Source organism: Equus przewalskii, chromosome 19 (assembly GCF_037783145.1).
Source record: "Equus przewalskii isolate Varuska chromosome 19, EquPr2, whole genome shotgun sequence".
Taxonomy (NCBI): Eukaryota; Metazoa; Chordata; class Mammalia; order Perissodactyla; family Equidae; genus Equus; species Equus przewalskii.
The window spans coordinates 31,255,450-31,321,969 of record NC_091849.1 but is presented as its reverse complement, the minus strand read 5'-3'; the positions used below and the strand labels follow the sequence as shown (position 1 = coordinate 31,321,969).

The window sequence follows — 66,520 nt, the reverse complement described above, 5'->3', positions numbered from 1 at the left end:
GAGGGAGATGGAACTTCATGTGACAGAAGCCAATAGATCTCCAAACTTTATCAATGCAAGTAGACCAACCCCAAGACATATAGTAGTGAAGCTAGCAAAAGTCAACGACAAGGAGAGACTACTAAGGGCAGCCAGGCAGAAGAAATTAACCTACAAAGGAACCCCCATTAGGCTTTCAGCAGACTTCTCAGCAGAAACTTTACAGGCTAGAAGAGAGTGGAATGATATACTCAAAAATCTGAAGGACAAAAATCTGCAGCCGAGAATTCTCTACCCAGCGAAAATATCCTTCAAATATGATGGAGAAATAAAAACTTTCCCAGATAAACAAAAATTAAGGGAGTTTAATGCCACAAAACCTCCTCTTCAAGAAATGCTCAGGAAAACCCTCATTCCTGAAAAATAAAAAAAAAGGAAAGGGGCTACAAAACCAAGAGCAAAGGAGATAAGTAGAAGGACAACAACAGAGAGTAGCAGCTCTCCATCAGAACAGACTAAACCATGGGACGAGAAACAAAGGAGATTGAAGAGAACTGGAAAACAAGACATAAAATGGCAGCGGTAGGCCCCCACATTTCAATAATCACTCTAAATGTTAATGGATTGAACTCTCCAGTCAAAAGACACAGAGTGGCAGGATGGATCAAAGAACAAGACCCAACAATATGCTGCCTCCAGGAAACACACCTCAGCCCCAAAGACAAACACAGACTCAGAGTGAAGGGATGGAAGACAATACTCCAAGCTAATAATGAACAAAAGAAAGCAGATGTCGCTATACTAACATCAGACAAAGTAGACTTCAAAGCAAAACAGATAAAGAAAGACAAAGAGGGAAAGTATATAATGATAAAAGGGACTCTCCACCAAGAAGACATAACACTTATAAATATGTATACACCCAACACAGGAGCACCAAAATTTGTAAAGCAACTCTTAACAGAACTAAAAGAAGACATCAGCAAAAATACAATAATAGTAGGGGACCTCAACACACCATTAACACCAATGGATAGAACATCCAGACAGAAAATCAACAAGGAAATTATAGAATTAAATGAAAAACTAGACCAGATGGACTTAATAGATATATATAGAACACTTCATCCAAAAACAGCAGGCAACACATTCTTCTCAAGTGCGCATGGAACATTCTCAAGAATAGACCATATTTTGGGAAACAAAGCACGTATCAATAAATACAAGAGAGTTGAAATAATATCAAGCATCTTTTCTGATCATAATGCTATGAAACTAGAAATCAACTACAAGAATAAAGCAGAGAAAAGTGCAAAAATGTGGAGACTAAACAACACAGTACTGAACAAACAATGGATTATTGAAGAAATTAAAGAAGAAATCAAATATTATCTGGAGACAAGTGAAAATGAGAAGATGTCATACCAAATCATTTGGGATGCAGCAAAAGCAGTCCTAAGAGGGAAATTCATCGCAATACAGACTCACCTCACTAAACAAGAAAAAGCTCACATAAGCAACCTCAAACAACACCTAACAGAATTAGAAAAAGAAGAACAAACAAAGCCCAGAGTCAGTAGAAGGAGAGAAATAATAAAAATAAGAGCAGAAATAAATGATATTGAAACAAAAAAGACAGTAGAAAGGATCAATGAAACAAAGAGTTGGTTCTTCAAAAAAATTAACAAAATTGAAATACCCTTAGCCAGACTCACCAAGAAAAGAAGAGAGAAATCTCAAATAAATAAAATTAGGAATGAGAGAGGAGAAATCACAACAGATACCAAAGAAATACAAGGGATCATAAGAGAATACTATGAAAAACTATATGCCAACAAATTGAACAACCTAGAAGAAATGGACAAATACCTGGACTCTTACAACCTCCCCAAACAGAACAAGGAAGAAATGGAGAATCTGAATAGGCTAATCACAAGTAAAGAAATAGAAACAGTAATCGAAAACCTCCCCAAAAATAAGAGTCCAGGACCAGACGGCTTCTCTGGAGAATTGTACCAAACAGTCAAAGAAGATTTAATACCTATCCTTCTCAAACTATTCCAGAAAATTGAGGAAGATGGAGTACTCCCTAACACATTCTATGAAGCCAACATCACTCTGATCCCCAAACCTGACAAGGACAACACAAAGAAGGAGAACTACAGGCCGATATCACTGATGAACATAGATGCAAAAATCCTCAACAAAATTCTGGCAAACTGAATTGAATACAGCAATACATCAAAAAGATTATACACCATGATCAAGTGGGATTTATACCAGGGACACAGGGATGGTTCAACATCCGCAAGTCAATCAACGTGATACACTACATTAACAAAATGAGAAAGAAAAACCACATGATCATCTCAATAGATGCAGAGAAAGCATTTGGCAAGATCCAACACCCATTTATGATAAAAACCCTCAATAAAATGGGTAGAGAAGGAAAGTACCTCAACATAATAAAGGCCATATGTGACAAACCCACAGCCAACATCATACTCAACGGACAAAAACTGAAAGCGATCCCTCTGAGGACAGGAACAAGACAAGGGTGCCCACTTTCACCACTCCTATTCAACATACTACTGGAGGTGTTGGCCAGAGCAATTCGGCAGGAAAAAGAAATAAAAGGAATCCAAATAGGCAATGAAGAAGTAAAACTCTCACTGTTTGCAGATGACATGATCTTATATATAGAAAACCCCAAAGAATCCATAGGAAAACTATTAGAAACAATCAACAGCTACAGCAAAGTTGGGGGGTATAAAATCAACATATATAAATCAGTAGCATTTCTATACACTAACAACGAACCAACAGAAAAAGAAATCAAGAACTCAATTCCATTCACAATCGCAACAAAAAGAATAAAATACCTTGGGATAAATTTAACCAAGGAAGTGAAAGATCTATACAACAAAAACTACAAGACCTTCTTGAAAGAAATGGACGACGACATAAAGAGATGGAAAGACATTCCATGCACATGGATTGGAAGAATAAACATAGTTAAAATGTCCATGCTACCTAAAGCAATCTACAGATTCAAAGCTATCCCAATCAGAATCCCAAGGACATTCTTTACAGAATTAGAACAAAGAATCCTAAAATTCATATGGGGCAGCAAAAGACCACGAATTGCTAAAGCAATCCTGAGTAAGAAAAACAAAGCCGGAGGCATCACAATCCCCGATTTCAAAACATACTACAAAGCTACAGTGATCAAAACAGCATGGTACTGGTACAAAAACAGGTGCACAGATCAATGGAACAGAATTGAAAGCCCAGAGATAAAACCACACATCTATGGACAGCTAATCTTTGACAAAGGAGCTGAGGGCCTACAATGGAGAAAAGAAAGTCTCTTCAACAAATGGTGCTGGGAAAACTGGACAGCCACATGTAAAAGAATGAAAATTGACCATTCTTTTTCACCGTTCACAAAAATAAACTCAAAATGGATCAAAGACCTAAAGATTAGGCCTGAAACAATAAGTCTTCTAGAAGAGAATATAGGCAGTACACTCTTTGACATCAGTATCAAAAGAATCTTTTCGGACACTATAACTCCTCAGATGAGGGAAACAATAGAAAGAATAAACAAATGGGACTTCATCAGACTAAAGAGTTTCTTCAAGGCAAGGGAAAACAGGATTGAAACAAAAAAACAGCCCACTAATTGGGAAAAAATATTTACAAGCTACTTATCTGACAAAGGATTAATCTCCATAATCTACAAAGAACTCACACAGCTTAACAACAAAAAACCAAACAACCCAATCAAAAAATGGGCAGAGGACATGAACAGACATTTCTCCAAAGAAGATATAAGTATGGCCAACAGACACATGAAAAGATGTTCATCATCACTTATCATCAGGGAAATACAAATCAAAACCACACTAAGATATCACCTTACACCCGTTAGATTGGCAAAAATATCCAAAACCAAGAGTGACAAATGTTGGAAAGGTTGTGGAGAAAAAGGAACCCTCATACACTGTTGGTGGGAATGCAAACTAGTGCAGCCACTATGGAAAATAGTATGGAGATTTCTCAAAAAGTTAAAAATAGAAATACCCTATGACCCAGCCATCCCACTACTGGGTATCTATCCTAAGAACCTGAAATCAGCAATCTCAAGAGTCCCATGCACCCCTATGTTCATCGCAGCATTATTTACAATAGCCAAGATGTGAAACCAACCTAAATGCCCAGAAACTGATGACTGGATAAAGAAGATATGGTATATATACACAATGGAATACTACTCAGCCATAAAAAAGGACAAAATTGTTCCATTCGTATCTACATGGATGGACCTTGAGGGTATTATGTTAAGCGAAATAAGCCAGACAGAGAAAGACGAACTCTATATGACTCCACTTATAGGTGAAAGTTAACATATAGACAAGGAGAACTGATCGGTGGTTACCAGGGAAAAGGGGGGGTGGGGGGAGGGCACAAAGGGTGAAGTGGTGTACCCACAATATTACTAACAATAATGTACAACTGAAATCTCACAAGGTTGTAATCTATCATAATCTTAATAAAAAAAAAAGAGACTGGGGAATATATCCAAAAAAACGTTTATATAGTTAACACTAAGATTTGCCTCAGAATCTGCCCCTTTGTCTTCTCCCATCAGGACCTCATCTCCTGCTTAGAGCTCACCCTTGGTCTTCTCCCTGTGGAAAGCTGCCTTTCAGAACATCCTCCAAGATCAGTAAGATCTAAACCACAAAATGACTTCCTGCTTTGGATCCAAATTCTCAGATGCAAGTCCGAGGCTAATTTTCAGTGGGAGTTAGGAGATTGTCTAAATGTTGGGATTCACTGTGGATGACAATGATGAGTCTTAATGTTAGGGATGTCATGTTCATTTCTGAAGAGAAGCCTATGACAAGTGAATATACAGTTGTGGTATGTGCAGGGAGAATCCTCAGCAGAGGAACTAAAGATGGCTGTAGGAACACCAGACACCCTGCTGCTAGCTGAACGACTCGCTCATCTGCCCCCCACAGCTGAAGAAAGACTGGAACTCTTACCTTGGCCCCTCCTTCACCTGTGTTACACTGGGTGTGGACAGACTGTGAATGTGAAAGATCCCTGGATTTCAGTTGCTCTTCCTGCTGTTGAATGTGTGACATAGAGATTTTCTTGTAATGATATTTCTTTGATTGACTTTGACATCCACTCCTGGTGGCTCTGACTTCCCTGACTGGTCCCTGGAGGGAATGGCCTGTCCTGCGCCACTTTTTAGTATCCCTTTGAGTAGGAGTGATCAGTAGAGTCAGAGGCAGGGGCTCCCCCGCTCTCTCCCTCCTCCTTAATGCAGAGTCCTTTAAGCTTTTGGGGTGATAGGGGGTCTTCACAGTCTGCTGATCTGATGAACACTATTGTCTCATCTCCTGAAATAAAGACCCTTGTACACAGAACACCAACTTTTGCTTGCAATGCCAACATGGGGAGGTTCCAGAGATGCCAGGTGAAGGAGTTTGACTCTCCATTTAGACATAAAGAGAGGGGTGGATAGGAGTTGGGGCTGATGTCCAGAGTGGGAGCCACAGGTCTCCTGCAGGGTTTCTCCATTGGTGTTTATTTGTTTTCCTTGAGTTTGGAGGAATTTACACTCAGGAGAAAAAAGCCTTTGAAGGCTTTGAAGAAGGTGAGAGATATTCAGGAGCTGTGTCTGGAAAGGGGAAAAAGATGAAGAGGTAGAGACAAAGCAGAGTGGGGCTGGGCAGGAGGTGACGGGAGTCCAGGTGGAGAGGGGCCTGGCCTGATGGCAGCAGGTCTGGAGCCTGGAGCCTCACTGCACGGAGGCCCAAAGCCATGAGGAATGGAGAGAGTTCAGGACCTTCTACTGGCCAGATAAATCAGGGCAGAATTTGGCTTATTGTTTTATTTTTGTTTTCTATCAGGATGAATTTGTTAACTCAGCAGGAGTGAGACATAAGGACCTACTTTTCAAAGGATTAGTGTTAATCTCCTCCCTGTTTGATCTCATCACCAGTCACCTGGAGAAGAAAGCCAGGCACCACACATTCTTGAAACTTCTTTAGATCAGAAAGTCAGTTTTATTCTTCAAACTTGCTCCAAAAGACTTTGACCTTTCACAAGGGCAAACTGATAGTCAAGGAACAGGATTTGCCCTGATTTTTTAATGACCCAAGGATGCTATAGCAGCTTGGGTTTCAAACTTGGTTTGCGTCTAAATGCTATAGGGTCCCTGTGCCCACACTGATTTCATGTATTTTTTTAAATTATAGCCTGTGCATTTTATAGCATTTTTTATGTATCTGTCTACTCCACTAAAAACATCCCTCTCAAAAGCACTTTAAGAAACATTCAATGCTATCGAAATGTGAAGGATTATCTTAAAAGAGAATTTCTGGAGTTGGATTAAATTAATAATTCGGTTTTTAAAAATCTGTAGCTTAATGAGTTTGTGGCTGAGCTTCACAATATTTTAAAACTAAAATATTCACTCCATTACCCCCTTTTAAACCCAAATTTATATTAAAAGACAAAATTTAAACATTTCTGAGAAAGTGAAAGTCACCAATTTATCCCACTCCCTGGGGATACCACAATTAAAACTGTGGTGAGAAATCTTCCAGGTTTTTCCCTATTTAAAAAAAAATAGAGAGGGGAGAGGTGTCAAGATGGTGGCATAGGTGGACTCTGAACTCACCTCCTCCCATGGACACAACTGATCTACAACTAGTCTTGGAACAACTACCCCTGAGAGAGAACTGAAAACTGGATAAAAAGAACCCCCACAACAAGAGACAGTGCTGAGCGAGGTGGAAGAGGCAGGAATTCCTTCTTCAGAGAAAAAAGTTACCTTCATGAGCCATGGTGTTTCACAGGCAGCCAGGAGCAATCCTAAGGTGCACAGCCTTCCCTGGAGGAACGGTGCATCTGAGTTGGGGAGTGTTTCTGCTATAAGCACCCTTTGGACTCAGCATAATGGAAATGAATGTCACAATATCTGGCTTTGCTGGCTATTAACTACAACGGGGAATACCCCTAAAAAAGCTATTGGACATAAGCAGAAAAAAAGCCGCTCTTAGAGGGCCCATGCACAAATTCACCCATTTCAGAAAGCAACGTAAAACCACCAGAAAAGTGCACAGTCTTTTCTTGAAAAGAGACTCACCTGGTAGGCTCTGGGCACATCTCAGTGAGACGTGAGACCTCTCCAGGGACTGAGATATTGGTGGCAGCCATTATTGTGACCTAGTAGAGGCATGCTGACATAGCTGCTAGCAGATGCCATTAGAGTTTGTCCCCTGGCTTGATAGCTCAAGGTCTGCCCCACCCACTAGAGCACTGATTTAATCCAGCTCAGACAGGGATGGCAGCCCACCCTAGGGACTGACACCACCCAGCAGCAAGCCCTCAGGCAACTTGTGGGCCTGCATCGGCTAGGTGCCTGGATCCTCTGCAGCCAGGTGAGTGGGTCTACCTCTGTGGGCAGGGTGTGCATAAGAAGGAGGAGGAGTGTGTGGGGCACTGGCAGAGTGTGGGGGCCTCTGCTGTGGGGCAACTGGGTCTGCTTCAGGGGGTTGAGGCATGCACATGGCTCAGGACTGTGTTTATGGTGTGTGTGGCCTTGTGGGCAATGGGGTATATCAGCTGCAGAAGACTTGTGCTTCTCAAACAACCACATAGGGGATTGGCCCCACCCTCCAAAGTCTGAAACAATTGGGTACTCCTGTGCCTGGGACTGGCCCCACTCAGCTGCAACCCTGAAAGAGCTGACAAGAGCCTTGCAAGCTGGAGGCCTACAGCAATTATAAGCCCCTGAGCCTAGCAACCAGCCACAGTGGGGGCCTACTCACTCAACAGAAAAACTGCAACAGGAATATGTTATTAGACTTTACAGCCAGCTGTGCTGGGGATCCCCATGCCTGATAAAGTAATTAAAGGGTCCATAGCAGCCACATGCAGCTGAGAATTACAACCAGCTGCACGGGGGGACAGTCTAGCCTCCCTGAGCACCTGCGGCAAAAGCAACCCTGCCACAACAGAAGAACACATGTAGCCCACACAGGGGACACCCCTGGAACATTAGGAACTGGTGATGAGTGGGAGGCACACTGCTGGGCCTCATAAGGCATCGCTTTACATAGGCCATGTCTCCAAGATCAGGAGATGTCGCTGACCTACCTAATACATAGATATAATCACAGAGAAAGAGGCAAAATGAGGAGACAAAAGAATATATTCCAAGGAAGGGAACACGACAAAACCTCACATAAAGACCTAAATGAAACAGAAATAAATAATCTACCTGAGAAAGAGTTCAAACAAAAAGTCATAGGGATGCTCAATGATCTTGGGAGAAGAATGGATGAACTCAGTGAGAACTTCAACAAAGAATTGGAAAATATAAAAAAGAACCAATCAGAAATGAAAAATAAAATACTGGAAATGAAAAATTCACTAGAGAGACTCAATAGCAGAGTTGATGATACAGAGGAAAAGATCAGTGAGCTGGATGAAAGACTAGAGGAAATCACCCAAGCTGAATAGATAAAAGAAAAAAGAATTAAAAAGAATGAGAACTGTCTAAGGGACAACATTAAATGCATTAATATTCATATTATATGTATCCCAGAAGGAGAAGAGAGAGATAACAGGGAATAGAATCTATTTGAAGAAATAATAGCTGAAAACTTTCCTAACCTAAGGAAGGAAACAGACATTCAAGTACAGGAAGCATAGAGAGCACCAAATATCAACAATTGAAGATAAATTGAGAATTCTAAAAGCTGTAAGGGAAAGGTAACAAATTACATACAAAGGAAACCCTATAAGGCTATCAGCTGACTTCTCAGCAGAAACCTTACAGGCCAGAATGGAGTGGCACGATATAGTTAAAGTGCTGAAAGGAAAAAACCTACAGCCAGGAATACTCTACCCAGCAAGGTTATCATTCAGAATGGAAGGAGAGATAAAGAATTTCCAAGATAGGCAAAAACTTAAGGAGTTTTTCACCAAGAAACCAGCTTTACAAGAAATGCTAAAGGGACTTATTTAAGTGGAAAACAGACGACAGCAAACAGGAATAAGAAAATTATCAAAAAAAAAAAAAAAAAAAAGTAGGGCTGGGCTGTGGCCAAGTGGTTAAGTTCGTGCACTCTGCTTCAGTGGCCCAGGGTTTCACCGGTTCAGATTCTGGGCACAGACATGGCAGTGCTCATCAAGCCGTGCTGAGATGGTGTCCCACATGCCACAACCAGAAGGACCTATAACTAGACTATACAACTATGTACTGGGGGGCTTTGGGGAGAAGAAGAAAAAAAGATTGGCAACAGATGTTAGCTCAGGTGCCAATCTTTAAGAAAAAAAAGCAATAAAATCACTGGTAAAGGCAAATATACAATAAAGGGAGCAGATCAACCAGCTATGAAGCTAACATGAAGGTTAAAAGATAAAAGTACTAAAATTATCTATTTCCATGATAAGAGGGTAATGGATACACATGCACAAAAAAGAAGTTAGATATGTTATCAAAAACATAAAATGTGGGAGCAGGGGAGTAAAAGAGTAGAGCTTTTAGCAAGAGGTCAAACTAAAGAGACCATCAAATTAATATAGATTGCTATTTACATAGGTTATTATATATGAACTTCATAATACTAAAGAAAGCCACAAGGGAAGAGAGCAAGAGAACAAGAAAGGAACAGAGAAGAACTACTAAAACACCAAGAAAAAAACTTAACAAAATGGCAGTAAGTGCATTCTTATCAATAGCTACTTTAAATGTCAATGGACTAAATATTCCAATCAAAAGGCACAGAGTGGCTGATTGGATAAAAAAACAAGACCCATATATATGCCGCATACAAGAGACACACTTCAGACCTAAAGACATTCACAAACTGCAAGTGAAGGAATGGAAAAAAATTGAACTGTATATTTTATAAATTTATTTATATTTTATAAATATAAAATGTCCTTTTAGGCAACAAAAGCAGAAACAAACAAGTGGGACTACATCAAACCAAAAAGCTTCCATACAGCAAAGGAAGCCATCAACAAAATGAAAAGGGAATCTACTAAATGGGAAAAAATATTTGCAAACCATATCTGATAAAGGGTTAATAGTCAAGATATATAAAGAAGGCACACAACTCAACAGCAAAAAAACAAACAATCTGATTTAAAAATGGGCAGATGATCTGAATAGATAATTTTCCAAAGAACACATACAGATGGCCAACAGGTACATCAAAGTTTCTCAGCATCCCTAATCATCAGGGAGATGCAAACCAAAACCACAATGAGATCTCGCCATTCACACATGTTAGAATGGCTACTATTAAAAAGATAAGAAATAGGAGCCCACCCAGTGGCGGAGTAGTTAAGTTCACACACTCTGCTCCAGCAGCCCAGGGTTCATAGGTTGGGATCCTGGGTGCAGCTCTAGCACCACCCATCAAGCCACACTGTAGTGGCATCCCACATAAAACAGAGGAAGATTGGCACAGATGTTAGCTCAGTGACAATCTTCCTCAAGCAAAAAGGGGAAGATGGGCAACAGAGGTTAGCTCAGGGACAATCTTCTTCACACACACACACAAAAACATAAAAATAACAAATGTTGGTGAGGATGTAGAGAAAAGGGAACACTGAGATACTGTTGGTGGGAATATAAATTGGTGCATCCACTGTGGAAAACAGTATAGAGGTACCTCAAAAAATCAAAAATAGAACTACCATATGATCTGACAATTCTACTTCCGGATATTTATCCCAAAGAAATGAAGAGACTAAATAGAAAAGATACATCCATCCCCATTTTTCTTGCAGTATTGTTTACAATAGCCAAGACATAGAAGCAAATTTTTAAATCAGATTGTTTGTTTTTTTGCTGTCCATCAATGGATGAATGGATAAAGAGAATGTGATATATACATGATGGAATATTATTCACCCATAAAAAGAAGGAAATCTTGCCATTTGTGACAATACAGATATACCTTTAGGGCATTATGCTAAGTGAAATAAATCAGACAGAGAAAGACAAATACTGCATGATCTGACTTATATGTGGAATCTAAAAAAAAAAAAAAAAAAAACCCAAAAAACAAAACCAAACTCACAGATACAGAGAACAGATTGGTGGTTGACAGAAGTGGGCTGTGGGGCTGGGCAAAATGGGTGAAGGTAGTTAAAGACACAAACTTCCAGCTAGAAAATAAGTCAGTCCTGGGGTTGTAATGTACAGCATAGTGACTGTATTGCATATTTGAAAGTTACTAAGAGTGTAGATCTTAAAAGTTCTCATCACAAGAAAAAAGATTTTGTAACTATGTGTGGATGTTAACTAGACTTATTGTTGTGATCATTTCACAATATCTACAGACAGGGAATCATTATATTGTACACCTGAAACTAATGTAATGCGATATGTTAATGATATCTCAATAAAAAGTCCGTTTGTGGCTTGAATGGTACTATTTTAAGTCTTCTTCACCTGAAATTAACATACTTAAACCAGTTTTGGACGGTGGTGTCTCTCTCTCTATTTTCTGTTAGACTTTGTGGTGGATTGGCTTTGCTTTTGTCAGGAGCTCAGCTCAGCTGGAAAGAGCTGAACTGCAGGCTGTGAGTAGCTGATTAAAGCAGCAAGCCAAAACTGAAAGCAACGGTTAAGGCTTTGTCACTTCCTGTGATGGTACAAGCCGGAGGCTAACGCAGAGAAGAGGCCCACTGCCCGATTCCATTTTCCACCACAAAAGGTGCACTCTGTAGAGGGTGACGTAGGTTAGCATAGACGAAGGAGTGGTCTCACTGCTGAGGGAGATGGGAATAAAAGGCCCTTGCAGTTTTTCGGGGGAGGAAGGCTGGGGAAGAGGAAGGAGGACCTTGGGTGAAAAAGTGCTGAGAACTGAGTCAGAGTTGAGAAAAGTGTCTCAAGACTTCCCCTCCTTGCCCTGACAAAGAGGTCTCAGCAGAGGTGCCTGAGGAAAGCCCCAAATAAAGAGGCTTCGGAGTGGAAATGCCCGGGTGAGTAATACAGATACTCCTAAGAGCGTGGCTGGTAAGGGAGGTTTGAGTCCTTGACTGCAACTCCCCTTAGAGTCTGTCGTGTATTTGGCTGTGCACCAAGTCTGGTGTTGGGTGGGCAGCTTTCTCCTGAGAGGCCTGCCAGGTAAAGCCTCTGTAATTGCCTATGGTCAGGCCTGAGAAATCACACATAAGTTTTTAACCAGGAGACAAACTCCCCCATTTTTCTTTTTTTTTTTCCGTTGAGAAAGTCACCCTGAGCTAACATCTGTGCCACTCTTCCTCTATTTTGTATGTGGGTCACCATGTCAGCATGGCTGCCAACGAGTGGTGGAGGTCCAGCTCGGGAACCGAACCCAGGCCACCACAGTGGAAGGTGCCAAACCTAACCACTAGGCCACAGGGCTGGCCTCCAAACTCCCCCATTTTTAGTTCATAGTACTCACCAGGGAACCATCTGGGCCTGGTTTTTTGATTTGTGGATGGTTTTTTTTAAAGATATAGTTTTTAAAATAGTTATAGGATCATTGAGATTTTCTGTAACTTCTTGCGACAGTTTTAGTAAGTGTGTTTTCCTGAACTATTTTCCTTTATGTCGAACTTTTCAAATTTATTGGCATAAAGTCATTCATAATATTTTTCTGTTATATTTTAACTGCCTGCAAAAGCTGTAGTTTGTTTTTTTCCCATTTCTGACAGTGGTTGTTTGTGTCTTATCACGTTTTTCTGGATAATATTTTACCAGTACTATTGATATTTACAATTAACAAGTTATAGTTTTGAGATTGCATTGTAGGTTTATTTTCCATTTCATCAAAATTTTCCCCCTTCCTTTTTTTCTACTTTCTTTGAGTTTATTTTCTTCTTTTCTTACTAATGTCTTGAGATAGGTTATTAGATCATTAATTTTAAACCTGTTTATTCTCTTAATTCTGCTGTTAGGGATATAAATTTCCCTCTAAGAAATGAGTATCCCAATACAACAAAGTTTTTATATGGATTATTTTCATTGATAAAGAAAAATGAGCCCTGACAACTGTCAGCTGAGGGCTATTCTGCCACATGTTGCTGGGCTCTGGTGTTGCCTCTTAACGTAATTTCACAGAACAACATCAGACGATGTCTGGACCTCAATGAAGTGAAACAAAAACAAGAGATAAATAAACACTGACATAAACGAGAACATTGCAAACCACAAAATGACCAAATATCCCCAACTGGGGGCTAACAGGAATGGCCGCTACTTCTTTACCAAGTTCAGCTTCAGCTCTGCTCTCATACTCCCACCTCTTAGATAAATTGATAAGATTCCCGATTAGAGAATTACTTCCACTTTCCAAGCACACCAAACCCCCTCCTCCACTTCTTTGAATCCTTCCCTAGAATCTCCTCTTACAACCTAAATGTTATAACCAGCCATTCTACCATCTTCCTGCTGAGATGCTACGTGCTTCCGCATGGGGTGGGGTCTCCCTTCCTGCATCAAGTACCAATAAAACCAGCTTTCTTTGGACATCTGGTATGTTCCTGGTGGTCTTTGGCTGGTGGGTATCAATATTGTCATCAATTATTACAAACTGTTCTCTTCTTACCTTTTTAATTTTCCCTTGATTCATAGGTTATTTAGAAAAGCTTTTTAAAGAAAATTTTCCAATATTGAAAGTGGATTGTGGTCAGAGACTATTCAATTTCCAATTTTATTTTCATAAAAATAAAGAATCATTTCTTTAATATTTCCTGATACTAGCATTATAGCCCCATATATGCTCAATGTAGTAAATTTTTCATAAACACTTATAATGAAGGTGTATTCTACATTTGTTGAGTAGAAGGTATATTATGTTGTATGTCCATTAGTTCAAAAATTTTATTTGTATTCTTCAAGTCATCTGTGTTCTTAGTTTTTTCCTATAAGATAATGAAAGAGGTATATTAAAATCTCCCTATGATAATTTATTTATATATTTCTTCTTTTAGTTCTGTCAATTAATTAATAATCATATCTCATTAAACAAGTATGTGTCAACTTGGCTAGGCTATGGTACACAGTTGTTTAGTCAAACATCAGTCTAGATGTTCCACTAATCCCACTAGACCAGGGCCCCACCTTCGTGACCTCATCTAACCCTAATTACCTCCCAAATGCCCCATCTCCAAATGTTCAGTCATAGCACCGTGCCCCTGACTCCTTAAAACTCATGTTATCACATACAAAATACATTTATTCCATCCCAATAGCCCCAAAAGTCAAAACTCACTCCAGCATCAACTAAGTCTAAAGTCCAAAGTCTCATCTAAATATCTTCTAAATCAGATATGGGTGAGATGTGAAGTACAATTCATCCTGAGGCAAAATTCCTCTCTAGCTGTGAACCTGTGAAACCAGACGATTTATGTGCTTCCAAAATAGATTGGTGGACATGCATAGGATAGACATTCCTATTCCAAAAAGGAGCAACAAGAAAGAAAGAAGGGGTGATGCGTTCGAAGCAAGTCCAAAACTTAGCAAGGCACGTTCCATTAGAACTTAAGGCTCAATAATAATGCTTGTTGGTTTGATGCTCAGCCCTTCAGCCCACTTAGGTGGCAGTGTCACCCCAATGTGCAATTGTATACTGATTCATGGGCTGTGGCCAGTGATTTGGCTGGATTGTCAGGAACTCAGATTAGCAAATTGGTGACAAGGAGGTGTGAGGAAGAGGTAAGTGGATAGAGCTCACTGAACGAGCAGAAAACAGAGATATTTGTGTCCTTGTGAATGTTCACCAAAGAGTGACCTCAGTAGAGGAGGATTTTAATAATCAAGTGGATAAGATGACCCATTCTATGGATCCAATCAGCCTCTTTCCACTCCTGTCATCCTTATCACATCCTTGTCACTCCTGTCATTGCCCAATGAGATCATGAACAAAGTGGTCATGGTGGCAGGGATGGAGGTTATGCATGGGGTCAGCAACATGGACTTTTACTGACCACCGCTGGCCTGGCAACAGCCACTGTTGAGTCCTCAATCTGCGGAAATCAACACCAAGTCTCTGATATGGCATTGATTCCCAGGGTGTTCAGCTAGCTACCTGGTGGCAGGTTGACTACATTGGATAATTTCCATCATAGAAACAGCAATGTTTTGTTATTGTTGGAATACACACTTTCTCTGGAAGTGGGTTTGCATTCTCTGTAGGCAGTGCTCTTGCCCAAACTACCATCCATGGATTTACAGGATACTTTGTCATGATATTACGCACATAATTTGTTCTGATCAAGGAACTCACTTCACAGCAAATGAAGGGTGGCAATAGGTCCAAGATCAGGAAATTCACTGGTCTTACCATTTTCCCCATCATCCAGAGGGAGTTGGCTTGATAGAATGGTGGAATGGCCTTTTGAAGAATTAGTTATAGTGCCAGCTGAGTGACAACATTTTGCAGGGCTTGGGCAATGTTCTCCAGGTGATTGCTCTGAAACAGCGTCCAATATAGGTACTGTTTCTCCCATAGCCAGAATTCATATGTCAAAAATCTATGGATGAAAATAGGAGAGGCACCACTTACTAGTACACCTAAGGACCCACTGGAAAACATTTCCTTCCTGTCTTTGTGACCTTAAGCTCTACTAGTGCTAAAGGTATAAATGCTTCCACCAGGAGACACAACAATGGTTCCATTGACCTGGACGTTAAGATTGCAACCGATGATGTTGCACTCCTCATGCCTCTGAATCAACAGGGAAAATAGAGATTTATTATGCTGTCTGGAGTGATTGATCCTGACTACCAAAGAGAAACTGGACTACTCCTCCAGAATAGAAGAAGGAAGAGTAGGTCTGGAATATAGGAGATCTCTTACAGCATCTACCATGCCATGTGATTAAAGGCCACAGAAAAGTGCTATAGCCCAATTCACCAAGAACTAACAATGGCCAGATCCTTGAGGAATAAAGGCTTGAGTCACCCCACCACATAAAGAATCACAACCAGCTGAGGTCTTGCTGAGGCCAAAAGGAATACAGAATAGGTAGTTGAAGAATGTAGTTATAAATACCAGCTACAATTATGTGACCAGTTACAGAAATGAGGATTAAAACTGATATGACTATTTCTTCGTTTTGTCATGAATATAGTTGTGTGTGTGTGTGTAAAGAAAATATCTTTATGTTCTTCCCTCTCTTATCCCCTTATCATATAACGTAACATATATTGACTTTATATCATCATATTTAAGTATTTAAGTTAAAGGATATCAAGGAAAGCACAGAACATCACCCAAGAATTTTGCATCTTCTTTTTTTCTTGCTGAGGAAGTTTCACCCTGAGCTAACATCTGTGGCCAATCTTCTTCTATGTTGTTTGCGGGTTGCTGCCACAGCATGGCTGATGAGTGGTGTAGGTCCACTCTCAGGAACCAAACCCAGGCCACTGAAGCAGAGCACACCAAATTTAACCACTAGGCCACTGGGCTGGCGCCTTCATCTTCTTTTGGGGAAAGAGTTAGTGAGTTTTGGGTTTTATGAAGGATAGTTGTATCATGTTAGGTGGAAGTATGACCTTGTTTTTGTGTTTACTTGGAGACTATGTATGGTTTCAAGAGTTGAGTATGGTTGTCAAGTTGACAAAGGTTCAACAGTCATGATTAATTTTTTGTGTTGACTTAAATAGGATATAGTATCCAGGTGTTTAATCAATCACCAATCTAGATGTTGCTTTGAGGATATTTTTTATATGTGATTAACATTTCAATCAGGAGACTCAGAATAATACAGGTTACTTTCCATGATGGAGGTGGGCCTAATCCAATCAGTTGAAGGCCTTAAGAGAAAAAACTGAGGTCCTCTGAGGAAGAAAGAATTCTGCCTTGAGACTGCCTTCTGGCTCAAAACTGCAACACTGACCGTCCTGGATCTTCAGCCTGCCGGCCTGCCCTGCATATTTCAGACTTGCCAGCTCCCATAACTGCATGAACCAATTCCGTAAAATCAATCAATCAATACCTATCTGTCTTCTATCTATCTATCATCTACCTATCATCTATCTATCTATCTATCATCTATCTATCTATCTATCTATACACATGTCGCATTGGAGAGATAAATATATAGATAACATACACACACCCATGCGTCATTTGGTTCTATTTTTTTGGAGAACACTGACAAATGCAGTCACCTAGATTTTCTCCTGTGTTATATTGTAGGAGTTTTATAGTTTTTGCATTTTACATTTAGGTCTATGGCCATGTTGAGTTATTTTTTGTGAAAAGTGTAAGGTCTGTGTCTAGATTCTTTTTTCTCTTTTTTTGCATATGAATGTCCAGCTGTTCCAGTACCATTTGCTGAAAAGACTGACCTTTCTCCATTGAATTTCCTCTGCTCCTTTGTCAAAGATCAATTGATTACATTTGTGTGGATCAATTTCTGCATTCTCTTTTCTGTTCCATCTTTCTATGTTTCTATTCTTTCACAAATACCACACTGTCTTGATTACTGTAGCTTTACAGTAAGTTTTGAAGTTAAGTTGTGTCAGTCTTTTGGCTATGTTCCTCTCATTCAATATTTTGTTGGCTTTTTTGGGCCTTTTGCCTTTCCAGATAAACTTCAGAAAGAGTTTTTTGACGTCCATGAAATAACTGGGATGTTGGGAAGAACTGACATCTTGACAATATTGGTTCTTCCTATCCATGTACATGGAATATCTTTGCATTTATATAGATCTTTGATTTCTATCATCAGAGTTTTGTGTTTTCCTCATATTGATCTTTTGCATATTGTCAGATTTATGCCTACATATTTCAACTTTTAGTACTAGTATAAATAATATTGTGCTGTTAATTTCAAATTCTAATTGTATATTGCTGGTATATGAGAAAGCAATTACTTTTTAATATTAATCTTGTATCCTGCAACCTTGGTATAATCACTTATTAGTTACAGCAGGGTTTTTTTGTTGGCACTTCTCTGGGATTTTCTCCATAAATAATCTTGTCATCTGCAAACAAAGGCAGGTTTATTTCTTCCTTCCCAGTCTGAACACCTCTTATTTCCTTTTCTTGTATTATTGCATTAGCCAGGACTTCCAGTATGATTTTGATTAGGAGTGAAGACAGAGGCATATCCTTGCCTTGTTCCTGATCTTAGCAGAAAAACATCTAATCTTTCACAGTTAAATGTGATGTTGGCTGTAGGTTTTTTGTTTTGTGTTGTTTTTTGTACTTCTTTGTCACGCTGAGGAAATTCCCCTCTAATCATAGCTTACCGGGAGTTTCTATCATGAATGAGTGTTGGATTTTGTTCAATGCCTTTTCTGTGTCTATTTACACAATATGATTTTTCTTCTTTACTCTGTTGATGTGATGGATTACATTAATTGATTTTTGAGTGTTTAACCAGCCTTGCACACCTGGAATAAATTCTGCTTTTTGGGAGAGTATTGCTCTTGTTGAATATTATTGGATTCAAGTTGCTAATATTTCACTGAGGATTTTTGCATCTATGATCATGAAATATATTGGTCTATAATTTTCCTTTCTTGCTTTATTCTTTAGTATTGTATTAGTATTAATATTGCTTTTGGTGTTAGGATAATTCATGTCCCATAGAATAAGTTAGGAGTATTCCTTCTGCTTCTATTTTCTTCAAGAGATTGTAGAGAATTGGTATAATTTCTCCCTTAAGTGTTTTCACCAACGAATTCACCAGTGAACTCATGTAGGATTGGTACTTTCTGTTTTTCTTATTAATTTTTGATTCAATCTCTCTAATAGATATAGGCTTATTCAGATTATTTCTTCCTTCTTGTATAAGTTTTGGTAGATTGTGTCTTTCAAGGAATTGGTCCACTTCGTCTAGGTTATCAAATCTGTGAGCATAGAGTTGTTCATAATATTCCTTTATTATGTTTTAATATCCACAGTATCAGTAGTGATGGCTTATATTTAATTTCTGATTTTAGTCAATTGTGTCTTCTCTCCTTTTTTCTTAGTTAATCTGGCTAGAGTTTATCAATTTTATTTATCTTGTCAAAGAACTAGCTTTTGGTTTCATTGATTTTCTCTATTGATTTCCTGTTCTCAATCTCACTGATTTCTGCTGTAATTTTTATTATTTCTTTTTTCTGCTTACTTTGGATTTAATTTACTCCTCTTTTTCTCGTTTCCTAAAGTGAAAGTTTGATTATTGATATTAGATCTTATTTAGATTTTGTTTAGATCTTTTGGGGTGAACTGTCCTGTATATGTCTGCTGGGTCTAATTGGTTTACAGTGTTGTTCAAGTCCTCTATTTCCTTATTGATATTCCATCTAGATGTTCTATTCATTATTGAAAGTATGGTATTGTAGTCTCCAGTTATTATAAACCTATTTCTCCTTTCAATTCTGTCAATCTTTATTTTATATACTTCAGAGGTCTTTAAGTGAGTCTATATTTACAATTATTATATCTTCTTGAGGACTGACCTTTTCATCAATATGTAATCACTTTGCTTGTCTCTTGTAACAACTTTTGACTTAAATTCTATTTTGTCTGATATTATTACCACTGCTTCAGCTCTCTTTTGGTTAATATTTGCCTGGAATACCTTTCCGGTCTTTCACTTTCAGCCTATTTGTGACTTTTGATTTGAAGTGTGTTGCAAACTACCCTTCAACAATTAAGGAAGAAATTAAGACATTCCCAGATACTCAAAAGATGAGGGATTTCATTTTCAGTTGAGCTGCAATATAAAAAATGCTAAAGGGAATCTTTCAGGCTGAAATGAAAGTCTGCTAGACAATAACTTGAGCCATATGACTAAATAAGGTAACTACATAGGTAAATGTAAAAGGCAGTATTATTGTGTTTGTGGTTTGTATCTCCTCTTTTTATTTCTATATCATAGAAAAGACAACTGCATAAAACAATAATTATAATCTACCCTAATGGCCAAACAATGTATAAAGATGTAATTTATGACAATAACAGCATAACAGGAAGAAGATGGATCTGTATAAGAGCAGAGTTTTTTAATATTATTGAAGCTAAATTGGTATTATTTTGAAGGGGACCAGAATTTGCCACCCCAAAATATGTCTCTTCGGCATAAGGATTATCTTGACCTGGTTATTTTTGAAAAACTATAGCCACAGGAAAAGCTCTGTAAACTGAGTAGAAGTTGCTCTTGTGTAAGAGATATTTGCATTTGTAAGAGAAATCTCCATTTGTGAGAGCATCTTTTTCTCTCTGTACTAGAAAGAGAAGACTAACTCTCAGTCTCCAGTAACTGTAATCAGTGGAGAAAGCAAAGACTTAAATCTGCATAGCAGCCATATCCTCATTTACTGTGCTTTGTCTGATAACCTGCCATAACCGCCCCCTACAACATCTTCTTTTTTCTTTAGCTGGAGATAGTGTGTAAGGTGATGGGAAGGGGTGTAGGCCTAACAAGGACTTGAGGAATGATCAGCTTTTAATTGTAACTACTCACAAGTTCCAGAGCATTGTTTCCAGAGGGATTGACATCCTTGGGTCTCTGGGAAGAGACTTGATGAGGGAATTAAGAACCTCAAACCCAAACAGAAGGCATTAACAAGACCTTCATCAAAGAACCTATTAAGTACAGCCATGCCTCATTGGGAAGAAATCCTTATTTACAAAGAATTGCTGGGGTAAGAGGGAAGGCAACATCCCTATCTTGGTTTTGGGGGCATTGTAAATGTTTAAAGCAGATGTACAATGCATGCCTAGCAGGCTAGTCAGGGCTTTTTATAAAAATAAGGTTAGGCCAAATTAATTTTAAACCAAATGGCTCCCTCATATCTTCTATATCATAGAAAAGACAACTGCATAAAACAATAATTATAATCTACACTAATGGCCAAAAAATGTATAAAGATGTAATTTATGACAATAACATCATAACAGGAAGAAGATGGATCTGTATAGGAGCAGAGTTTTTAATATTATTGAAGCTAAATTGGTATTATTTTGAAGGGGACCAGAATTTGCCACCTATTATCCTTTTGCTTTCTATTTATCCTATTGCTTTCTATTTATTTATCATTTTCCCCTTTTTCATTTGATAATCCTTCCATAGAAAGCATTGATGACCAAAATATCGTCCCTCGGCGCCAGGGTGGTAGTTACTTGCCCTGGGTCCCTCAAGTCCCTTGGTGCTAGGCCTTTATCCCATTGATTTGCCTAATTATCCATCTTGGGGGGAAATAGTGGACAAGCATAGATATTTACGTATTAACAGAGGGAGGTTTTCCTATGTTTTTCGATTAACTTTAGATTGCTGTGCAAATATTGTACATGTTCTTTTATACGACTGTTTATGATTATGTTGTTTACAACTATAGAAAAGACTAGTTTTAAAATAATTTAAGCTTTATCAGAAATAGTCTTTATCAGAGAGAGAAATTCATCCAGAGTCATAGAATTGATTGACCATCTCAAGTTGTTGAGCCATCATTACTTTAGCCTCCATACTAGTCTTACAACACTGAGTAAAGAAAACAGTAATCAGTTTGAATACTCTGACTAATACGAGAATTCCAAGAAGTAATAGAAATAGGAATTGTAATCTGGATAGCAAAAAGGAACCAATACCCGAGGGAAGCCAACCAAATAAATCAAGACTGGGTGTAGGATCGCTCAAGGCATTCACCTGCTTTCTCATGTGCTTTAACAGGAATGACACATTGGAAGATTCATCAGGTGTACAGACAGAGCATTCAGTTTGAATAATTGCACATGTACCACCTTGGGAGGCTGGTACCATCTAAGGCCATTCTGTTTATTCTGTTTTAAAGGACAGCCTTCCTCATTGAAGACACTTCAGTATTTAACAAGGCTATTCCTGCTTGACTATCTTTAAGATCTTGTTGGCTAAATTTAATCAGAGTTTCTACATGTGTTATGATATCTTCTAGCCCCAAGGGATGAAAAAATATAGCTGCTAGGGGGTCATACCAGAGGAACACTGAATGAGCCCATCTGGCCTTAAGGAGAGGAAGATTGGCAATGGATGTTAGCCCAGGATGAATCCTTCCCTGCATCTAAGGGAAACGCAGGGTGCAGTGTCCTAGCCATCCAGGTGGTAACCAAGGCAGAGGTTTGTTCCACATAACCACCGAGTTCCATTAGGAGGCACCTGGTAAATGGCTGGCCATTGAGAACAGTCTGTTCCAAACCAGTCTTTTTCTTTAAGTATAACAGTATTTTGACATGACTCAAGGGATATCCATCCCATATTTCAAGTGCAATTTGGAAAATTTTGTTTCGAACGATTTCTTTGTTCCCAACATGAGGGTGCTGGCACATTTAAAGATCCATAACTAGGAGTAAGCCAAACATATCCATCCTAGATTTGTGTAAAACCTCCTATAGTTCTCACAGTATTATCTATCTTCTTTTGTTTCTTTACAAGTTGTTGGGATAACTGTCTGGTTTGAGTAAGAGGGAAAGAGTAGTGTGCCCTGTATCATTAACAGTATGGGCTACTGGCCATATTTCAGGATCATAATTAGTAATATTGAATGTACTGTGAATACTAGATTTTTCCATCAGAATAAATTGCTTTAAAGCTTTCCAATCCATATCTTGTAAGGGAGAAACCCACCAAGGAAACCCAGATGTACTAGGAAGGGGAAGTTGGCCACATATTCAACAACTGGACTGATTTTTGTGTGTGGCAAAGGAATGTACCCATTGTAAAAAAAGACGTTGCCATTAGAGGCCCATTCAGATGTGGATTGGAGGAATAAACACAGTATCAGGCAAATCTCAAATGGCATTTTTGTGGTTAATCAAAAGGGTTTTGTAATCAGGTTCTAATCTATCTTATAGAATCGGGGAGTAAGATATTGGGGAAGGTAAAAATGTAAGGCAATCCAGAAATTAATAGTTGTAGCTATTAAATAGAGTTTAAACCTTACAAGGATTTAAATTAAGACATATAAGGTTAAGAACAGAGGCCTGGTCCAGAGTCTTGGGACAGTGCTCTACAACAGATGCCATCTTCTTCTCATCCTGGTTTGGAGATACTTGTATTGGTCAATCAGTCAAGTGTCAGAAAGGGAGTTGAAACTCACTCAGCCTAGTAGAGACCCAAGAGTTTCCTCAGTTTTTGTTGCTTTTTCTGAAAAGTAATTTAAGATCAGTTAGGGGTTCACAGGAATACTCTCTGGTAGAACTGCAGGCCCTCAGCCTCCATGCCCACCCAATGTTTGGATGATTCGGTCCTTCTGTTTCCTGATGTCTGTGAATTTGAGAATTATAAAGGGGGTGAGGGAGGTCCTGGCTGGAAATGGGTGCTATTTTTACTCATGAGTGGTGTATCCAAGGCTTGACTCCCTTTAATTTTATTGAAGAATGTGTAAGCAGAAGGATGTCATAGGGTCCATTCCACTTAGGTTGCAGTTGGTCCTGCACAATACTCAATAAGAGTATTGACTTACTGAAGTCTTGAAGAGGACCCAATGCCCTACTTGTGCAATGCAGGGGAATGTCAGTAGGAAATATTAATTGGCTAGAGGCATATTTATGTATAGCAGATGAAATAGCACCTAAGGACTGTACACATTTTATAGAATCCAATTCTCTTACAACATGACCATTTTCATAATCGCAATAATGTTTAGTCTTAAGGAAGGGTCTCCCATATAACATTTCATAACAGCTTAATTGAAGCCTACTTCTAGGAGGTACTTGTACCCTAAGCAGGGCAACTGGCAAGGCCTTATCCCATGTTAAGTTGGTTTCCTGACATATTTTGTTTTCTTTAAGGTATGATTCATCTTTTCAGTCTTCCTTGTAGACTGGAGTCTCCATGAAGCATGTAACTTCCATTGTATTCTGAGGGCTCCAGACAACTCTTGTGTTACCTTGGCTATGAAAGCTCCTCCATTGTCACTTTGAACTGAAAGAGGCAGTCAAAAACAAGGGATAATTTCTTTTAATAAGGCCTTTACCTCGGAAGCCTTTTCTGTTCTACACAGAAAGGCTTTAACCCATCCTGTGAAGATGTCCACAAAACCCAGCAAATATCTGTAATTTCCCATGGCCTTTGGCATAACAGTAAAGTCTATTTGCCAATCATCTCCTGGTTCTGTCCCTCAGGTTTGCACCCTTTTGATTATTGGTGGTGGCCTGGTTTGGGGATTGTTTCTGGCACAAATCAAGCAATTTTGTACTACCTTCTGGATAGTCCCTTGCATTTGTGGACCAACAATAAACTTGTAGCCAATGATAGGTTGCATCTCTCTCATAATGGGTTTCCTGACGCAGGTGAGTAATGATTTTTTCCATTAAGTGCTCGGATATAAGCACTAGTCCCTATTCATTATAAATCCAGACTTCTTCAGTTATTTGGTACTGATTACCATCTGAGCCTTGAGGGTCTGCATGAAATCCCCATTCATCTGCTCTGTTTAAATCCATTTCTGATTACTGAGGCTTAACCAGGGAGAGATCCATACTCAGGATGAGTGCTAGGGCCTTAGGATTTGGATTTTTGGTTCTGGCTGCCTGTTTTGCAGCCCAACCAGCCAAATTATTTCCTTTAGCTAGGTAACTATCAGTCTTTTCATGGCCTGGGTAATGTACTATGGCCACTTCTTCTGGCATCATAACAGAATCTAATAAGACCAGTATCTCTTCTGCGTGTTTAATCTCTTTCCTACCTGAAGTTAGTAGACCTCTCTCTTTCCGTATAGCCCCACGTGCATCCATGACAGAGAAGGCATACTTGGAATCAGTATAAATGGCTACCTTTCTCTTATCTCCAAGATGCAGGGCTCTCGGTAAGGCTATGAGTTCTGCCTTCCAAGCAGATGTACCTAAAGGGAGTGCTTCTGCTTCTAGGACTTCTTGATGAGTTACTATTGCATCCATGGCCTTTTGAAGGCCACAGTCCATGAAGCTCCTGTCAGTACACATTTCCACACATGGATTCTCCAAAGGCTGGTCAGTCAGGTCAGGTGTGATAGAATAAATTTCTGCAGTGGGAAGCAAAGTGGCTGGATTTAGGGTGGACACCGCCTTTAATTTTACATTTGGGTTGTCCAGCAGTATGGCCTGATATTTGCCTAGCCTCCTGGAGGTGAACCAGTATCCTCCCTTTTGTTCCAAAAGAGGACGTACACATTACCTATGAAAATAATCCATAACCAATCTATAAATGAAAATTTGGGTGAGTTTATTCTGAGCTAAAATCTAAGGACCATGGTCCAGGGTCTTTCTTCCCGAAGGAAGAAAGGGCACCAAAGAAGTGAGGTGTACAGAGTGGTTATATACCCCCAAACAGGATGTGTCACATATGATTGAAATGTCCCTCCCACAATAGTCACAAGATTGCCCTGTCAGCACAGCGCTTGATGGACACAGCAGGTAGTGGGTCTGCTATCTCGGAGGGCATAGCAGGAGGCAAGTCTATTGTCTCGAGCTGGGTGGTCACAGGTGAGCACAGCAATCAGTTCCTAGCCTAAGAAAAGGTGCTTAATCCTTAAGGAAATGCCAACTTGGGAGGGGGAGGGAATTTTCACCTTTATCTCAAGGGCCTTTGTTCTTGCCATAGGGAATGTCTAAAGCAGATATACAATGCATGCTCAACACCACCGTCAGGCCCTTTTGGAAAGACAAGGTCAGGCCGAATTAGGTTTACACCAAATGGCTTCCTCATATACTCCAATATATTCTGTTACTTGCCATTTTTATTTGTCAACATTAAGGAGTGTGCACAGTTGTAAGCTGACCCAAAAGTAAACTTTTCTGCCTCCTGTAACAAGTCACAGGTGGCTGCCGCCGCCCTCAGGCAGACCAGCCATCCTTTAATGACTATACCCAACTGTTTAGAGAAGTAGGCAATAGGCCTTCTCATGTTACCCAAATTCTGGGTTAGTAACCCAAGGCTAACTCCTTGCCTCTCATGAACAAACAGGTCAAATGGCTTTCTAAGGTCTGGGAGGCCTAGAGCAGGTCAAGTTAGGGGTCCCAGATATGGCAGAATCCTGCCATGTCTAGGAATCCTTGCAACCGTCTTCCGGTGGTGGGCACAGCCACCCTAGCTAATGTTTCCCTTCCGTCTGTCAGTAAGTTTCTTGCCCTTTTGATAACTCAGGTACTTTACAGTCAGTTGAGAAACTTGTGCTTTTCTCTTAGAGACTTTATATCCTCTTTCTTACAGAAAATTTAAAGTAAGGATTGTATTTTGGTCTGAAGCTTCCTTAGTTTTACCAGCAATCAGTATGTCATCCATATTGGAGTAAGACCCCCTCACATAACTGGAGATCCTGTGAGTCTTTGGCTAAGGCTTCTCTGAAGATGGTGGGAGCATTTTTAAATTCTTGAGGAAGTACCATCCAGCAATACTGTTGTTTTACATTAGTCTCTGGATGGCCTTATTCAAAGGCAAACAGTTCCTGGGTCTCAGGACTTAGGGGTATGCAGTAAAAGGCATCCCTTCAGTCCAGAACTATAAACTTGCAGAAGTCTCCAGATAAAGTTGTAAGGAAAGCATAAGGATTTGGTACCACTGCATGTATAGCCTCTACAATTTGTTTAATGGCTCTCAAATCTTTTACAAAAGCATAGTCTCCAGTCCCAGGTTTTTGTACTGGCAGGATGGGAGTATTATACAGAGATTGACAAGGTCAGATTAATTGACATTTAAGAAAGGTGGCTATCAGAGGCTTGATACCCTCTTTCGCTTGTCTCTTTAAAAGACATTGTTTCAAATTTGGAGTCTTGGTGTCTGGGCAGAGTTTAACTGCTATTGGATCAACTGTCTTGGTTCGTCCTGGCCTCCTGTCAGCCCAAACATCTGCTCTTACCTTTTGCAGAATTTCTTCAGGGACTTCTGATTGAGGCTCTTCTTCCAGTTCCAGGACTTAGGGGTATGCAGGGGTATTCCAAGCGCTGCTTGGAATGCACAGGCTCGATCTGGGAGGACTTTAATGTCTACTTTTTCTGGTGAAAAAGTCAATGAGCATTTAATTTTGTTAGTAGATCTCCTACCAGAAGTGGGATAGGGTACTCAGACATATACAGAGAGCTGTGCTTTACATATGTTTTCCCTATGTGACACTTGAGCAGTTTGTAGTAAAGGCTATGAGAAACTTCCCCAGAGACACCAGTAATGGATGTGGTCTTGGGGGAGAAGGGGCCCTGCCTGGTGTTTAGTACAGAGTAAGTAGCTCCAGTGTCAATTAGAAAGTCTATAAATTTTTTTCTCACTGCTGCTGTTACCCAGGATTCCTTGTGGGAAATGTTGACGGAGCTAATACAGTTTAAAGGAGCACCTGGACCCCATCATTCCTGGTCATACCTGTCTGCGAGCTGTGGCATCTGGTGGGAGGCTTTGAGGCAAGCCTCTTTCCCTTCCTGCTGAGGAAAGTTGGGATGTTCTCATTTCCAGTGTCCGTCCTGCCTACAAATGGCACATTGTCTTGGCCCCAGGCCTGAGTATCTCTTGTGGTTGGAAGGTGGGGACGGCAGGGGTCTTACCTATGGCTGGCTGTCTTCTCTCATTGGCCTTGGAAGATTGTGACTGAGGGCTGCAGCAAGTAGAGTGGCTTGCTTCTGCATCTCCCACTGTTTTTGTTTCTCTTGTTCCTGGTCACAGCTGTTAAACACTTTAAATGCAATCTCAACAAGTTGTGAGATGGGCATCCCTAATCCCCCTTCCAATTTTTGCAGTTTCTTCCTTATATCAGGGGTACTCTATCTGATAAGGTTCATATTGACCAGCCTCATGTTATCCGGATGCTCTCAGTTGATGTCAGGACACTTTCTGTAGGCTTCAAAGACTCTCTTTAGGAAGACTGAAGGATTTTTGGTCCTTGTTGTTCCTCCTGGACCTTATTTAAGCTTTTCGGTTTTGGGACCCCCTTCTGCATTCCAGTTATCAAACAGGTTTTATGATGGTTTAAACTTGCCCGGCCTCTGGGGTCACTGGGATCCCAGCTTGGTCAACTCTGGGTATGGTCTCTATCGCTGGAGCACTGATTGGGTTGTTAGGTTGTTACTTGTGGAATCTCTCAGCCTCTTGATGAGCTTTGTCCAGTACCATCTTACGCTCCTCTGGGGTGAGGAGGATGTTCATAAGGGCCTGAATGTCAGTTCAGTTGTGGTCATATGTAGCAAAGATGGATGTAAATAAACTTTCCATCTTTTGGGGATCATCTCAATAAGTACACATGTTCTTCCAGTTGTATAAGTCCAAAGTCGAAAAGGGAACATGCACATACAAAAACCCTCTAGGTTGGCCTTGATCATCAAGACCTAGAGGGACTTGTCTTAGAGGGAATTGACCTGCCTGGGGTGGAGCGTTCCCTGGGCTGAATTGAGTACCCCAAAGAGTATGAGGAGGGGAGACCATTCCTGTCTGACTATGGGGTAAAGCGGGGTATAAAGCCAAGCCAGTGGCTTCGGGGGAGCCATTATGCTCTTCCTGGTCATCTCCAACTGCATCTCTGATACACGGTGGAGGAGCTGTAGGAGAGAGCAAATGCAGAAAGACAAGGTCATCATCTGACTTTGCTTCTGGGAGAACAGGTTTTTTTTCTGTGGATCCTCCCTCTGAATCATGATCTTATATCCTTTTCTCAAATTCTTATTCTGATATAAAGACATAAAAGTCTGCACATAAGGGATCTCGTCCTGTTTCTTTTCTCTTTTACAGAATAGGTCTAATTGCAAGATGGTATTACAGTTCAGAGATCCGTACTGGGACCATACCTCATATGACCCCAGTGAGTATTGGGGCCAGCTTGTATTACAAAAGAAAATCATTTTCTCTTTCTTCATGGACTTATAACTGAACATTGTCCAATTTTTAAGAATGTATCCCAGTGGGCTACATTGGTATACTATTGTATACCTGGTATGCTATTTTTATTTCTCATTTTAAGGGGGATTTATCAATGTGGCTGCAATAAACGAGGTCCTTCTAAGGAGAGGTGTTTAACATCTGATAGTGCGTTTGTGGGAACAGCTTCCCCAAGAATAACAAAGGGGTTGTCTCTTTCCCTTACGTGTTCTAGCACCCACAAAATTCAGGTGATTTAAGCCCTGGGTGAGCTGCCATGACTGATTGCCTCACCACAAACAATGAGGGCCCAATAGGATATGTTCTTCAGGTGGGGTACCTCTGAGGCTGTTGCACATCATGGGCAGACACTCCCAACACCTCTATAAAGTTCCTAGTCACCTGGGAACATCCTGAAGGACCAGAGGGAAGAGTGCCTCTTTTCTTCAGAGTCAGAAGACCCTCACAAGATTAATCTTAAAAGCAGTTTGTTGCGGTCACTGAGAAATTCAGTCCCCAAGTAGCCAATTTTAACAAATAACAGAGTTAAACATAGACAAACATGAATAGACACAGAGATCCAATACTTTGGGATGGTAACCCAGGGTACTGTGGGACCCTACCCCAGAGCTCAGTACTCTAACCTGATCCTTTTGAGTGCCCTAGAGGCTATAACCCTTTTATGTTGTCTCGCTTAAACTCATAATCCTAGCCTCACGATTTTAACCCAGAAAACAAATCACACCAATGGGGCCTCTAACCCATGATCCTTAGAAGATATTAGACAATTTTAGGCACAGGTGTGTTTTGATGAGGTCACTCACCCAAAAGACGTGTGATCCTGGAGCTGTTTTCTTCTCCCAAAGGAAAAAAAAAATGCCTTAGGGCTGGAGTACCGCAGCGGTAAATGGGAATCTGATCAGTCGAGCCTCTGGACAAAATTGTCTAGGGCACTGCTTAGGGTCAAGGAAAAGAGCCCACACGCTGCCAGGGGTGTCAGAGCCTTGGGCAGGTGGTCACAGGACCTACTCCAGCTAGAGTCACCAATTGTTACCATACAAAATTGGGGTTCTCTGCCCGATGTGCATAAACAAGCCGATTAATTATGGCATCAGCCTTTGGGGGAGAAATCAGCTTTTATTCTGTGAGAGTGATCTGCAGGGAGACAGGGGGCATGTGCCCTCAGATCTGTCTCCCCTGTTCAGGATTTGGGACAAAATTTAAGACGTTAGGGAAAACAGGCTGGCACACAGAAATACTGGTGGGACAGGTTTTGATTGGTGGGTTTCTGGCATTTACAGTAAGGTTTTAAACATTTATGACAGGGTTCTAAACATTTATGATGAGGTTCTAAACATTTATGATGGGGTTCTAAACGTTTTTGCATGAGGTGGGGAAGGCATTTTAACACTGGCTCTTCCTGAATGACCGACCCCTTGCTTCTGATAAGAGTCTAACTTCAAGTTCGGGTCATGCCCCTGTCCTTGGGTTCCGTGGGAAGGAGGGTCTTTGGTTTTGAGGTCACTTCAGGTCATGATTTCTTCTTTTGTGCATGACCTGGTGAAAGACAATCCTTAATCACTTTATTGATGAGGGAGGGGGTCTGTTTGAACTGGCTCCAAATGGGCCCATGGTGACATTTTTTCTTTCAGCGTTTTAAATAGGTCACCCCACTGCCTTGTTTCAATAATTTCTGATGAGAAATTGCCTATTAATCTTAATAGGAATCCTTTGTACATGATAAAGTGTTTCTTTCCTTCTGCTTTCAAGATTCTCCTGTTGTCTTCGTCTTTCAACAGTTTAAGTATCATGTGGCTTAGTGTGGATCTCTGAGTTTATCCTACTTGGAGTTCATCAAACTTCTGGAATGTGTAGCTTCGTGTCATTCTAGAATTTAGGCAGTTATTTCTCATTTCTTCAAATACTTTTTCTGTCCCTTTCTCTCCTCTCCTCTGGGACTCTGATTACGTGTATGTTGGCATGCTAATGGTGTTCCCAGGCCTCATAAGCTTTCTTCATTTATTTCATTCTTTTTTCTTTCTGCTCCTCAGACTAGATAATTTCAGTTGATCTATCTTCAGGTTTGCTGATTCCTGCTACTACCTGCTTAAATCTGCTCTTCAACCTCTCTAGTGAATTTTTTTATTTCAGTTACTGTATTTTTTGGCACCGGAGTTTCTATTTGATCTTATTATAATTTCTACCTCTTTATTGATTCTCTTTTTGGTAAGACATTGTTCTCCTGGTTTCCTTTGCTTCTTCAGCTACGGTTTCCTCTAGCACTTTGAGTGTAGTTAAGACAAGTGATTTAAAGGCTTTGTGTAGAAGTCCACCATCTGGGCTTCCTCAGGGATAGTTTCACGTTTATTTGTGTTTTCCTATAAATGTGTTATACTTTCTTATGTCTTTATATACCTCATAATTTTTTGTTGAGAACTGGGTACTTGAATGTGATAACTCTGGAAATCAAATTATTCACCTATTTCCAGGTTTCTTGTTGCTATATATTGTGGATCACAGTTTTTCACGTTTACTGAGTTTTCTAAACTATTTTTATAAAGACTACTTTTTGCTATGTGTAATCTCTTAAGTCTCTGTTCTGTTAGCATAGCAGTCAGCTAGTGATTTGAAGAGATTTCCTTTAACCATTGGAGACAAAAAGATAAATTAATACTCTAAGACTTTGCTGTTGACTCTGAATTGAGGCACTGTTTCAATGCTTAACCAGGCTGTTTACAACTCTGCCTTAGGCTTCATTTCCTGATTGTGTAGATCTAAAAGATCAGCTGAGGTAAAAGCTAAGGTCATCTCAGGTCTTTTCAGAGCATATTTCTGGTCCTTGGCATGTGTGGCCTTCTAGATTCTTTGATATATGTGGGAGCTTTACAAAGCCCTTATTCCCCCATGTATCCCCTTCCCAACCCTCTGCCTTTCTGGGCTTTCTGGTTTATCTGCTGCTTGCCCCTTCTATTATACCTTGCCCCAGGTGGCTGAAAATAGTGTTCTTTAAATGCATTCAACAGTGCTGTTATGAAGGCTGTTAAACCCCTAAGAAAGTGCTGAGGAGGGTGAAACAAAGGCAAACCTTTGAGGCAATCCAAAAGGAGCCACCAGACAGGTCAAAACACACAACCAAAATTCTTTTAGAACAAAGTTCATGTTGCCTCCCTTTGACATCAAGAGGCTTGCACCAGGAATGTGGGCCACCTTTTCCACAGCCTTCTCAGAGCTGGGGCGTGGGGATGGTAGGTGGGTAGGTAAAAATGTCACAGTTTTCTCTTACTGAAATTTAGCAGCTTCTTTCTTCATTAAACACTTCTCTGGTTGTTGTAGGGTTTTAAAAGTTGGATTCTAGAGTTCAGAAAACCTTGACTCTAGGGCCAGCCCCATGGCCGAGTGGTTAAGTGTGCACACTCCTTGTTGGTGGCCCAGGATTTTGCTGGTTCAAATCCTCAGCACAGACACAGCACCACTCATCAAACCATCTGAGGCAGCATCCTACATAGCACAACTAGAAAGACCTGCAACTAGGATATACAAGTATGTACTGGGGGCTTTAGGGAGAAGAAGAAGAAAAGAATAAAAGAAAAAGAAGATTGGTAACAGATGTTAGCTCAGGTGCCAATCTTTAAAAAAAAAGAAGAAAACCTTGAATCTGATAGTTTTTGCCAAGTTAATAGTAGCTTTAGCAGAGGAATTGTTTTTTGGTGTTCCTTTCTCCACCATTTTCAATGACGTCACGATTATATATATATATTTTTTGGTGAGGAAGATTGGCCAGCTAACATCTGTGCCAATCTTCCTCTACTTTGTATGTGGGATGCCTCCACAGCATGGCTTGATGAGCAGTGCACAGGTTCATACCCAGGATCTGAACCTGCAAGCACTGGGCCAATGAAGCAGAGTGCGTGAACTTAACCACTATACCACTGGGTCTACCCCACAATTATCTTTTAAAGAGATTTAAGTAGCAATAAAAAAAATAGTATATAGATGCACATGTAGTTACCACTTCTGTTGCTCTTTATTTCATATTCTTATCCAGTATAATTTTCCTCTTGCCTGAAGGGACTTAAACATTTATTGTAGTGCTTATCTTCTGGTTATAAATTCTGTTAAATTTTGTATGTCAAAGAAAAGTCTTCATTTTTCCTTCACTTTTGAAAGATATTTTCACTGGGAATAGAATTCTAATTTGACCATGTTTTCCGTTCAGTACTTTAAAGATGTTGTGTCTCTATTTCCTCACGTTTCCAGTGCAAAAACTGGTGTCATTCTTACCTTTATTGCAGTAATGTGTATTTTTCCCCCTCTTAATGCTTTTAAGATTTACTGTTCTTATCTTGTTTTAAGCGATTTTAGGTTATTTTGACCTACAATAGTAAAGTGATTTGGGCCAGAAATCCATAGGAGAACTGGCTGATGCTTACAAATTCTAAAAACAGTTGTTTGCTCCTTGTTTTGCTGGCTCACAGCCAAATATCCTTAGAATAATTTTATATTGGTGGATGAAGCAGATTTTCTTTTGTTTCACATTAGTCTAAGAATACAGATCTTAAGTTCCCAGATTGGGGAGACTGAGGATGTTTCCTATTATATTCCCCACATGAACAAGCTCTAGACATCATCTCTTGTCTACTACAGCTTGTGAACCCAAGAAAACCAAAGGTAAGATTTTCCAGATTTGGCAAATGCCCTCAAAATAAAGGCAATGTTCCTCTGAATTCCAGCTTACATTTATATTTTACCCTACACGATCATTCTCTTGTTTATTCTTCTATACTTTTGGATGCTTTTTATATTCTATTATTTTCAGTGGATGAGACAGCCTTAAAACCTCATTACTGAAAATGGAACCACCATTAACTACTTAATAATAACTACTATTTACCTGACCAGAGCAGGTGCTAGGATGCAAGTTCATCTAAACCAACACTACTTGTAGTCTATGACCCAGTGATGGACTGTACACTGTTTGTTACCAGGTCACAATGAGAACTTGAAAATGAGAATAAACAGGTAAACCTATACCTTACCTTGTCCCACGGCAAAAGACAAGCAAAATATAAAGATTTATATTGTGCTATCAGGTCTACTAAAAATAGTTAGCTGACCAGCTGTTTGTAGACCACACTTTGAGTAGCACTGCCTCTAAACTAAGCAACTAGGAATTTCTTCTTTAGTCTTTTGGAGTGATCACATAAAAACTGATAAATGCTAGAGATTCTTTCCCTAGAAATATATCCAAGAACAAGGAAGCATAAAAACTTATATGTCAGTGTGCACACAGGATGTTTAAAATCTAGTAAGAAACAAACACAGGGAGAAGATGTTTTGAGTAATCACTTCACCAGCCCATGATCCTACTCCACTTATTTGTGAGTATAAACTGGAATAGCCAAAAGCTGGACCCTATAATGGACTATCAAGGGAATAAGTTGAAAGATGCCATTTATTATTCACTAGTTCATCCAACAAAACCTAAATGCCTACATTATATTAGTTCAAGTTCTAGTGTCAGATCAATGTTCCAGGAACTGACTTTTTAAGTTCTTTCTCCATCCCCTGACACCGTGTCTCAATACCAGCACCATTTTCCTACATTAGAGGAATTCCACAGTTAAAAAGCCTTGGTAGGAGGCAGAGACCACTTCCCCCCTAAAAGAGAAAAATTTACTTTCCAAACATATTTGCAGTTGGAAACAGGGTTGAGCCTTCAGCTCCACCAGTCAAATGACTACATGGCAGATTCAGAACATGGTGACAGAGAGAGGCTAGAGCTACACAGATATACTTCCACAAGGGTGGTGTGAGTGGCAGTAGCAATGTCTAGTTTCCAGGAGCAGCAGCGACAGCAGTCCTAGCCCCAAGGCTTCAGTGTTCAGCATCAGGAATGTCAATGGTGTGAGCAGTGACATCTGTGACCAGCAGCAGGGGCAGTGGTTCCTATGTGGGACCTGACCTAGGGTGGGATTGATGGTTTTATTTCTGGCTGTGTAGCCTCAAGCCTGGTTCTGTGGCTTTTCCTAAAATAAAATTAGCCCCCAATATCAATACACACACACACATATATATCTTTATGTCTAAATTAGAAAAATTTGGATTCCATTGTTTATACCAAGAACTGAATGAGAAATCCATCTGGGGAATAGTTTCAGAGAGCAAGCATTCAGAGATTTTCCTTATGTTGATCTGAGAACCACTTCATGAGTCTTTTACTTGGCAAGACCCCTTGGTAGAGAAAACGATATGTATCTCCCAACATCATGTCTCATAATTGACCATGTATGTCCTCCCTTTTCCTTCCCAGGAAAAAACAACATTTAAATGTTAAAATATAAACTGAGGCATATTAAAAATTTTAAGAGTTTATTTGAGCAAAAATGGATTTGAACCAGGCAGTGTTAAACCGGAAGTGGTTAAGAGTCCTCTGCAGATAGGAGCTGAGGGAAAGACTTATGTAGAGATTGACTATAGCTTAAAGCCTAGTGGGCTGCTTGTGATTGGTTGTCCATAGCGTTTTGATTTTGTAACCTTGAGGCATTTACAGGCTTAGACTTTGGTTTTCTTATGTAGGCCACGAAGGCATTAGAACCACCTGTCTAATGGCCTCCTTTTTTAATTTAATGATGTGGATTTAAGACCCTTTCCCCACTGTAGATCCTCTCTAATAACTGACCTCAGTGGTTCCAAATCTGGCTGAGACCAGGATTGCTTGTGGGCTTGTTAAAAAATGCTCAGGCCTCTCCCCAGACCTACCATTTCAGAGTATTGAGCTCAAGGCCCAAGAATCACTTATTTAACAAGCTCTAGATGGGGGCTGATGCATAGCCATAGGGGAATTGATAAGAAATTTTCATGTATTGAGGTATATGAGACAGCTATTCTAGTTTAAATTTGATTCAGCCCGAACTAAAGAAGCCTGACTTATGGCCTGTCAAACATACCTTGTACATCTGCTTTAACCGTTAAAGATAAGGATGCATTAAAGATTATCTCAAAGTAAAAGAATGCATTCTTTGAAGATAAGGATGCATGATGCATACTTCCTTTCCTACAACCCTAGTACCAGTACTCCTGAAGGTAAGTTTCCTTTCCCAGACATCAGGGTCACATTGACCTGCTAATCTGTACCTAAATATCTCTTTGAAACTTTGATGAATATGTATCCTGGGCATGTTTGATGTATGTTCCTTGTTCTAAAGAGATATAAAACTGTACTGAAAACCATGCTTCTCCAAACACTTTCTTCCCTTGTGGAGACTGCATTCCTGGGCTAGTCCTCAGCTTGGCTCAAGTAAAACTCACCTTATCTGTCTTATCTACAGATTGGTTATTGGTTATTTGCATCAGCAGAATCCCTGATCGATGTTCTTCACATTAAAAGTGTGATCTGAAGACCAGCAGAATGTGCACCAACAGTGACCTCATTATAAATACAGACTTTCATGCTCTACTCCAGACCACTTAAATCTTAACGAGATGCTCAGGGGATTCCTGTGCCCAGGAAAGTTTAAGACTCCGTGGTCTCCATGCCTTCTAGATGCAGTGTCAGAACTGCACAGTCTGCTCTGGGTGTGGGGTCTGATCACATCCCTTAGCACTGGGGGGTCCAGGGTTCAGTCCTTGCTCCTTTCTCTCCTATTGTAATCACTCCTTTGGTGACCTCACCTGTTCTCAAGGATTTAAACATAATTTAGGTAGTGTCACCTCCTGTGATAATGTGATTTATAATAAGAAATATAGCTTTGGTCTTAGTCCCCATTCCAGGTACAGAGCTCCTAAAACCCTTGGAATTTCCTAAGTGTTGAGAGGGAAGAAGCTGTCCTTTGCTATGTTAATGAGTGACTTTGAGAATGCCCCCAGGTAACCTAAGGATGAGACTTGGTTGCCCAGGAAACCATCACTATGATTAGAGGGTTGGAACTTTCAGTTTCACTCCCCTACACACTACCCCCAAGACCATTTGGGAAGGGAGAGGGGCTGGAAACAGAGCCCAATCACCAATGGCATGTGATTTAATCAATCATGCCTTTGTTGGGAATCGTCCACGAAAACCCAAAAGGACAGAGTTCAGAGAGCTTCCAGATTGGTGAACACATGGAGATTCAGAGAAAGCAGCACACCTGGAGAGGGCATGGAGGCCCCACACCTTTTCCCCATACCTTGCCCTATGCATCCCTTCCATCTGGCTGTTCCTGAGACATATCCTTTTCTCACAAACTTGTAATCTAGTAAGTAAGTGTTGCTCTGAGTTCTGTGAGCTGCTCTAGCAAATTAACCTAACTCAAGGAGGTTGTTAGAACCTCTGATCTACAGCCAGTTGGTCAGAAGCCCAGGTGACAACCTGGACTTGTGATTGGCATCTAAGCTGTAGAGAGGTGTGCAGTCTTGTAGGACTGAACCCTTAACCTGTGGGATCTGATGCTATCTCCAGGTAGATAGTGTCAGAATTGATTTGAATTGTAGGACACCCAACTGGTATTGGAGAATTTCTTGGTAGTGTGGGAGAAAATACAAATTGGAATTGGGTGCAGAGTTAGACCTCCCAAATCTATTTTTCCAGCTCATATATTTGTCCTAAATCATAGATTCATATGTCCAACTGACTACCCAACAACCTCATCTGCATTTCTAATGGACATCTCAGATTAAACATCTCTTAAACTGAACGCCTGTGATGCTCCCTCCTCAAATATGCTTCTTCCAGAATCTCCCTGATATCTGCTACAGCAACTCCATCTTTCTACTTGCACAGTCCGAAACTTTGGTTATGCTCCTTGACTCCTCCTTCCCATACTCCAGATTTAATCAAGTAGGAAATGTATAAGTCCATCTTCAAAATGTATCCAGAATCCAATCACTTCCACTATTTCCACTGCTCACACCCCAGGCAAAGCAACCAAGATCTCTAGCCTAAAACACTCCATGAATTTTCTAGTTTTCCCTGCTACCTCACTTACCCTTCACCTGTGGATTCTGTTCTTAGCGCAGCAGCCAGGGTGATCCTTTTAAAAGAGAAGTCATACCATGTCTCTCTTCTGCTCAAAGCTGTTTGGCAACTTCCCATCCCACACAGAAAAGTCAAACCCTCACAGTATCTTCACTGCCTATATGGTCTGGCCATACCTCTAACCTCATCTCAGTTACTCTCTGCTCCAGCCATACCAGCCTCCTACCTCTTGCGAGAATACACAGAAAAACTCCCACCTTAGTGCATTCACACTGGAGCTTCCCTTTCCTGGAAAGAACTTTCCCCGGACATCCTTGTGCTTATAGTACATAGTCTGTCTCTTCCAACTACAACATATGCTCCACAAGGCCAGCAACATCTGTCTGTTTTTACTTCAATGATGTTCCCCAGAAGCAAAAGTAGTATGTCATATACCCAGCACTCAACAAATATCAGGTGAATGAATGATTAGTGTAAAGCAGCTCTCTGTTCTAGAGACAGTATCTTTATTCACATAGCTTCAGATCAAATGCTGTTTTGTAGCAGCTACAGCACATCATCCATTCATATTGCCATCAATGCCACCTGTACTTTTATCACAAGTGCTGCTCTCCCCTCCTCCCCATAGCCCCCACTTCTGACACTAGCCCTTCTGCACACAACAGCACACAATTTAATTTCTCTCTTCAAAAAAGAACAGAGGAGAGTGATGTCAGCATCATGGTAGAGTGAGTTGTTCCCTTTGTCTCTCCCCTCTAAGTTACAGCTAAATGGACATTCATTAACCAACAGAAGATTCCCTACACAGCACAATAGGATGTCTGGGAGATCCACACTGCATACGTCTGAAGATAGGAGGACTGGATCCCTGGGAAGCAGTGAAACTAGGTGAGCAGACCTCTCCCTGTCTCCAGTGGTAGTGATCAAGATCATGGATCCTCAACAGTGGCCAGCATGACTGTCAGGGGAGGGAGGGGCAGCTCAGCCTGCATAAAATGCTTTAGGAGTGGTAGCCAAGCCCACAGGAGTGCCCACCATGCCATGGGAGCACCGCCTGTGGGAATGCTCCCTACCAAGTGGTGTTGTTCAACCCTCACAAAAGAGCCCCCACTAAGCACAGCAGCTCAGCTGAGCCAGTCTGAGTGAGAAAGAAAGCATCCCTCCCCTCCCACTTAGCACACCAGCTCGGTTGGTCACCTGCTGAGCACAGTGATACCATATCAGAGCAACCGACTGGTGGAACACAGAGGCCCTGCCTGTGCTTGTGTATGTGACCTGCCAAGTGGCTGCAGCAAGTGTGTAAATGCAGAGGAGCCCTACAAGCACAACTTCCAGCAGATGGGGTGGGATCAGAAAATACAGCTCCTGTCTCCCCCTCCAGCAGAGGCAGGTGGAATCTGTGACCTGACACTACCACAAATGTGCTGGCAAAGGATGAATTCATCAAACACCATGAAGAACCACATTAACACTTCAGACAAGAAGGAAAATGACAAGTCTCCAGAAACCAACCCTGACGTCAGAGAACTTTACAATCTAAATGACAGAGAATTCAAAATAGTTGTCATGAAATTCAGTGAGTTACAAGAAAACTAAGACAGTTCAATGAGCTCAGGATAAAATTATTGAGCAGAAAAAATACTTCACCAAAGAGATTGGAACTCTAAAAAAAAAAAAGCAACAACAGAAATTCTGGATATGAGGAACACAATTAATGAGATAAAAAATAATCTAGAATCCATACAAAATAGAGCTGATGTTATGGAGGAAAGAATTAGTGATTTAGAGGATAGAAATAAAGACATGCTTCAGGTGGAAGAGGAGAGAGAATTAAGATTTTTAAAAAATGAAGAAATTTCTGAGAAATATAACTCAATTAGGTAAAGCAACATAAGGATTATAGGTATTCCAGAGGGATATGAGAGGAAGAAAGGAGGAGAGAGAACGTTCAAACAAATAATAGTTGAGAATTTCCAAAATCTGGGGAACGAGGTGGAATTACAAGTAAAAGAAGCTAATAGAACTCCTAGTTACATCAACGCAAGATCTTCTCCAAGGAATATAATGGTAAAACTAGCAAAAGTCAATGACAAAGAAAAGATGTTAAAGGCAGCAAGGCAGAAGAAAATAAACTACAAAGGAACCTCTATCAGGCTTTCAGTGGATTTCTCAGCGGCAACTATACAGGATAGGAGAGAATGGAATTATACATTCAAAATACTCAAAGACAAAAACTTTCAGCCAAGGATACATTATCCAGTGAAATTGGATTATTATTATTCAGATACAATGAAGAAATGAAAGCTTTCTCAGATGAACAAAAGCTGAGGGAGTTCATCACCACTAAGCCTGCCTTACAAGAAACATTGAAAGGAGCCCTCTCATCTGAAACTAATTAGGGAAGGTTTACAAAACCCTGAGCAAGGAGATAAAGAGACAGAAACAGAAAATTGCAGCTCTATATGAGAATAGTTTAGTAAGCACTTAATTATAATATAAAAGACAAAGAGAAGGAAAGCATCAAAAGTAACTATAAACACTTCAAATTAGTCACAAACTCACAACATAGAAAAGAACAATTTGTGACAACAATAACTTAATAAGGGGAAGAGGTTAGGGATGGATCCTGCTTAGGCTAATGGAGACAACAAGCTATCGGAAAATGGACTATCTCGGGGGCCAGCCTAGTGATATAGTGGTTAAGTTCGGCATGCTCCGGTTTGGCGGCCAGGTTCAAAGTTCTGATCCTGGGTGTTTACCTACATCACTCATCAAGCAATGCTGTGGCAGCGACTCACATGGAAAATTGAAGAAGATAGGCACAAATGTTATCTCAGGGCCAATCTTCCTCAAGCAAAACGAGGAAGATTTGGAACAGATGTTAGCTCAGGGCCAATCTTCCTCACCAAGAAAAAAAAAAAAAGATCTATGAGATCTTTTATACAAATCTCTTTGTAACCACTAAACAAAAATTCAGAGCAGAGTCAGAAATCAAAAATAAACAGAAAAGTGAGAAATCCATCACAGAGAACCACCACACTGAAATGGCAGTTAGAAATACAAGAGAAAAGAAACAATAGAAATATAGAACAACTGAAAAAAGAGATTAAATGGCAGTATTAAACCCTCATACATCAAAAATCACTCTAAATGTAAATGGATTGAATTCTCCAATCAAAACACACAGAATAACTGGATGGATTTTTAAAAATGACCCAATAATATGCTGATTCCAGGAAATACACATCAGCTCTAAAGACAAAAACAGGCTCAGAGTGAAGGCATAGAAGACAATTCTCTAAGCAAATGGCAAGCAAAAGAAAGCAGGTGTTGCCATAATCATATCACACAAAGCAGACTTGAAGATAAAAAAGACAATGAGAGACAAAGAGGGGCTGTATATAATGATAAAAGGGACATTCCACCAAAAGAACATAACACTTATGAATATATAGGCACCTAACACAGGAGCACCAAGGTATATAAAAGAGCTACTAACAGACAAAAATGGAGAAATGGAAAGCCACACAATAATAGTAGGGGACCTCAACACTCCATTTACATCAATGGATAGATCATCCAACAGAAAGTCAACAAGGAAACAACAGTCTTCTTAGCACCTACAAACATAGGTTCCCTACCTACCACACAAGAGGGGCCAAATAAAAACTGGAATGCCAGGCTTATGGCAAGGAAAGGGCTTTTATTTTGGATGATATCAGCCAGGAGATGAGAATGAGCTCTCAAATTTGTCTCATCTCTTCTCGTCTCCCCAAAAGATGGGAGGCCAGGGGTTTTAAAGGTTTGTGAGGAATGTGGCTGCTTGTAGAGAGGGGGGAGTCAGTGGCCTTGCTGGTCAAAGCTTTCCCACCAGCCTGCATTCAGCCTTGGGAACTGCTTGTAAGGAGGAGAAGGAGATGATAAAGAACCCAGGTGGCTGTCCTTGGCCATGTGTCTCTACAGTGGAGAGTGGATTCTGGAACCAGGGAGCCAGGGAGTAAGCAGGGAAAGAGTGCTTTGGTTTTAACCCCATATATGCTGGATTTAATCTAGGGGAACCAATATCACGGCCGGTATCAGCCTTAAATGAAAGACTAGACAAGATGGACTTAATAGAGCATTCCATCCAAAACAGGAGAATACATATTCTTCTCAAATGCCCATGGAACATTTTCAAAGATAGACCATCTGTTAGGAAACAAGGCATGTTTCAAAATTTAAGAAGACTGAAATCATTTTAAGCATCTTTTCTGACCATAATGCTATGAAACTAGAAATCTACTACAAGAAAAAAGCTAGGAAAGTCACATCTATGTGGAGACTAAAAACATGCTACTGAACAACCATGGGATCAATGAAGAGATCAATGGAGAAATAAAAAAAATACTTGCAGATAGATGAAAATGAAAACACAACATACCAACTCCTATGGGATGCAGTAAAAGCAGTTCTGAAAGGGAAATTTATAGCAATACAGGCCTTATCTGGACAAACAAGAAAAATCTCAAAGAACTAATCTTAAACTACACTAACAGAACTAGAAAAAGAAGAACAGGCAAGGCCTAAGTCAGTAGAAGGAGAGAAATAATAAAAATTAGAGCAGAAATAAATGAAATAGAGACTAAAAAAACAATAGCAAGCATCAACAAAACTAAGATCTGGTTCTTTGAGAAGATAAACAAAATTGACAAATCCTTAGCCAGAACTTGCTAAGAAAAAAAGAGAGAAGGCTGAAATAAATAAAATTAAAAATGAAAGAGGAGAAATTACAACAGACACCACAGAAATACAAAAGACTATAAAAGAATACTGTGAAAAACTGTATGCCAACAAATTGGATAACTTAGAAGCAATGGATAAATTCTTAGCCTCACAAAACTTCTCAAAACTGAATCAAGAAGAAATAGAGAATCTGAATAGCCAAATCACAAGTAAAGAGATTGAAACAGTAATCAAAAATCTCCCCAGAAACAAAAGCCCAGGACCAGATGGCTTCTCTGGAGAATTCAACAAACATTCAAAGACGACTTAATACCTATCCTTCTCAAACTATTCCAAAAAATTGAAGAAGACAGAATGCTTCCTAACTCATTCTATGAGGCCAACATTACCCTAATACTGAAACTAGACATACACATCACAAAGAAGGAAAATCACAGGCCAATATTACTGATAAACATAGATGCAAAAATCCTCAACAAAATATTGGCAAACCGAATACATCAAAACATTAAAAGGATCATACACCATGATCAGCTGGGATTTGTACCAGGGGTACAGGGATGTTCAACATCTGCAAATCAATCAATGTGATATATGACATTAACAAAATGAGGAATAAAAATCACATGATTGTCTCAACACATGCAGAGAAAGCATTTGACAAGATTCAACATCCATTTATGATAAAAACCCTCAATAAAATAGGTGTAGAAGGAAAATACCTCAACATAGTAAAAGCCATATATAACAAACCCACAGCCAACTTCATAGTTAGTGCAAAACTGAAAGCCATCACTCTGAGAAAAGGAACAAGACAAGGGTGCCCACTCTTGCCACTCCTATTCAATATAGTACTGGAGTTTTTGGCCAGAGAAATTAGGCAGGTAAAAAAAAGGTATCCAAATTGGAAAGGAAGGAGTAAACCTCTTGTTGTTTGTGGACAATATGATTCTATATACAGAAAATTCTAGAGAACCCACCAGAAAATTATAAGAAATAATCAACAACTACAGCAAAGTTGCACGGTAAAAAATCAACTTACAGAAATCAGTTGCATTTCTATACATTAACAACAACTAGCAGAAAGAGAACTCAAGAATACAAACCTATTTATAATCGCAACAAAAGGAATAAAATATCTAGGAAGAAACTGAGCCAAGGAGGTGAAAGACCTATACAATAAAAACTATAAGACATTATTGAAAGAAATTGATGATGATGTAAAGAAATGGAAAGATAGTCCATACTAATGGATTGGAAAAATATACATAGTTTAATGTACATATTACCTAAAGCAATCTAAAGATTCAATGCTATCCCAATCAGAATTCCAAGGACATTCTTCATGGAAATACAGCAAAGAATCCTAAAATTTATATGGAACAACAAAAGATCCTGAATAACCAAAGCAATCCTGAGAAAAACAACCAAAGCTGGAGGCATTATAATTCCTGACTTCAAAATACAGTACAAAGCTATAGTAATCAAAGCAGCATGGTACTGGCACAAAAACAGACACACAGATCAATGGAACAGAATTGAAAACCCAGAAACAAAACCACACATCTACAGATAGCTAATCTTCAACAAAGGAGCCAAGAACATACAAAGGAGAAAGGAAAGTCTCTTCAATAAATGGTATTGGGAAAACTGGACAGCCACACGCAAAAGAATGAAAGTAGATCATTTTCTTGCACCATCCACAAAAATTAACTCAAAATGGATTAAAGATTTGAGTGTAATACTTGAAGCCATAAAACTCCTAGAAGAAAATATAGGCACTACACTCTTTAACATTGATCTTAGCAGCATTCTTTTTGAATACCATGTCTACTTAGGCACAGGAAACAAAAGAAAAGATAAACAAATTGGACTTCATCAGATTAAAAAGTTTCTGTAAAAAAGGAAACCATGAACAAAATGAAAAGACAACTCACCAACTGAGAGAAAACATTTGCAAATCATATATCCAACAAGGAATTAACTTCCAAAAGATATAAAGAACTCATACAACTCAACAACAAAAAAAATCCAATCAAAAAATGGGCAAAGGATATGAAGAGACATTTTTCCAGTGAAGATATAGAGATGGCCAACAGACACATGAAAAGATTTTCAACATCACTAATCATTAGGGAAATGCAAATCAAAACTGCAATGAGATATCACCTCACACCTGTCAGAATGGCTATAATTAACAAGGCAAGAAATAGTAAGTGTTGGAAAGGATGTGGAGAAAAAGGAACCCTCATACACTGCTGGTGGGAATGCAAACTTGTGCAGCTACTATGGAAAACAGTATGGAGATTTCTCAAAAAAATAAAAAAATAAAAATACCATAGGATTCAGTTATCCAACTACTAGGTACTTATCCAAAGAACAGGAAATCAACAATACAAAGAGATCTATGCACTCCTATATTCATTGCAGCATTATTCATAATAGCCAAGATGTGGAAGCCACTCAAATGCCCATCAACTGATGAATAGATGAAGAAGATGCAGTATACATGTACAGTAGAATGCTCCTCAGCCATAAAAAAAGACAAAATCGTCCCATTTGCAACAACATGGATGGACCCTGAGGTTATTACGTTAAGTGACATAAGCCAGACAGAGAAAGACCAACACCCTATGACTGCACCCATATGTGGAAGATAAACAAACATATGGATAAAGAGAATAGATTAGAGGGTGGTTACCAGAGGGGGAGGGGGTTGGGGGGTTAGGCAAAAGGGGTAAAGGGGCACATATGTATGTTGATGGATAAAAACTAGACTATTGATGGTGAGCACGAGGTAGTCTATACAGAAACTGATAGATAATAATGTACATGTGAAATTACATGATGTTGTAAATCAATATGACCTCAATAAAATAATAAGAAAAAATAAATAAATAAAAGGGATGAAAATTTGCTGAAACAGAAAAGTGGAGATTACTGACTGAAAAAAAGGAGATCATGAAGCAGTACATATAATGTGATCGCATTTTGGTAAAAAAATTCTTACATGTAAGAAAATCACTTGGAGGGATACAGCAAGGTATTAATAGTGGTAGGAATGTGGTTTTTATTGTTATATTTTTGTTTTCTGTATTTTTAAATTTTCCAGAATGCACAGGTATTGCTTCTGTAATAATAAATTATTTAATAAATAAAACGGGCACAAAGAAAGAAAAAGAAAGAACAGAACAATTCTCAACTGATGGGTCCTACTTTTCATCTAAATATAAATATAAATCCTCGAGTTTGGACTGGAGCCAGAACTAGAATTACTAGAGCGAAGGGCAGGGAGAGACAGTAGGTGAGCAGAGAAGGATAGAACCATGATAAGAATTCATCAAAGACAAGGAACTCTAGACAAGAAATTGTCTGCTAATTCCAGAATTTAATTTCTTTTAAAAGGTTGAGGGAGAGGATGGAAAAAGCAATCCAGGGAAAAGCCTAAGAAGGAGGACAAGAAGTCGCTGACTCTGAAAATTCATCTCTCCATACCAGAGGGACTCCTGTTTGCAGGGCCTGACCTGAGCACTGTGGGGACAATGACAGCCAAAACGACTCCTGCTGCTGCCAGAGATGGGGACACCCAAAGGAGAATGAGACCAGAACTTGCAACGAGAAGAAAAGGCATAATCCTCAAATGAAACAAGAAAAAAGTTAAATTCACAAATTGAGGCCCGAGGGCTGGGGACCCAGGCCTGAGCCTAGGCTGACCCAGCCCCATGAAGGCCCTGCTGTCCACCATCTTGGAGACAGGACAAGGCCCAGGTGATGTCCCAGTCCCTGTGATCACAGGTCCTGGTGGGACAAGGTTCTATTGAAGGGACAAGGACAAAAGAGCAGAGAGATGACCCAGCCGAGGAGTGACCACATCAAAATCCATGATGCAGAGAGCACTGACTGGACACAGGCCCTGTCCATGCTTGGCTCCACACAGTCTTTTCCTGTCCCTGCCTGCAACAGACTCAGCACAGCAAACATGGATTCTGGAAGGTTCTCAGTGCTTTTGTTCATTTCCTTTCTCCAATTTTAGGAATCTTCTTCTCCTTTAATTAACCCAACAATCAATCCCTCATGGCAAGAATTTGAAAAAACAAATTTATAGTCAGATTCTTATTTTCAAAATGGAAGACATTGCAGCTCAGTGCAATGTGAAGTTAAGACAAGGCTGGAGACATCTCAGCCCACCTCTGCTGGAAAAGGAGAGTAGATGGGAAAACAGGAAATGTCAGTGTGGGGACGAGGTCTTGGTGGGTGGGGCGGGGGGGGGGCAGTCTCTCCACCTCCTCACATTATGCTAACAGGAACGCAGACACATTCAGATGCCATTTGCAGAAAGCGAGGTCAGAGATTCCCGAAGTCACAATTGGGGAGGGGGAGGCATGAACAAATCTTGCATCACTCAGTCGCCACAAGGCAGCTGTCTCACACTATAGAAGACAAGAATCATGAACAAATTCAGGTCAGTGGCTGTAGGTGGTGACATTCTGAACAGCCCACCACATCTTCCAAATGTCCCAACCAAAGAATCCCCATAACCCACCTGTGTTCCTTCTGCCCCAACTGCTCTCCCAGGCTCTCCAAGGTCTCACCTTTAGGATCCGCGAGAGACACATCTGTGCTCAGGGCACTGTCACCGCCTGGGATAGAACAAAACAGGACATGGTCAGAGCCCAGGGGACACGAGACTAAAGGAGGAACTATGGGGTGGGTGAGCTCCCCCATGGGCTCCTGTCTGCACTATTACAAGGGTCTCAGGGATCAACCTCCCCCTTCCACACTTACGCAGCCTGAGTGTAGCTCCCTCCTTTTCCACCTGTGGGAAGAAAACATCCTGTGAGAAGCCACGGAGGAGGCAGGGCCATAAGTTCCTAAAGGAACACCCTAGTCCTAGACCCCTGGGGAGTTTACAGAACTGTGACTACGGACCCAGGGCAGGATCAGGAAGAGGAAAGAACACGTGTGAGGAGTGGAACAAGTGCCCTCGTGGAAGTCTGTGCTCAGCAGTGACCTTCCCCTCTGTCCTGTGACTGCTAGGAGTCAGGGGTCCATCACCAGATCCATCATGGTGATAAACTTGTCCTGAATTTTCACATGTGCTTAACCAAAGAGTAAGTGTTAGCAAACAGGGCACCAGACTGGGTAAACAAGTGTGTGGATGGGACTTCCCATTAACAAGGCAGGGCAAACCTCTCCCTGGAGCTAGAAGCCTCCCAGCGGGACAAAAACACTCAGAGCAAACCCCTTCCCTACCTGAGCGCTTCTTCCTCCACATCACAGCTCCAGCCACCACAGCGACAAGGAGACCCAGGCCAGCAATGACTCCCACAATGAGGATGGTGGACTCAAGAGGCGGCTCTGGGAAGCGAAGGGAAGGTGAAGGCCCTGACCCCAGGCCTCAGCCCTGACCCTGCTGAAGGTTTCCAGAAGGGCTCCTGAGTTCCCTGAGAAGAGGCTCTGAGCCCACAGCTCCCTCCTTACTCCATCTCAGGGTGACAGGCTCAGGGAGTCCCTGGTGCTGCACATGGCACGTGTATCTCTGCTCCTTTCCAGAAGGCACAACCACGGCCGCCCACTTCTGGAAGGTCCCGTCCCCTGCAGGCCTGGTCTCCACAAGCTCCGTGTCCTGGGTTAGGTCCTCCCCATCACGCTGCCAGGTCAGGGTGATCTCCGCAGGGTAGAAGCCCAGGGCCCAGCACCTCAGGGTGACCTCATGGTCAGAGATGGGGTGGCGGGTCACATGCGTCTTTGGGGACTCTAAGGAGAAGGGTGAGAAAATTCAGGAACTTTGCATCCTTCATGGGCCACTAAAGCAGCACTCATGTGACTATCCTGAGAATGGATGGGACAATTAGGGTGGGCAAAGGGAGCACAAAACCCAGACACCAGACTAGACACAGGCTTCTGGGATAATTTCCTATTGTTTGGATAGTTCTAGGAAGAGGGTGAGACAACAAGGTAGGAGACTCCAGCTGTCTGATGGAGGAAAGGGAATTTCTGGTCCTGATCTGGGTGGAAGTGGAGTGACTCAGAAAATCTCACACACATAGGTGTGGGGCAGAGAACAAGGTTGAGAGAAAGTCCCCCACAGTTCTCAAAGCTGCTGACAGAGAGTCAAGGGGTGCTGCCGACTGGTTATTGCAGAGATGGTCTCCCCATCTATCCCTAGAGAGACTGGATCCCTTAATAGTTCCTCAGAGAAGGACTGACCATCGGCACTAGTCACTCTCTAGTACAGGATCTGAACACTCAAGGCGGAATCCCCTCTCTTGACTCACGGGAGGGGTCGTATTCTGGCATCTATTCCATCTTCGTCCTCTCCTTGTGGGAGCGCAGCCCCAGCCTGTGAAGAGATCTGGGAAGCACGGAAGCGCCCCTTATACCTGTGCGCTGCAGCATCTCCTTTCCATTCTCCAAGTATCTGCGAAGCCACTTCACGCACGTGCCCTCCAGGTACCCCCTGAAGCGCTCATGTGCAAGGGACGCCTCCCACTTGCGCCGGGTGATCTGAGCCGCCGCGTCCGCCGCGGTCCAGGAGCGCAGGTCCTCTTTCAGGGCGATGTAATCGGCGCCGTCGTAGGCGTACTGCCAGTACCCGCGGAGGAGCGGCCCGTGCGATCCCACCTCGCAGCCATAGGTCAACTGGAAAGCGTGAGATCCTGGCCCCGCCCCCGCGGTCAGCCACGCCCACTTAACCCGGCCCCCGCCCCTCACCGATGGGTGGTGATTGGTCAGAGCCAGTTTCCAACTCAACAGCAGACAATTGAGACTTAGGGGGGCCCTGGCTGGTCAGTGGCAGATGGGGAGATTCATGATCTGCGACCTGGGCCCGGGGTCACTCACCGGCTTCGCTCTGGTTGTAGTAGTCCCTCAGGGTCAGCAAGTTCCTTCGAAAATTCTGTATGAGGTCCTTGGCGCGCCGTGTCTCTTCTTCCCAATACTCCGGCCCCTCCTGCTGCACCCACGGCGCCCGCGGCTCCATCCTCGGACTCGCGGCGTCGCTGTCGAACCGCACGAACTGCGTGTCGTCCACGTAGCCGACTTCGAGGTACCGGGGCTCCCCGCGGCCGGGCCGGGACACGGCGGTGTGGAAATACCTCATGGAGTGGGAGCCTGGGGGCGGGGAGGGGTTGAGACCTGGCCCGACCTTCCTCCTGGCGCGGGTCCCCGGGTCCGAGGTTGAAGGGGGCCGGAAGGGAAGGAAGGGGAGGGGTCGTCAGACAGAAAAGGGGCTGCGGGAGACCAGAGTGGGTGAGAGGCGACAGCGAGAGACTGGGGAGGGAGCCTGGGCCCGAGGCGGCGGAGACGCGACTTCCCCGGGGGTCCTGCGCCCCCGCCGCGAGGTCCCCTCGCTCCGTGCCCCGCAGAGGCCGTTTCCTCCCGACGCCGCACTCACCCGCCAAAGTCTCGGTCAGGGCTAGGGCCCCCGAGAGCAGTAGGAGGAGGGTTCGGAGCGCCCTGACTGTTTCCTCAGAGTCTGGAGAGAATCTGAATCTAGGCCTGTGTGTGCAGACTCTGTAACAGGAAACCGCAGTGAAGCTGATTGGCTTCTTTAGAAACCGGACATGCAATGCGAATGAGAACTGGGGCATCATGATGAATATCTAGGCGGAAGGACCTGACGGGTTGTGAGAAGAAGTGAAATTTCTGGGCAATGGGGAATCCCTAAGGTGTGGCTTCCCCACCCCAGACAGAGCCCTCTGGGTTGAGACCCTGAGAACCATGCTCTGGCACTTGGGACTTGCCCTGACCCCTCTCCTCCTGCACCGAGAGCTTTTTGTCACACCGTCTCACTGAGTCCTGGCCCAGGGGCTGTCTGAGGAAACCGGGAGAGACCTCCAGGCTGGGCTCAGCTCCTTTTCCGCCTCTTCCTGGAATCACTCTCGCTGAACTGGACTCTGCCTTCCATCCCTGACCTCTCCCCCTGGACTCTTCTAGAAGAAAACTCACCCCCAGGGAACTTGATGCCAAAGAATGAGTTTGCTCAGGGAATGGATGGGGAGGGAGAGGGGTTTTCTCTTTAAACGTGGAGGAGTTGTGCCTGAAAACACCAGATAAAGATTCCCGTAGAGACCAAGTTCCTTTTTATTCACTGCAGTGGGTAAGACAAACTTAAAACCCCCGAACATCAGGAATCTAATCTGTAAAAGCAGTGATTTTGACGCCTTGTACAGGAATGTGTCTGCACAGCACTGCAGTCGGACTCACAAAGGTCCTGAGTTTTACTTTCCCAGGCAGTATATCTGTGACCGTTTTGTGACTGTATTTTAAAATGATCTTCATTCCATAGCCCTGAGTTTGCGTGTGTGAGACCCCACATATCCTCAGTACAAAGAAGCACATGATAACACAATTTGTTACTGTATAATTCAACAAGGAGAGAATGCGAACTTTAATCATCTCGAATTAGCAAGTGTTGATCAAATGGGCCTGCTCCAGTGCTCATGCATTGCCTGTTTTTAAGAATTACTATCTTCTAAGCGATGCGCATTTTTCACCAGGACACTTGGTATTATTATTTTGTTTGAACTGATTAAGGTAAGGAGCCAGTGGTTTTTAGGAAGCTCACACAGAGTGCAATCAGAATAGCCTGATTGGCCATGTAGATATATTTATTAAAAATATGTGAAATAACATATTTAAATCTGAGAATTCCACTGCTTTAGAATTCTTTTCCTCTGCTCCATTTCCTCACCCCTGCTTCTCCGGCCTTTCTCTCTGTCTCTCTCACCCCTTAGGCACTCTTCTCCTGAAGTCTCCACCGCTCTCTCACTTCTGAATTGTGGCACTGCTGCTGCAGTGCACAGACTGTTCTCCTCACAGAGGTCATGGATCCTGCTAATGCGAGTCAGGATGTGTCCTTTCTTCACTTAAAATGCTCCAGTGGCTCCATCTCACTCATGTAAAGCCTCTACAAAGTAAGGAACATGAGCTCAGGAGCTCTGGACTATTTTGTTCAAAGCTGTATCCTCAGTATGTACAGCCAATACTGGTATGCTGTAGGCGCTAGATTAATTTTGTCAAATGAATGAAATATAGTGGAATTAAAATTTAATTGTATCACATAAAAATCACAAAATAAAAAATACAAAAAAAAATCGGGAAAGATTTTACTTCCTGCAACTAGTGTGCCTGACAGTTCATAGATTCATTCCGTTGGAGAAAATGTTATGTGCTTGTGTGTTGCACAGTTAAGCCTGTGTGTAGTTTTATATTACCACATAAGAAATTACCACCAACTTAATGGCTTAAGACAGCATCAATTATTTGCTTACAGTTCCTTATTGAGAAATCCAAGCAAGGTGTATGTGGGTTCTCTGTTCAAGGTCTCACAAAGCTGTGTTCTTATCTTGAGTTTGAGGTTCTCCTCCAAACTCACATAGAGCTTGTTGGCAGAATTCTCTTTCTTGCGGTTGTAGGACTGAAGTCACATTTCCTTGCTGGCTGTCAGTGAAGGAGGGGGTGGTAATGTGGCTCTGACTTCCCTGCCTGGGCCCTGGTGAGAATGGTCTGTCCTGCACTTCTTTTCAGAGTAGGAGTGATCAGTAGTCTTGGAGTCAGGGGCTCTGTATTCGCTCCCTCCTCCCTAATGAAGAGTGCTTTATGCTTTTTGGGAAGCAGGGGTCTTCACAGTCTGCTGATCTGATGAATATCATTGTCCCATCTCCTGAAATAAAGGCACATGTGCACATAACAGCAACTCCTGCTTGCAATACCAACATGGGGAGGTTTCCTAGACCTTGATTCTCCATTTACACAGAGAGAGAGGGGTGGAAGTAGGGGCTGATGTCCAGAGCGGGAGCCCCAGGTGTCCTTTAGAAATTCTCCATTGGTGTTCATTTGCTTTCTGAAGTTTGGAAGAATTTGCACTCAGGAGGAGAAAGCCTTTGAAGAAGGTGAGAGATATTCAGGCGTGGGTATAGGGGGTGGAAGAGGATGAGGAAGTAGAGACAAAGCAGAATGGGGCTGGGCAGGAGGTGAAGGGTCCAGGAGGAGAGGGGCCTGGCACAATGGCAGCTGGTCTTGAGCCTGGAGCCTCAGTGCAGGGAGGACTGAAGCCCATGAGGAATGGGGAGAGTGCAGGACCTTCTATTGTCTAGAAAAATCACCTCAGAATTTTGTTTTGTTCGTTTTTGTATTCTATTAAGATGAATTTGGTAAATAAGCCAAATTAATAAGCATGGGAAATAAGGACCTACTTTTCCAAGGATAACTTTTACAATCTCCCCCGAGTTTGAACTCATCACCAGTCTCCTGAAGAAGGTAGCCAGGCACCATCATGAGGCCTGTGAAGCCTGCTCTTTTTACTTGAGTCTCTGCACTTCCCCCTCTGCTTTGGGCTGGGGGAGGGGGTGGTGAGGAGGAGCGTGGAGGCTTTGGGCGCTTCCTTCTGCACTTCCTTTCTCTGTTGTTATTGCTGGAGTTCCTGCCTCCCCATCACCACATCCCTCACCTAAGCAAAACACAGCCAGTGGCATGCTTGGCCCAGGAAGCCCCTTGGGGCCTCAGACCCACTGAACTACCCACCCGAACAGCTTCTCTGCATACTCTCCCTGCCTGAGGCAACTGCCCAGATGGACTGGATCCTCTTGCAGATGCTGCCTTTGCCCAAACATTCTTGAAAGTTCTTTAGATCAGAAACTCCTTCTTTAGACTTGCTCTGAAGCCTTTGACCTTTCTCAAGGGCAAATTGATGTTCAAGGAACAAGATCTGCCCGAACTTTGTCTAAGACCCAAGGATGCTATGGCAATGTGGGTTTCCGGTGTGGTTGAAGCATAACTGTGACAGGTACCCAGTGCTTGCACTTGATTTTGCACTTCTTTTTATTCTAGGCTGCGCGTTTTGTCTTAGTTTTACATATCTGTCTACTCCACTCAAGACATCCCTTTCAGAAACAATTTAAGAAAGATTCAGTGATATCAAAATGTGAAGCTGTGTCTTATAGAAGAAAGTATAGTGTTGAGCTTTAATTAACATTTTGGTTTTTAAAAATCTGAAATTTACTGAGTTTTGGGCTTAATTTTACAATATTTAAAAACTGAAATATTCTCCCTGACTCCCATACAAATTCAAATGTATACTAAAAGAGAAATTTCTGCATATCAGAGAAAGTGAAAATCACCAAGTTATCCTACTCCCTGGGGATATCACTGTCAAACTTTGGTGAGGAATCTTCTAGGTTTTCCTCTGTGTAAAACATGTATTATATTAGTGGGATTAGTGGCATTATAATTCAGTTTGTTCTTAAGCTTTGGCAAAGCTTGACAGTGTATTGGGCACACCTTTTCACAGCAATATATTAAAATCTATCTTATGCCTTTTATTGGTTGCAAAGATTTTTATCACATGACCTTTCTTTGGGGAGATGGAAATGTCCCACATCTTCACTGTGGTAGTGGTGACATGGGTGTGTACAATTGCCAGAACTCAACCAGCTGTGCATTTCAAATAGATGCATTATATTGTATGCAAAGTACGGCCCAATAAAGTTGGTTTTAAAAATATTATCCTCTTTAAAATTTGTACTTTGGTTATATAAAAACAACCAAACACCTTGTTGGTGTTGCTAAAAGACACACCCTGACACATCTGGAGTTAATGGGTCCTGATCTGCAACTTTCTCTCAAATGGTCCCACAATAACAACAATAGCCATCTATTTATGCATTCAGAGAAAGATCAAACAGCTGAAGTCAAATGTCAACTAGATAGAGGGGGAAAATAAAGGTTAGAAATAATACATTTTTTGAAATTTATTTCCCCTTTACCATTTTTCTTCCTTTTTCTTCTCTCTTCCTTTCTTAAACACTTTCCCCCTTCCCTCTCTCTTTTCCCCACTCTCTCCTTTAAGTCTTATCCCCTGCATATTCGAGCCCCGTGGTCAACACGCGTGCTTGCGTCCACCTGCAGAGGTCAGGTACGGGTCAGGTACCGAGGTGTGAGTGGGCTGTCGCCTGGGCATTTTGTAAGCGGTAAAGCCTGGGTATTTTGTAAGCGGTAAAGCGCTACTTGGCCAGTGGAGCTAGATTCAAATAGGACGGTCGTGGGCGGGCACTTTCCTTTCTGGGGTGACCTGAGGCTGTAGGAAGTGTTTTCCATTGTTAGAAACCAAGATGGGGCCCCTTGGGGGAGGGGGCTGGAAGCAGCATTTCCGTACTCACCCGCCTCAGAATCAACCAACGTGTTATTTATAAGTCAGATTCCAGGTCCCCCTCCAGAGTCTGGGACTCCGAATGTCCCTGGACCCGGGGCAGGTCTGCGTTTTCACCACTGGCAGGTATAACTGCCTAGGAGTTTGGGAACAGAAACCTAAATGCAGCTGGCTCCTCTCCCACTCCGCCCATAAGCGCCTTTATAACAATGAGCAACATTTTTTAGGCCAGGTTGCGGGGGGGGGGGGGGGGGGGGGGGGGTTGGCGGGGGGGATGGTGATGTAAATCCTCCGTGGAAGCTCTGGGCCAGCCCGCTTGAAAATAAGCCCGGGCTGTCCAGAGAAGCCGCGCCTTGGATTATGTAAACTGCCGTGGGTATTTCGGTTTCTTTTCTAGACCCTGCAGCGGCGCCTGAGATCTGCGCAAGGACCACGCCCCTATGCTTGTGAGTCTAGGGGTCCAAAGGCGAGAGTGGAGGGAAAAAGTTTATGGGGCAGAAAAGAAGGGGGCTGGAAGCGGGGTGGGGTGGAGAGGAAAGGGCTTTGCACGGAAGATGACCTGCAAGGCTTGGTGGAGGAAGGGCAGGCACGCCTAGATCCTGGGGAACACCCCAAATCAGAACCCTAGACCATCAGGGCCTCTCCTGCCCCCTAGGAAGAGTGGAAATGGCTTCATCTCTTCTTGCAATCGTTTTTAAATGCATTGGAACAAACTTAGCATATTATCATTTTTTATTTTAAAGTATTAAATGCGTTTTTATGGAGGAAGGGGTGAGCTGAATGAGACAGTTTGCTGGAGCTGCCACACCTTGGAAGTCCTCAAGGAGGGTTGACATCTTGGTGGGAAGGGCTTGGGACCAGCTGTCAGGAGAGCTGGGTTCCATCTGCCTCTCTACACTGTCGCTACCCTTGTGACCCTTAGCAATGGAAAGAATCTCTCTGAGATGGGACAGGACCCAGTCCATGATGTGTTAGATAAATTGTGATGGTCAAAGAAATTAATTAATAAACATGGATGTGAAATCTAAGAAATTGTTAACACTTTCTGATGCATGACATTTCTATCCACAGGAAAGGTGTAGGAGAAGGGTCTTAGCAGAATGGTTAGTAATGATGGGCATAGTTCAGCTTTAAAAAAGGATTTGCAGGGCAGACAAAGGTGAAGTGAATACAGCTCCTGCTCCTGGGGTGGCTTGTTGTCTAATGGAGTGAGCACAGGTTGGTAAGATGGGGTTCAAGACAGGGCACGCTTGGTACTATCAGGGAGGTTCGAGCCATGGGCCAGACCAGTGGTTCTAAGACTCGCCTACACACTGAAATCATCGAGGAGCTTTCAAATATATGAAGGTCTAGGTCCAACTCAAGGGATACTGATTCAATTGGTTTTGGCTGTGACCTGGGCATGTGGATAGTAAAATCTCTCTAGATGGTTCTAAGAAGCAGCCAAGATTGAGGACCACGGGTGAGATGTTCCAAAGGCCAAGAGCTGTATGCTGGGGATAAGGCACAGCTTTTAGTAGAAGGAGTCTTTCAGGATGGCATTATTGTTATTATTATTATTGATACATAGTTCATATATCACATAACTCACCCTTTTAAAGTGTATAATTAGGTGGTTTTTAATTGTACTGAGGTTGTGCCGCTATAACCACCATCTAGTTAGGATGATCTTTTAGGATGTGCAGGTCTGATGGGTGGGAAGGCAGAGGTGAGAGTAATCCAGAGGAGGGAGATGCTCAAGCAGTGGCATCCTGGCGGGACAGGGTAAGGAGATGGGGGGGAATCCACTTTTACAGCAACCCAAGGGAGATGTCACCAGAGAAATGGGGGTGATGCCAAACAGCAGGTGGTGGCAGCTCTGGGCTTTGATGGTGTGTTAAATTTGACTGTGTGTTAAATTCAGCAGATGGGGCAGCTGTGGATGGCTTGGGGCCCTATTCTTATAACTGGGGACAGTCACAGTGTTCAGGAAGCCTTTGCAGTTTTCTAGGCTGAGGTAGATGAAAGCCTGGACTAAGGTAGTGGCTATGGGATTGAATAGGGGCTGGAGGAGTTGACTTTGAGTTCATGAGGCAGGGGAAAGGGGGATCAGAAGGGACCGAAGGTGGTGACGCTAAGAGAACTAGGGGAGAGAGAGAAGCTGGTCTGGTGGGAGAGGTGCAGTTTCCTTGTAGACCTGTTGGATTCGAGGGGCAGATGTTCCCAGAGGTGCAGATGTCCTGAGGCAGGTTGGAAAGGGGAGTCTGGAGTGAGGTTGTTGTTGGAGTGGAAGGTGGGGAGCCACCCCATTGGGCTTGTGATCCCTCAGGGGCTGAATAGAGTGGCTGCCCTGGGAGCATTCAGACACTTAGAAGATGTGGCCACCTGGCTGGATCTGGTCATTGGGAGGAAGAGGAGGACATTATAATGGCTGGAACATCTAAGAGAGTTTGGACTCTGAGTGATTCAACTGGGCAAGTTGCTTCTGAGAAGCAGAGGTGGCTAAAACCTGAAAATCTGGTCACTGGGGATGTTGCCAACAATGCTATGCTTGGTTAGGGAGCATTGCTGTGGGAGAGAAGATTGTCCTAGAAGGAAGAAGCCAAAGAAAGGCCAGCCTGTGGGATTTCTCTACAGGAGGTCAGTGAGACCAGCACTACTCTGTACAGGGGGGTCCACTTTGCTGGGGAGGTGGGCAGTCATCTGGGTGCCTCTGAGGTTAGGGCCCTAACACTCAGGGGCTCAGAACCTGTCCCTGGGACATATGGCTACACTCATGGGTGGTCTAACCTGCCTGGGGATCATAATCATCAGGCCCTTAGAGCTTTTTTCAGCCACACCCAGACCAGCCTTGAGGACTTCCTGTGATCTTCTTTTTTTCTCAGCCAAGTCCTGGGACTTTCCATGTTTATAGGCAAAGCCCTCCCTGTGTTCTTGATTGGGAGACATTTTCTCAGGTGAGCCTGAGTCGAGTGGGGCCAGATGTTTTTGTTCATAATTTTCTGCCGGCACTTAGTCACTCAGGCAAGCTCTGACTCTGCAAGGTCGGCAAAGTTGCAGTCATATGGCCATGCCATTTCCTGCTGCTCAGGCCAGTGCGGCCCTTTTTGCCCCCGTGGTTACCAGTGCTGGTGAGTGGGGCTCATTGTGGTCCTTGGCCCGGCAGGAGCCTAGGCCGATTCAAGGGGTCCGGGAGGGTTTTGGTGAGTGTCTTTAAGTAATGGTGATGGTATCTGTGGTGAGGCCTGCATGGTGGGGGGCTGGATGCAGCCTGTTGCCACCCCGACTCAACCTTGCTTTTCCAGTCTCTTTAAAGTTCTCTTCTCACCCTTCCCCTTTCCCCCCATGGTCTGCTCTCCTTGCTTTCCTCTTCCTGTTCTGACATCTCAGTCCTTCTGACCACCCTGGGCCCCAGGCTGCCTCTTGGGTTGGTGTTTTCAAAGATTTTATTTTTTCCTTTTTCTCTCCAAAGCCCCCCAGTACATAGTTGTATATTCTTCGTTGTGGGTCCTTCTAGTTGTGGCATGTGGGACGCTGCCTCAGCGTGGTTTGATGAGCAGTGCCATGTCCGCGCCCAGGATTCGAACCAATGAAACACTGGGCCGCCTGCAGCGGAGCGCACAGACTTAACCACTCGGCCACGGGGCCAGCCCCTTGGGTTGGTGTTTTGAATGGCATTCAAGGGCCCTTGGAGGTTTGAGGCTGAGACCACACTTCCTACCAGTTTGTGGAGCACCCTCTCAGGCCCCTGAGCACTGTCTTCTCTGCTCCTGTTCCAATTCCTGCTTTGGGTAACAAGGAGAATCCAGGCAGGCAGCTCTCAAGGGTCTCAGTCCTAGGAGTTAGAGGCCTTTTTCTAGTGACCAGGAGCTCTATGGGGAGCCCAGGCTCTAACCACACTTCCTCCTGCTGTGGGCACCGAGGCTGCTCCTGACTCTCACACTGAGGGAGGGTAGAGTCTGAAGGCTTCTGGCCAAGGGACTCCATCTGTGACTTCTCTGGTTTCCACCATTCCCCTCCCCTCTCACTTCCCCATCCCAGTGTTAACTCTAATTTTCTGATATGCCAGCTTCCCACACCAGATTCTCTTGGCCTCCTCCCCTGCCATGTCATGTGCCCCCTCAGTCCTTTGCCCTTCCCCTCCCTGCCATCCTTTTCTCTCTACAGTTCTCTAACCCCTCTCTAGAGTCTCCTTCCTTCCTCCTCTCCCCCCACCACAGATCCCTCCTCCTCCCTTCCTGGGTCATTTTCTACAAGAAGCCTTCATCTGCCTGGCTCTCCCCAACTTTCCTGAACCCTAACTTTCTGGGAATGTCTTTTGCCCAAGGTGTCTCCCTTCATTCCCACTCCCCTCCCCTACTCAACGCCCTCACCAAGGGGAGTCCTGAGGCACAGTGCACAGCCCCTTGTGCACAGACCTGTCCCCTGTCTTGGTGCCCAGTTGTACTCTCTCCCCTCCAGTGCAGACTCCTGCTTTTGGCCCTTCTTCGTTATGGGCCTTTCACTCAGCACCGCCCCTCCTCACTCCATTCCACACCTCACCCTCTTAAGGCCTCCACTCTCGAGCCCACAGGTGCTAGACTCCCTCTCTCCCTGGTCTCTCTGCACTCCTCTTTGCATGCCACCTTCCCTGCTCTCAACACTTGCCCACCAGCCTGAGACCCTCACCAAGTTCTCATCTCTCACAAGCCCTCTGTAGTGAGGCCCTTGCAATCACTACACCACCCTCACGCAGAACACTCCTCCTCTCCTATCAGCACCCTAATGCAAGTTATCCCAGGGTCACCCCTACTTATCCCTAGGCCCCAGTCCCAGGCCCTCAGCATTATCTCCCTTGCCACCTCTGGTCCTTTCAATCTTTCCATCCCTCGTAGACCTGCAAACTGCTCTTGGTCCAACTACTCTTTGGCCTTAACTGCCCCCCCCACCTTTGGTTCCTTGACCCCACTGGGCTCTCACTCCCTACACCCTGTATCCCAAATCCTTGTTTATGGCACTTGGTTGGATCTGGCCTTTCCCTACTAAACCCTCTTTGGAAGTACGACCTGCCCCGCTCCCTGAACAATATGGGTCCTTCCGCAGGCCATGCACCTTGGTATTTAAGATCTATTTTCCCTTCTATTCCGCCTCCTTTGTAACTCTAAATTACCCTTGGACACACTGTACTGACTATTTGAAACCTGGAAACCTGCCTATCCCCAGGGGATACTGGCACGTCCATCTACTTGGGGCCTCGCCATGCCTCTTCCACTCTGGGCCCAGGCCCACGCCTTCACCTCCCCCAGGGCACTGGCCCACCCTAAACACCCTTGTGTCACAGTTCACCCCTCATGCCCTCTGTCTCACTGCCACACCTTCCCTTGGCCACACCTTGTCCATGATGAGCCTTCACCACAGGCAGCAGCCCCTCACTCCCCATCTCACCCTAACCTACCTTTGTACCACAGTCAACCTGACCATGGATCCCTCCCATCTTGGGCCCCTCACTCCTCCCTGAGAAGACCTACCATCAGCATGGCCTCCATGCGTCTCCCTTGCCCCCTGCAGGCCAGCCTGTCCCCTTGACCTCCTACCTGGCCCCTTAGGCAGCCCCTGCCTCCCTCTCCTGGCACCTGTCCTACATCTTTTCCCATTTCCATTCCCCTCTTTCCATTCCTCAATTCCCCTACCCCCCTTTTCCCTTTCCTACTGTCCTGTATTGGAAATCTCATTCTTGTCCCTTTGCACATGTGCATTTTCTGCATCCTCAAGACCTCAAAAAGCTCAGGGCAGCTGAGCTTTTCTGTTTAACGTCTCATGCGCAATTATTTCCAGGCAGCAGTTTCATCTGGTCTCCTTCTTGCCCAAGGGCCCACAGTCTTCATTATAACCTCACAGTAGTGTCCCAGGATGGATCTGTGCAATCGGGATTTTTTGCTGAGGGGCAGTTGGATGGTCAGCCCTTCCTGAGCTACGACAGTGAGAAAAGCAGGGCAGAGCCCCAGGGACTCTGGGCAGAAGCTGTCTTGGGAGCTGAGACATGGGACGCAGAGGCTGAGGACTTGATGGAGAAGGGGAAGGACCTCAAAATGACTCTGGCAGACGTCATGGCTCTGCAGGACCAGAAAGGAGGTGAGAGTAGGGATGGGACACGAGTGATATGAAGCCTTTTCCAGGAAAGTTTGAGGCAGACAGCAGGGACTTATGTCTTTCCACTGATTAGGCTGGGAGTCGGGGTGAGGAATGGGGACTGTGGAATTCAGCATGGAGGCGGCCGTTACTCAGCTAGCACAGGAAGACATGGAGGAGAGAGAGGAGGGGCCGCCTGGCTGGAGTTTCTCACTTGGGCAGGGAAGGCAGAGGGACACAGAGAATGGAGAAGTCACTGCTCAGTCAGGGCAGACTTTCACTCCCTCCAGGAGTTTTGGGGCTGCGAGATCCAAGAAGACAACAGCTCCATGGGCTTGTGGAATTTCTACTATGATGGGGAACTCTTCCTCTCCTATAACCCAAAGACCCATGGATGGATAGTGCACCAGTCCTCACCTCAAACCCTGGCGATGGAGATCAAGAATGCTGGGACACAGATAACTTTCAAAGCAAGGATTACCGTGCCCGTGTGCAGGGAGAGCTTTGTCAAAGACTGTGGAGATATCTAGAATCCTGGATGGGCTTCAGAGAGAGAACAGGTATGACCCTGGGGCAGGGCCGTCCTCTCCACCAGACCCCTGGAGCCTCACTGTCAACTCTGCCCAAGGAAACCCTCCCTGTACTATGGTGTACATATGTGTTTTGCTGGTGTGTTATGTTGTGATTTGCCTGTTCTGTTAAAGTCATTAGATAAAGAAACCACACAGGTGGGCAGGGCAATGAACTTACCCAGTGACCCTAAAACGGGTAGGCGGTGCACCCTCAGGCAGAACACTGAACTAGGGAAGGTGGGTATCAGGCAAGAGAGGAAGCCCTCAGACTAGGGGGCTAGAACCTGGCTCCCAGTGTGTCGGTTGCGGAGAGCCCACTCCTCACATCCCTCTCCTCAGCTTCAACATGTGGATGTGAGAGAGTGAGGCCTTGATCCCACCCATCCTCCTGCCAGTCTAAAGAAATTGGGTCTGAGGGTGCAGAACAGACTTGGAGAAGGTGCGGGGTCACTGACGGCTTCAGCCAGAGTTGGAAAGGTGGGGAGGGGCAACCATGTTCTCTCTGTCTCCCTTAGAGGGGAGCAGGGCTTGGCCACCAGCCTCACTGGCTTTGTGCTTTCTTTCCCAGTGCCCTCATCCGTGAACGTGACCCGCAGCCACGACTGGGAGGGCATAGTCACCCTGACATGCTGGACTTTTGGGTTCTTTCCCACGTCTCACTGACCGGGCTTCAGGATGCCCAGCCTGAGCCAGGATACCCAGCAGTCTGGGGGTGTCCTGCCTGATGGGAATGACCATAAGGATTCCCCAAGGAGAAGAGCAGAGTTTCACATGCCACGTGGAACACAGTGGGAACCACACTGCACGCCCAGTGCCCTCTGGTGAGCCTGCGGTCCTCCTGAAGGGGCTTCTGACCCTGGTGGGGTCAGGGGCCAGGGTAAGGGAGAGGAGAGCAGGCGGGAGGCTCTGAGTGCCCAGATTATAATAAGGCTCTTTTTCAGGAAAAGCCCCGGTACAGCAGAGTGGATGGCCAACCATTCTGCTTGTTGCTGCTGTTGTTGGTATTGTTAGTGCCATTATTCCATGTGCCCTTTGGTACAAAAAGAAGAGGCGGACAACATTGCCTGCAGAGATCCCAGGTGAGCAGTCTGAGGAGCGAGTGCACATGGGAGGGGTCTGCCTGGGACATAAGGTCCCTCTCATCTCCCTCTGCACAGATAGGAGTGGGGATGACAAGCCTCTGTAATAGGAGCTGGACGTTGGGGTACTTGTGAGGGGAATGGGAGCCACATCTACATCTATAGCCTTTAGTCCTGCCCCTATCCAGGGCCAGGTCTGGGCCCTTGCGTGTGCAGCTGTGGCCTCTCCTTTCTCTGGGTAGGGGGCGGGCCACAGGGAAGACCGTGGCTCTCTGCTCTTCTCTCATCCCTGTGTCTCTGTAACTCAGGATCACCAGCTGGTCCAGGGGTGATGTGTTGAGATCATGTGCCCATTGGGAAAGGCCTGGGTGATCTTGGAATCAGAGGGAAGGAGCAGTAAAAGCATCTGTGACTCTGTGGGAGAGTCACACACTGAGAAGGCATAAGAACAAGAGGGGACACCTGTAGTCCCTTCCTGCCTGTACCCCTTCCCCCGAGTTTTCCAGCCACCAGAAAGAATCCAAGTAGAAGACTCACGAGGCCCAAACTAGGGGTCACTGGATGGTGCCGGAGCCCTATCTAAGACATCCCCTTGGGAATCCCTACTTCCAACAGACAGATGATTCCTCAGCTGAAGTGGTCATCTTCTATCCATTTTGCAGACCCTTAAATTCCTCCTCCAGGAACTGTCTCCCAAGTGTTGTTTCCTCAAGGTCACTCCCAGCCTCTACTCTTTCCCAGCTCCCGTCATGTGCCCTCATGCTTCCTGGAGTTTTCTTGCAGATAATATGGAAAAGTAGATGAGCAGATCCCCCTTAACCATTTGGGGACAGGGGATTGCCTATTCTCAGGGCAGATGTGGTCACTATTTGTATCCCACCCTCAGGGTTTTTTTGCCCAGCTTCTCGGGGCCTGGCCCAAGAGGCCTTTTGGAGTGGGCATGTGGGCTGTGCTTGGGGCCTCACCTGGTTCTCCCTGAGCCCGTTCCCTTCCTCTTGGTGGTCACTTCCATTGGAGAAAGGGATGGTCAAAATGATTTCCCCACATTCACTTGCTTGAGAGGAGAGGAAATGGGAACAGGGATTTTTGTGTTTGGGCAAAGAACAAAGGTAATGCATGAAAGAGTGAAGTAGGGGTGAGGGGTGCAGGCACTGGGGTCTTTTGTTCCCACCACTTCTGTGTGACCCTGGAGCTGGGGGGGGGGGGGAGTGATTGTCACCTTGAAACTGATTTCCTTACAGTTGACACTCAGTCCTGAGCAGACTGGGAGGGTTCATCACTCTGCCCCAGTAAGGGGCTCCATCCATGTCACACTCAGAGCAGGGGCCCTTGCAGCTCTGGGGTTGCTCCTGCTCTCCCCGGGGCAGCCTCCTTGGATAGAACAGTAGTTCTGATTCCCTTGGGGTAGAAATGGTTGCCTCCTATGTCACTGGGGCATTAGCCAGGAAAAGAGTGTGAAAATCATATGCTCATTTCCCAATATTCCTTCTTTAAATTTTGATGTCCAAGACAAATGTTTATGATATCAGCTGGCTCATCTTAATAGGATTTCCTCCAACACTCACCTTGCAATGCATATAGAATGAATCAGGAATTCAAATGGGGAGCTCCCTGTCTAGGAGGGTTCCATGAGGGAGGTGGGTGTGGTGGCAGTGGCAGTCCAGGTACAGAGGTGGGCAGACACAGCCTCAGGCTGAGAGGTCTCAAGAATCCCCAACTCCACATTGAGCAGCAGATTTCCTCCAGGCTGCCGGCAAAGTGCCTGGTTGAGTCCCTGCTAAGAATGGGAGCAGAAAGTCCTGACAGCCTCAGCCCAGCAGCAGCACTTGGATGGAGCTGTGATTCCAGGAGCCAGTGGGCCAAGAAAGGGCAATTAGAAGGCCAGAGCAGCCTGAGAGCCTGGGCAGGGTGTGAGGGTCAAGGTGATACCAACCCTGATATCAGTTTCCCCACATTAAACCCAGCATATATGGGGTTAAAACCAGAACACTCATTCTCTGCTTACTCTCTGGCTTCCTGGCTCCAGAATCCACTGTCCTCCATGGAGACAGACACCATCAAGGACAAGCACCTGGACTATCTCCTCCTGCAAAGAGATACGGGCTGGTGGGAAAGCTGCTGACCAGCAAGGTCATGAGCTCCCTCCTCTCTGCAAGTAGTCTGAAGACCAAAGACAGGCTGGTGGGAAAGCTCCGACAGGCAAGGCCATATGCTCCCCCTCCCCTACCTAAAACCCCAAATAAAAACCTTTTCTTTTAGCTTTTCGGGGAGTTTGGGATTTCAGCGTTAGCTGCCCTCTCTCCTTGCTCAGCACTGTGCAGAAATAAAATTCCTACTTTCTTCCACCACACCCGGTGTCAGAGATTGGCTTGCTGCGCAACGGATGAGCGAACTCACGTCAGGTTTGGTAACAAAGGCAAGGTTGGGCCTCTGTGAACATGGGGTGCTCCAGAGTCTGGTCAGGTATGGACCCCACAGCAGCCTTGTTTTTCTAGACTGGGCCCGCTGGTCACCTGAGATTCCTGGTGGGCTTTCCAGCGAGGAGCTGCTGGCTCAGGGCTGGGGGAGGAAAGGAGGCTGAGCTGAGAGGGCAGTCAGTGCCTGTGGTTGTGCAGGGCCAGTGGAGCGGACACTGGCCCTGGTGGGCAGGCGCTTGTGCAGGTGAGGAGGCCTGAGAACTAAGGAGTGAAAAAACTGTCTGTATGACCACTCCCAGGCCTGGAGGAACAAGGGGCTGGGGCCTGTCTTTCAGGGAGGCCTCCCACTGTGTTGGGGGATGAGGGGGGCTTGAGAGGGTGGGAGGCCATTGTGGTTCCACTCCCTGATGTTGTCCTTTAGTCCTGTGGCCCTTTCTTGTTCCTGCATGGTGGATGGTGGAAGCAGAGATAGGTGAGGATATTGATGGAGTCATGGGAGGAGACCAGCAAGGGCTGGGAAAAGTGGGGTGAGAGGGAGAAAAAGTGGGGGTGCTATCTTCCCTCAGAGAAAGGCACAATCTGGTTTTGGGGCAACTGAAGGAGAATTCCTGAGGGAATATAAAATAATTTTCTGGAACCAAGTGAACATTTGTTTACCTCCTATTCCTCCGGAAGTCGTTAGCCTACAAGTCCTGGATCAACACCAGATGGCGCCAACAGACCTCAGTGGCACCAGGCAGCTGGGATTTCAGTCTGTGTTGTCAGCCCCTGAGTCCACTGATTGAGCTGAGGGAGCATGGAATCTGCAGCCAGGAGACCAGAATTCAGCTCCCTGCTCGGGTCTTACTAGCACTTTCCCTCTTGGTGCCTCAGTTTCCTCATCTAAGACATGGAAAAGATAAGAGTATTTATTTCCAGTTGTGGTTGCAGGATCAAAAGTGTTAATATATATAAGTTTCTTGCAGCTGCACTTCATTATTTATCAGTATTTTTATTTTTTGTTATATTACCTGTATAATAATTCTATTATTATCAGTAAGGTTTATCTGTGAATTCCTTTGTTATGGCTCTACTCGAGGACTCTTATAGCAGCTTTCCTGGCACCTTGAGTTCCCCTTTACCCCCCATCACACTTGTATATGCATTACTTCATAACAACCATGTCTGCATAATTTCCTATTGAAAGTGTGTAAATGCTCTTTGAATACACATATCTGGTCTGTGTTTTACTTCACGTGCCTGGGAAGAGACAGGGTGTGAGGTTCTGGGGAAAAGGAGAGGTGTGTCTCGATGCCTGGACACAGCCTTAAAAAATCTCCACGTCCATCACCTCCAACTCCCAGTGAGTGACAGGTTCACAGCCAAGCGTAAAGGGCTGGGAGAAGATGGGATGGGACACCTGCGGCCAATGTTGAGAGGTGGCCCTGTAGGGGGAAAATCTCTTTGAACAGTTGGCACCTTCGTAAGGAAGCAAAGCTGAAGTGTGATATCAGGGGAGGGGCACAGTGACAGTGCTTTGGGGTTTCCTGATTATGAAGATTAGGGGTCTGTCTGCTTCTGAGGTGAAGCGACTGCTGGGCATATGTGGGCTGAGTTGATGAGTAAATAAATGAGCACAGAATGTGGATGCCTGTGCCACAGAATGATGTCAGCATCTGCCTCCATCAGTTCAGACTGACTTGTGCAAGGCTGATGGGGAGGTGAGATATTCCCCTCATGATGCTCTGTCTTTCCTGACTTGTGGTGTGGGG

General features: G+C 43.4%; 1 protein-coding gene, 2 long non-coding RNA genes and 1 pseudogene across 6 annotated transcripts; 2 read left to right on the top strand and 2 right to left on the bottom strand.

The window, feature by feature from the left end:
* Window positions 1-11,667: 11,667 nt before the first annotated feature.
* On the top strand, window positions 11,668-46,460 carry LOC139077471 (uncharacterized). The gene is made up of 3 exons (XR_011530036.1): window positions 11,668-12,012; window positions 38,502-38,629; window positions 45,869-46,460. It is a non-coding gene; the product is annotated as an uncharacterized lncRNA (long non-coding RNA).
* Window positions 23,595-28,472, bottom strand: LOC139077476 (uncharacterized). The gene is made up of 4 exons (XR_011530043.1): window positions 27,486-28,472; window positions 27,307-27,408; window positions 26,813-26,948; window positions 23,595-23,901 (listed from the first exon to the last, which is right to left on the bottom strand). It is a non-coding gene; the product is annotated as an uncharacterized lncRNA (long non-coding RNA).
* On the bottom strand, window positions 45,832-50,138 carry LOC103541162 (class I histocompatibility antigen, Gogo-B*0102 alpha chain-like). Of its 4 annotated transcripts, none has more exons than XR_011530027.1 (8): window positions 49,860-50,132; window positions 49,307-49,576; window positions 48,847-49,122; window positions 47,945-48,220; window positions 47,717-47,821; window positions 47,249-47,279; window positions 47,007-47,103; window positions 45,832-46,893 (listed from the first exon to the last, which is right to left on the bottom strand). XR_011530027.1 is itself a non-coding variant. In XM_070585693.1 (8 exons), exons 1-7 carry the CDS (start codon window positions 50,056-50,058, stop codon window positions 47,097-47,099), a joined length of 1,164 nt encoding a protein of 387 aa, XP_070441794.1. In that variant the 5' UTR covers window positions 50,059-50,132; the 3' UTR covers window positions 45,832-46,893; window positions 47,056-47,096. The 4 variants fall into 4 exon arrangements, 3 of the variants coding, with proteins under 3 accessions (XP_070441794.1, XP_070441793.1, XP_070441792.1); XM_070585693.1 differs by having other exon boundaries at window positions 47,056-47,103; XM_070585692.1 differs by lacking the exon at window positions 47,249-47,279 and having other exon boundaries at window positions 47,056-47,103.
* Window positions 50,139-52,473: 2,335 nt separating this feature from the next.
* Window positions 52,474-62,684, top strand: LOC103541161 (MHC class I polypeptide-related sequence B-like; annotated as a pseudogene).
* The last annotated feature ends 3,836 nt before the right edge of the window (window positions 62,685-66,520 follow it).

Coding starts and splice junctions, on each gene's coding strand:
- LOC103541162 (XM_070585691.1), bottom strand. CDS start 50,058: ATGATGCCCCAGTTCTCATTCGCATTGCATGTCCGGTTTCTAAAGAAG. Junction 49,123..49,306: donor CTACAACCAGAGCGAAGCCG/GTGAGTGACCCC, acceptor GGGCGGGGCCAG/GATCTCACGCTTTCCAGTTG. Junction 47,104..47,716: donor GTGGAGGAAGAAGCGCTCAG/GTAGGGAAGGGG, acceptor GTTCTATCCCAG/GCGGTGACAGTGCCCTGAGC.